This window comes from Sceloporus occidentalis, unplaced genomic scaffold (assembly GCF_023333645.1).
Source record: "Sceloporus occidentalis isolate IW3139 unplaced genomic scaffold, rSceOcc1.0.p SCAF_223, whole genome shotgun sequence".
Taxonomy (NCBI): Eukaryota; Metazoa; Chordata; class Lepidosauria; order Squamata; family Phrynosomatidae; genus Sceloporus; species Sceloporus occidentalis.
The window spans coordinates 943,463-1,004,410 of record NW_028317203.1 but is presented as its reverse complement, the minus strand read 5'-3'; the positions used below and the strand labels follow the sequence as shown (position 1 = coordinate 1,004,410).

General features: G+C 41.6%; 2 protein-coding genes across 2 annotated transcripts; both read left to right on the top strand.

The window, feature by feature from the left end:
- The first annotated feature begins 1,948 nt into the window (after positions 1–1,948).
- On the top strand, positions 1,949–39,598 carry LOC149276958 (homeodomain-interacting protein kinase 3-like). The gene is made up of 15 exons (XM_089503220.1): positions 1,949–3,048; positions 24,325–24,448; positions 25,373–25,492; positions 26,070–26,156; positions 26,710–26,894; positions 28,137–28,284; positions 31,069–31,192; positions 31,877–31,992; positions 32,119–32,246; positions 32,660–32,821; positions 33,143–33,430; positions 33,710–33,850; positions 34,542–34,777; positions 38,554–38,681; positions 39,125–39,598. Exons 1-15 carry the CDS (start codon positions 1,949–1,951, stop codon positions 39,596–39,598), a joined length of 3,561 nt encoding a protein of 1,186 aa, XP_089359346.1.
- An 8,850-nt stretch (positions 39,599–48,448) lies between these two features.
- LOC149276957 (acrosin-like) lies at positions 48,449–55,428 on the top strand. Its single transcript, XM_089503244.1, has 4 exons — positions 48,449–48,547; positions 54,284–54,461; positions 54,619–54,752; positions 55,165–55,428. The coding sequence occupies exons 1-4, from the start codon at positions 48,449–48,451 to the stop codon at positions 55,426–55,428; spliced, it is 675 nt and encodes a 224-aa protein (XP_089359370.1).
- The last annotated feature ends 5,520 nt before the right edge of the window (positions 55,429–60,948 follow it).

The window sequence follows — 60,948 nt, the reverse complement described above, 5'->3', positions numbered from 1 at the left end:
CTTTTTTCTCATAGTTTTTATTAAATATGAAAAATAGTTAACATATGAATTAATATTTACTAATAACTTTGTATTAAAACCTAGTTTGAGAAACACTGTGGGTTCTTGTAGCTTTTATTATTATGTCAGTAAAATAAGAAGGTGAATAGCGAGAGGCCATTGCAATAAAGAGATGAAAGTGTAAATTGTACGTTTTTTATTACATTATTTTAAATTGAAAAAAAATTGAATTTTTTTATCCGATTAATCGATTAATCAAAAAAATAATCGGCCAACTAATCGATTATTAAAATAATCGTTAGTTGCAGCCCTACATCAGATTGCTTTTCCTGTGTGGTCTTTGGTATTCACTGGAGTTAGTAGGAGGGGAGGGGCTTTTTAGTTTTTTGAGTCCTGCCCTATCTCGGGTACGGAGGAGGAGTCTATCCTTAGTGTCACCAGGGATTGGCAGGGAAAAGAAGCTCTCGGTAAGTAGAACTTCCTGTTTCAAGCACGATTCACAGCATATTCTTAATATATATTATATTTTTCCGGGATGATGATTCATTTTATTTTTTATTTATTTTTATTTTTTATTATTATTCCCCAATAAGTTCCACATCTTGCTTTCTGATAAACACCTCCGTGGTATTTCAGGTTTCATTTTAAAATAGCAAAAGATACTACAAAATCTCTGCTCTGTGAAGCTGCGGAAATTCCTTTGATCTCATCAGAGCCGAGATAACCCTTGGGCTAGAATGCTATACCCGGGTGGGAGAAAGCTGTATCGTTACGAGTCTTCCATTAAGAATATTTCACTATAATAAACCCTGGCTTTGATTTGGCTTCCTCCTGTCCAATGTCATTTTAAAGCCCTAAACGTGAGAATTCGCTATACATTATAATATGTAAATATCACCAGCAGGGTCCATAGTGCTGTTAGGGGGGGGCATTCAAAATATTTAACAAAGACTATTTAAAATGGCAATAACATTCACACTTTACAGAAAAGAATACTGGCACAGAAGGAGAAGAGGGAATTAGCTGATCTGTATGAAGTCCGACTGAAACCTCTTCCAAGGATATGCTATTTAGAGAGAGAAAAAACTAACTACGACAATGTAGCCTTCCGGCCAACAAAATACTAAAATTAGACTACAAGAAACAACAGTATTATTTATTTGGAACAACGTTTTAATTTTTTGTTTAGGAATATGTAGTATTTGTTTGTAACGATAATTTTTTAATCTGGGTGACATTTCTAAAGCTATTTGCGTTCTAGTTGAAGGGAAAGCAATCTAAATGTTGGAGCTGTGTGTGATTTTAAGAGTATGTCATGCTTTGTTGAATGCTAAAAGCAAGCATGAAGAGCGTTTTTTTGGGGGGGGGGGGGTTAGACTATCATATTCCAAGCTTGTCACAGAAACCCGTGAATACTTTGTGTTTTGGAATTTGACTCCGTGGAGGGCGACTATCATGTTTCGGCTCCTTGTTGTCTCATGGCGTTTGTTGCAACCAACTTTGACCAAAAGTAGTCTTGCTTTTCCGTCTGATTATGTGAATAATTGTGCTTTATCTCTGTAATTCTCACAATGTAGCAACATTGATGACTGCTTTAGGGTACTGGATTCAGTCTATCAGGTACTTCTAAGACGCACTCAATCAACAGTCCAATTTACCGCCTACTTCTTGGTGCCGTGATGCACCAGATTGCTTGTTTGTAAAATTACTTAAGTCATTTTTTTAGCACACGGTGACAAAACATGACACAAGCAGGTGATTTTGTTTTTATTGTGAATCTCCTTGTGTTCGAGAAAAGCTCTATTACTTGTCTTTTAATGGATTTCCATATCACAGATAAGGCTGAAACTAAATGGAAACATGTCTTCAGTAGTAGTTGTAACAATATGTTAAATGCCTGTTCTTGTGTGTAATTTTTTTTTTTTTCCTCTCTTTTTTGTGTTTAGGTATGGCCTCACAAGTTTTGGTGTACCCACCGTATGTTTATCAAACCCAGACAAGTGCCTTTTGTAGTGTAAAGAAACTTAAAGTAGAACCAAGCAGTTGTATATATAGCAAGAGGAGCTACGTTCGGACCGACCTGAATGCTAGAAACGTTGGGTTTACACAGCAGTCCAACAAGAGCAGGCCTCCAATCCAGACAAAGATTCCCTCTGACAGACCTCATCAACAGACCACTGCGACCCAGATCGGTGCGGTTGCGTTAAAAACCAACGCAGGTGCTTTAGTGGACCCAGCAGCGCAGGCGCAGCAAGTTCCGCAAGAGGCATTATCTGTTAAGACACCAGAAAGTGGATCGGATTTGCTGGATACCCATCAGCGATGTGGATTGAAGCGTAAAAGTGAAGAGTTGGAGAACCAAGGTGGCACCATGCAGATAGTTGACGAGTTGTCCTTACTGCCTGCCATGCTGCCAAGCAATGCAGGTAACCCGGTGGCTGTGGTTGCAAACGCAGGAACTTCAAAGCAAAATGGGGCTAACGTAGATGGAGACTATCAGCTGGTACAGCACGAAGTTTTGTGCTCAGTCAAAAATACCTATGAGGTTCTAGACTTTTTGGGTCGAGGAACTTTTGGGCAGGTAGTCAAGTGCTGGAAAAGAGGAACGAATGAAGTAGTGGCTGTCAAAATTTTGAAGAACCATCCTTCTTATGCACGCCAAGGGCAGATTGAGGTGGGCATTCTTGCTAGACTGAGCAGCGAGAATGCAGACGAGTTCAACTTTGTGCGTGCGTATGAATGCTTTCAGCATCGCAACCACACGTGCTTGGTTTTCGAGATGTTAGAACAGAACTTGTACGACTTCTTGAAGCAAAACAAATTCAGCCCTTTGCCCCTGAAAGTTATTAGGGCTATCCTTCAGCAAGTGGCTACTGCACTGAAAAAGCTTAAAAGTCTTGGTTTAATTCACGCTGACCTCAAACCAGAAAACATCATGTTAGTGGATCCCGTTAGACAGCCGTACAGGGTGAAGGTTATAGACTTTGGTTCTGCCAGCCACACATCAAAAACTGTTTGCTCGACCTATTTACAGTCTCGATACTACAGGTAAGTGAAAGCGATCTTGGATTTAAATCTACATTCAATAGTTTTAGAACAATACAATGTATTTTATATAGTTAGGATCTTTACTGGGGAAAGCCGTTTGCTTTGCTTCCCTTTCTTTTAACCAATGTGCTCTTTCTTACCTGCTTTTCTGCCAGAAACAAAGAACAAATTCCTCATTCTAAACCAAAACCCTTTACTATACATTTCTATACCATCCATATTGAATAGCGCCCTTTGATGTCACTGTATTTGTTTTGTCATGTTGAATGCTTTTGTTGCTTAGAAAAGTATTGTGATTTTGGTAAGTTAAATATTTTTCCCATTTGCATTGTAATCTTTTTCTTAATATTGATGTTGTGACCTGTAGTCGCTTCTGCTGTCCTGAAGCCTTCATCTGCTAGGTTTTAGACGGAGTAATGTAAGCAATGTAGCCAGATCTGGTTTAAGTGGCATTTCTTTGGGCGTGAAAGGCAATTTTAACCCATGCAGGTTCTATATGAAACCCAAACTGGCTATTACTTCTTTGCGTTTGTCTCCTGAATTCTACGTTCATTTGTCCAGGTTTGGAGTTTGTGAGAGGAGAGTATTGATCAACCGCAGAGGACGAGGATGTATTGTTTTCATCAGGCGTATTCTAATCATTCATAACATAAAGCTCACCGTGCATCAGGCTGTTCCCCTATTATTCATCTAACAGGATGAATTATAACTCGTTTAATAAAACAGTTCAGTTTCAAAAGAGAGTTTGACTCATCAGTAAATACTTGCTTCCCTAATCCTGTCTGGAATTAACTGCCCTATACCGCCGTCGACGAACCTCCTCTCCATGCGTTAGCCATGAAATGTTAGGTGACTAGTAAGTAACTGACGGGCCAGTTTACAGCTCAGATCCCACAGCCCGCTGGCTGCCCCACCAAATGTTTGAAGTAAATGAGTAGTAAAGGCTTTGTAGACGATGCATAGGTTGAAAAGTAGGCGGGGCACATGTAAAAGTGGGAGGGGCCTGCATGAAAATGAATGGGGTAATCTAACAAAAAGGTGAAGAATATTTGGGGGTGGGTGAGGCTACACAAAAGGCAACCTTCCTTTTTCCATAATATTTATTAAAAAAAAAAAAAAAAGTGGGATACGACTAGTTTCCTTTAGACGGCTTCTGCCCAGGTGACTTGCAGTGAACTGCGGCGGGTGGTGGTCTTGTCCGTCCCCCCCGCCCACGTGTGGTCAAGTGGTCTCATCAGCATAGCAACCAATGGGATGCACTTTGAGATTTTACTGATTGGGGTGATGATGATGATGATGATGATGATGTAACCGCTTCCAGGTAACAGAAACTCGTTCTGTTGCTTCGGTCAGTGCCTATGTTCAGTTTTTAATCCACTAGATGTTAAAGTAATAGAAAGTGGGATCCTTAACCACACAGCACTGAAGGAGTTAAACCACTCATTGCCTACAGGCAGGCGCAAACAGTAAGAATAGGGAAATATATCTCTGAAATGATCACTTTTTTTGAATGGCCTGTAAATATCATGGCTGATCAGGGATATGAATCTTGTGACATATAACTCAATAACTGCCTGCCTACCTTGTTGTATTTCACTCCATAACAGGTGTCCTATGGCCCAGAGGTCTCTGATTTTATTTATATCCATAACGCAGCTACATTGATTATGTGTTTGTGTCAGATTAAGCGAGCGGAGGTAGGTGATAGGAGTTCAGTAGACAGCGAGAGTCACCGGTGGTCCTTTACATTTAATGGTGTCTTGTGGCTGTATGAATGACACATTTTATTCATCAGTTTTGCTGTCATCCAGTAAATTCGTATTATTTTGCCCAGCCTCTGTTATTCTATCGCTCTGGACGGCACATCGCTGTAACATAGCAGCACTGCTTAAAATAGCCCGCCGAGCCTGCCCAAAGCATGTCGACTGCTATAGATGGTGAGGCTGTCTGCCCCGGGGGTTGAAAAAAGACAGAAGTGCTTTTCAAAGCAAGTTTGCTCTCTCAAGGTCAGCAGACTCTAAAGTGAGCGTGTTCATCTTCCAGATTTTGTTTTGTATTCGGCAATATGTGGGGCAAATAGGAGGCAGTCACGGTGAGCAGAAAGCGAGCAATTCAGATCAACGTGATTAATAAATCAGCGCTCCAGGGTTTAGTAAAACACACCATGACTCGCCTCAAAGTATGAACTTACAAGTGTAATATCGACACCATGTCTTTAACCGCCAGGTGCTGCTCAGTAAAAAACACTCAGCTGTCCACCTTTTGTCGCACTCGTGTAAGACATCCCCCTTAATACCATTGTGGTGGGCAACATGGTCAATGTGTGTTACTTGAACAGGAGGGAAGTATAACAGTTCAACAGAGTAGAAATACTGGGACATAGGATTAGTCTAAAGTCCAGAGGCTTTGATATGAGAAATGTTATCTTAATGAGAACGGGATGGATTAGATGGATTCCAGTAGACGCGGCGGAGGTTGATGCGGTGTAAGAAGATGAGGCTAAATAATACAAAAGGCATGGAGCATACTGCAGGTCTTACATCAAGTAAAAAATGGCTGCACCAAATGGTCTAAGGAATAATTACCTGTATCCTGTATTAGGCCAAACTTCTCCACTTTAAGATACTTTCTTCCCCCAACCCGTTTTCGTTGATTGCCTGACTTCCCAGTGTTCTGCACTCCCAGGATGGAGCCAAACCTTGGTCGGGCCCATGTGGTCGGGCCCATGTGGTCGGGCCCATGTGGTCGGGCCCATGTGGTCGGCATAAGAGACAAATAAACAATAGTTCTGAATAGCAGGGCTTTTTCCAGCTCAATGGAAAATGGATGTAACCATAATAGAGTCTTGGGCCAACATTCACAATGACGGATAGGCACCCCAAGATATCTGCGGATGGGAAAACACCTCTTCTTCTGCATCGACCCAATAAAAGTCAACACTTGCGTCAAGCAAGTAATAATACGTGTGTTTCTTTATCAGAGAACATGAGGCTTGGGTAGGTTTGTAGCCCGCCACGTTTTATACATATAGAACATTACACTGTTAGTCATATTTATTTCCAATTGGTAGCTGAGGGCGATGGTATTTTTACATGTATTACCGTCCACATGCGCTATGAGAAAGTTGGCTCGTTTAGGGAGTTAAAAAATAGGGTATTGCGTAATGTATCCTGTAGCGTGCGCGGCCTAAACACGTCTGTATATAACCAGCGTGTAGAGGAATGCATGGAGTCCGTTCTGCCGATTATACGGATCGCACAATGGAATCCCACAAATGGCCCTTTTACGCCTAAGCAGCGGAGATAGATGGCAAGCTGTCGGCCCGTTTGTAATCAATATGTATTTTCCATTAAGTAAAGTTTATACGTCTCAACTAGCTCGAAATCTACGTCCTTCCTGCACGGCAGAACGCTGACAAACGCTTTGAAAGGAACAGTCAACCAACAATGTTGTTTTCCCTTAGAATGTGAAATCTCCCCCCCCCCCGCACAACGAATGGTTCTGCGTGTAACATGCCAGCCCCCCCGGTTTGTCTCGGCAGCGTGGCATATTCCAAAATTAACTGGTGCTTAAGACTTCCACGTAAAGCGCAAAGATTCGAACTAGTGAAAATGATTCATCTGGCTATTTATTGGTGTGCCCACCCGATGATGGTTCCTGTTTATTAAAATACTAGACAGCATGTGCGGTAAAACTGCGGATATCAATCTTTTGCTTAAGAGGAATTGCCAATTGGTAGAAGGTAGGATAATTGCACCATATTATTAAAAAATATCAGTTTTTTTATTTGTGCTCCTTTTTGGGGCTGACCCAAGGAGTGCAGCATGCTGGGATATATATAAATAATATGTGTATATATATATATAATGTGTGTATGTATATATATATATTTCTATATATCCAAACAATGCATGTTGTGGTCCTTAATACTAGCTTTTATCTCAAAGCACTTTGTTTTAAAGCGATCCTTCAATCTATAGCATAGCGTAGATCCCAGATTCCTGTCTCATGGGATGTGTGTTAGTGTGAAATATCTAATGTTTCCACCAATTGTTAATATTATTTTTACACGTCAGAAGCATCTACTTATGAAGCACGTAGCGCTCCCCGTGAGTAACAGGGAACTTCTTGTGCGCAGCTTAGCATCTGTAGAGGATGAAGAAACGGCGTTCTATGAAATATTTATTTTCAGCTGGCTATCGCATAGATCTTGAGCTTATATTATAACGCTGGTCGGTGTGTGCGCTGGGAGACACCTTGTTTATGGCGTTACCCCTGTACTTTATCTCTGCTGGGGAGCAGCGAATAAACGGTGATAAGTATCTCTATAAATATCTGTGCGGCCAGCTGTTGGAGACGCCTTGTTTACTCAGTTGGGCGACACGGTTATAACATTTCAATGAACGTGTCGCGTTTGTGGTCTTTAAAGAGGGATTGATAAAACAGACTTACAAATGTAAAAACATTAAAGCAGGTCATCTTCGCTGTCACTTTCCATCAGATTTCACATCCCCCTTGTTATAATTTTACTCGTCTTTCATCCGCTTAAAGGGACTATTTACGAACAGACTCCCAAAAGAAGAATGCATGTTATGGGGTTCTTCAAGAGCGAAAAAAATATTATAATAGTCTACCGCAGGTAGAAGCTGCAGCTCTGGAGCTGCCTACTCCCTCCATGGTCAAACCCTCATTACCGCTCGTTGGAATATCTCTTGAGCAGTGGGCATGATCAGTTTTTAAGGAGGACACCATGGACACCTCTCAGATGTTGCGTGCATTAAAGCGCACATGATGGCTGGAGCGCCCCTTTAATTCTTCCAACGTAGACGTCAGCGCATTGAAAATGTTTGAAGCACGGGGAGGGTTTCATAAACAGTATATTATACATAAATGTCTGTACATGTGCTTATTATCCCTTTTAACCCCTTCGCGACCTTTGCCGGTTCAGGACCGTCATGACATGAAGGTCACTAAATGACCTTTGACGGTCCTGAACCGTCAAAAAGTAAAATAAGCTTAGAAAGTGATCAACGATCACTTTCTTCGCTTAAACGGCGTTACTGTAATGCCTCGATGTCGAGGCATTCAGTAACGCCGAGATCGGCATCGGGGGCCATGTCTGGCCCCTCCCCGAGGCGTCAACAGCCGCCATACATTGTATGGCGGCGGACGCCCGTTTTAAAAGCGTTTAGGAGGCGATCAAACTTAAATGGTGTCGCTGGAATGCCTCGATCAGGAGGCATCCAGCGACACCAAACACTTACCTCTGGGTGGGCTGCCGGTGTTCTTCGCCATCAACAAGATGGCCGCCGCCCTGTAAAAGAAACAAACAAGTTTTTAAAGTTCGCTAGATGGTCTAGAGAACTCTGGCTCCACTTGCAGGTTGAATACAGGTACTGCATTCAACCATGCAAGTCAATGGAGCCCAGCTTTCTAATCACAATGTGATTAGTAAAATATTCAAAAAAAAAATATGGAAAAAAAAAAAATATGGAAAAAAGTGCTAACATTTAAAAATAATTATGCAGTGATGTCACTAGATGAACCATCCAGCAAAATGTGTAAAAAAAAATATTAAAAAAAAAAGTATTAAAAAAATAAAATAAAAAAATAAAGTTTATTATTTTGAGCAAGTGCTAAAATTTCTCAAAAATCTCAACAAAGAGTTAAAATAAAAGCACTTCAAATACCCAAGGGGTGTCTAATATAAAAAAAAATGGCTGATGGGGTAAATTGGAGTGGCTGAGCTCAAAGATAGGGCATAGGTACAGACTGACCAAAATGGACAAAAAAAGCGCACTTCCCAAATGTGGCATTTTAAATCTCAAACAACCCGACAAACCCATGCATGTCGGGTATCACTGCACTCAGGAGATGTTCCTGAACACACATTGGGGTGTTGTTTGACAGTGGCATATACCAGGACCTGTATATCTATAACTAAACTAAACTGGTATGTTGACGGCTCTGCCTAGAAGTGTCGCTGTTCCTTTCTTAACTATTTATATTGTTTTTCACGCTTTCTCCTAATCTTCCCGTTCCTATATTAAGGAAAGCATGTTGTGTATCAGCTGCTAAGTTTCTCCTCGTCGCTATATGTGTGCGGCAGGAAGCCAGCGGCTGCCTCTGACGGTAGGCAGATGACACGTTTCTGCCGATCCTGCGGCGGATGAAGTAGATTGAATGGAATTTAACCGGTAGTGCGTTCTGTTTTGTATCTGAAATGACTTCGCTTGCGGACCCCTCGTATAATTGTTCAGTTTATTTAAGCGTTGTTCCTTTTCATATTCTTACAAATGGTCTATAAACCGTTTATAAGAATATTTATTAATACTCGGTAGCTGTCATGCAGCTATAACCCGCACCCCGCACGACGTGTTTGGTGTAGCCATGTCTGTTGATTTCCATCTCGGCGTCCCATTGTCACCAGCAAGCCGTGGATTCCCCCCCCCTCGTCTCAGCACTCGGGTTTCAGTGTATGGACCCCCGCTTGTTTTGGTACGATGCCCGGTTCCAATCCTGACTGATTCCTCTGGAAGTCGTGTCCCGTACCCGCTAGCATTTTACAGATTAACTGCTTTTGCACAGGGATTGCCTTCGGTTCATGCCCTTTTCCAGACCGGTGTTGTTGGCCACTTTATTCCCTCTGCTTCAGCATTTTCATTTAGATACTGGCACCGATTCCGTCCCCCATGATTCCATGCGCTGAGCGAGCCTTTCAGGCATGCACGGACATAAGCCAACGGCCAGTAAGTAATTCAAATGGCAGCTGATGTGTCCAGTTTATATTACAGGGACGGATAACGTGTGTTCTTTGGACTGCGCTCTTGTGAAGTAACTTTATGAACGCTCCCGAATGCCGTCCTTCGAGTCTAAAGGCAGGTTCCTTGCATCACAAGCGAGTCGACGGCCGCCCGCTCCTCTCTGCTGTGACGTCTAAGGAAGCAAACAATTCCTCGTTATTCAGAATAACACACTCGTCTATTTTTAATTTAATTAATTAGGCAGATGTCACGAAAATGTCTCCTTTCTGCTAATTGAATATTATATCTGTGCAGTAATTTCCATTTTAAAGGCAAGGCTGGAAAAACCAATGGCGACAAGTCTTTAGAAACACAGGTAATGTCTTCACCGCTCGCGCAAGGAGATCCGACACGCCTGTTGGTCGTGCCTCTGAATAATACATGGGCATGGAAGCCCGTAAAGGCTCGTTTTACCTCCGTGAGAATGCCTCATCCCCTGCTTGAATTCTTTTCTGTGTTGACGTAGATGGAAAGCGCGGTAACCTATGTCTTCCAAACCTTATGCAGTAGGAAGATGTAGGTAAAAATATAACAAAAAGACAGTTACCCTGCCATTGCTAACACAACGGCGTGGCTGCGTGTGACTGGAGAATTAGGACACGCATGTGGATTTGTCCTTTACACGCAAGTAGTCGTTCTGAAGTGTTTTTAGTCTCAGAACTTCCCATACTGCCACGCTGCTCGGATGTGCAGATATAACACGTCTTGGTTAACATTACAACGCCCGACGCGGTTATACTGGGAAGACGTATGTTTCCCAGTTACTACAAGCAGGAGTGATGATGTCACCGTTTCCAAGCTGTATACCCTGCTACAGTTCTGCTGATCAGGAACCAGGACATTATTGGATTAATTTATATTTAATTATATATATATATATATCAATCCCTGCTTTCCTGTAGGGTATTTATTGCTGTCCCTTAGTATAGTGCCGCATCTGCTGTGACGTCGCTTAACTGTAACCTTTTAGTTACTCTGTGACCCGTTGAAATTCTTCGGGCTAATTTTTACCCTAAAGAAAAACATTTTGTCGGTTTGACGAGGGGGGTGGCTTTTCTACGCATGTTCGCGCTCATGGCATTCTGTTACGGCTGTCCGTTTATCTGCAGATCGTTTCAAAATAGGGAAGTAACATTGTTATAAAAAGAAAAATTATACGCTTATTTTGTACCAAATAAAAATAAATATATAATGCAGTATAAACACACACATACGCACTACTGTTTAAAGGTTTGGGGTCACTTACAAATGCCCTTGTTTTTGAAAGAAAAGCACATTATTTTTATATATATATATATATATATATATATATATATATATATATATCTATCTCTGGTATACAATTATAGGATGAGATCAATCTCTTTCCTTCGCGTTTGGCATCGGGAATGTGGGGTATACCCATTTCTTTACGTTCTTCTTTCTGTGTTCTGGATCCGAAAAAACAACATTCAGGTGCTTGCGATGTTCAGATGGGATCTAACTAATTTTAGAACTGCGACCTGATACATGAAGGCGGCCACTCAGCCTCCTCTTCCCTCTGAGATAGAAGCAGGCGGATCCCATGGTAATTCTATCCAACGGTGGCTTTCTTCGTACGGGGCGGTTAGCTCTTTGGTTAATCTTGTTCCTTCTGTCTACATAATGAGGTCAGGCTTTAGGACGTAACAGATTGGTTGGAGTACACACAGAATGGCTGAATGTACAGTGCTGTGTTTTAAAGCACATTATGGTCTTTTGTGGAGTTCATGCAAATAGGTCACTATATATATAATATAGAATAATTTATAAATTACTTTCCAGCTCTGAAAGGTGATCGATATAGAATTGTATTCAAGTTCTCTGAAATGTGGCATTCTCCCGTTAGAATGTGAAGGTAACATGAGATAAATGATCAGAACTAACATAGTTTCGGATCATAAATACGGGAGATACTAATTTTGGGTCTGTGAAAATGCGCAGAACAAAAAGCCGCTTTCACGCGCCGTTCTCTGCGCTCTTATCCCTCCATCTTTTTCGGCTCGCTCTCCCAAACATCTGACGATTCGTTGCCGGGAACGCTTCCTGATTCCGACGCGCAGGAATTTTCCATGACATAAATTTCATTTTTTTTTTTTTTTTGGCTGTTCTAATGTTAAATGACAAGAGAGGAGATTTGAGGAAGTGACACTCCTTTATTTAACCCCTTCTTGGCAAAAAACTTTTCATTCTTGCCTCGTTGAAGGCGAAGGAGACGAGCGAGCACTGCGCATTAAATCTTTTTTGCTCTGTAAATAATCTTTTATATCTAAATAGAAGGCATGTCTCCTGTTATATTTAGATAAAGACAGTCTGAAAATGTGAATTATTTACATGGTCTTCTTCGCTCCTGTTGTCTCCTACACTAAGAATAACCAATGCGGCCTGGCGTGTGCGGAAACGCGGCACCCCTTGGAATTCCTGCAAACATGGAATGTACCGTCTTAAAAAAAGCCACTCCTTATGGTTCATTAACCCTTGGAGTGAATGTGAATAAGCCTTTAATTATGGATCATACAAGGAAGCTTACATATCATAACCTGTCATGTCATGTGATCTTAAATATTATTAGCCTGCTTCCCAACGTATATCACATTAACTGTTTCATGGAGCCCCCAATGTCCTAGGAGCATAAAATTCGACAGCGGGTGAGACCCGTTAAGCCCATCCTGATGGAAAGATTAGCGGCGAGCGGAGAAAAGTTTCCTATTAGCCGTCAGAGTCTGACTTTTACTTGGCGAAACTAAGCAGCAAGACCTTGTGTTATATGATTGTAAATAAACACTATGTTTTATTGTGAAACACAGTATTCGATGACAAAAGATTTCTTTGTATCCCGGTCTACTTCAATAACTTAATTTAACAACCGCAAAAATGTTACTCTTTGCCAATGGTACGTGCCTATCCATTTTGTATACAAAGGGTTAAATAGATTTTAAAGAGCACCTGCCGCTACGTCACAAAATGTATTCATTAAAACTACCTGGAGCTTACCGGTTCGCTTTTTCCTTTTTTTAATTAGTGCCTCTAGCGCTTTTTGGCATGTGTTACGTGTTGATGGTCACATAGCGTGCGGTCGGCACCGCTGCCCGTGAATTGCCTGCGGAGCGGACGATCGGTTGGGTATGGGGCCGCGTTGTCCAGCCGCCCAAGCGTTTGCCGAGCGTGCCACATGGCCAGCCCAGGCCTGCCTCTAAATATTGTCTACCCTTTTCTTCCAAAGCCCAACATGTGTTTCCTGCTTGGTTTGAGTTCATGAATTATAAATGTTTTGTCTTGGAAGTATTTTTGCTAAGTATACAGAGTGCTTCGCGCTGATGGTTAGCCGACGCTTCGTCTGTCTTTGTACAATGCACAAGAGCCAAATACCATGAGTTTCCGAGCTTGAATGACGGCCTGCAGCTAAAGCCGAGGATTATACTGGATTCACATTGGAGGATCATCCGCAACCCTCAAAGAAGCTAACAATATGTTTGATATTATGTTGTAATTTGCGTGCTTGGTTGGTATGGAGGTGTTTGTTGATTTAACCCCAGAACATTAGGCGATTAATGGTTGATTATCACCACTCCTGTGCGCAGCATCATTATCGTCACTTGGCTTACGTCGTCCTTCTCCCCACACAACCTGGTTCTTCTGGCCTACCATCAATTTATTTTTGCATGCGTGATGACACAACACACGTCATAAAAATGACAAAATAAGAGATCAAGTAACTGTAGTAAGAAGGGACCTGACGCACGCGCGTGTTTCCTCCTCCACGCCGGTAGGGTTACCATGCATCTGTGTGATTGAGGAATTGGTTCCACGCGGCCCTAAAAAGTAGTTCAGTAGAAATGCAGACCGCTTTAATGGGCTATTTTGAAATAAAAAGTTGAAGTAAAGTTAGTAAGAGTTCAGTTAATAATTAGCCAGTTTGGTTAATGGTTTTTTTTGTGTTTAATGTTTTTAAAGTCCTTTTTGGATCTGGTGGGTGTTTTTGCTGATGCAGAGTTTGTATATAAGAACCATTTGTCTTTTAGCATTACATATTGTTTATTATTTTTTGATGGGCTTCCCTGTGTTGTGTCCGTGTTATTAAGCTGTAATGTAGACAACATGGGGTCAAATGTTGGAGAATTTATTCCGCGTTAAAAAGTCATATAAGTGTAATGGAACAACTGGGAGGTGAAAGAGCCATTAAAGGCTCTGTCCAAATACAAGGCTCCCAAGCCAGTTCTGTTATGTAGTTGGGAATTGGAACAGAATGTGAAGTAGCTTAAGCTTGTTACAAGGTCAAATGCGTGTTAACCCTTTGCCTGCCTTCCATCGCAGCTCTGCTGCTGGTACAGATCTGATGTAAACATTGTTTGTACCAAGTCAAGGCCTCTGCTATATAAACAGGGGAATGTTATTTTTCATTTTGCAGCCAGAGCACCCGACTAATAACAAATCTGTTGGACAAGTTTTAGCAGATAAGCATGTGTTAACCCTTTGCTTTGCTAGCCTACCTTGCTATGTAATTACTGGAAAAAAAGACACTATATTGTACTCTTGTAAAATTCTGTATGTAGGGCTTGGCAACATTAGAATTCAACTGGTCTGCCGCGTGTCAGAGTTAGACTGTTCTGCTTTACCTTGTTAGTCATTTTGTATTAGTGTGTGTCGCAGGTGGACGATGGTTTGCTGCTGCTGCTGCTGCTGCTCCTCTGCCCTTAATGCGATTTCTCAAAAACCTTGCAGCACACATCGTCCATTGGAATTGGAGAGAAAAAAAGACTACAAAATATAATTTTATATTGGAATATTTTCTTTCATAATGGTGGGAAAGACTCCCAGAGAAAATATACCCGTCCTTCCTGGTAATACTTTCAGCACAACATGTAACCCACCACCCGAAGAAAGGCTTGTAGGCCAAGGGATTTTCAGGAAGCTTCAGCTCTGAGCTGGAGCTGATGCACAATATTTTCTTACCGTTAACATACAAGGTATGGAATGAAATCCCTGTGCGGTTGCTTAACTAGCGCTAGTCTTGCCAGGATCTCTGGGTCTGAACTTGGGTTTGGTTCCTGAGCCTATTTCTTCTAAACTAAAAGGAATAAAACCCAAGTAGACATAGACATGGCGTGAAACTGTGGGACCTTTTTATTGTGGATGATACGGCATAGGCACAGATTACTTAATTTACAGTTTCCATGGATTAAAGCAGCACATGGAGCGAATACATCCATGACTTCATACTCATTGATCCTTGGGCATCGTTTTCTCCTCTGGTGTTGCTCATGATTACTAGTAAAGAGGAGATGGTGACTTTGTAATATAAAGGTGGGGAGTTGTATGAATGCTAAACACAAACTGCTCTCGATAAAAGCATTCTTATTATCTGATATTTTCCTTTTACTAAAAATGAAAGAGATGTTTTTCCGTTCACTCTTTGAAAGCCAAATCATTCAGATCCAAATGAAAGGCTGCGTGTTATGTGGTCTAGGCTCTAGAACACGATGTGAAACCTGAAGTAGCTGAAGGCGTTTGTCAGCAAAGCGAAAGCCCACAGCACCAAGTCACAAGATTCTGCCAAACGTAAGAAGAAACCGAGGCAGGTCCAAGACATCTGAAAGTGTTGTATTTGAGGCCTCGGAGTCGCGGTTTATTCTCATGTCTTCTAGCTGAATTGTTTTATTGTAAATTTTTTTTTTATTTTTTTTTTTTAATTTAATTTTTTCAAATAGCCAGTCATGGGGATTCTTACCCCTCCTTTCCGGCACTATCCATAGTAAGCAACAACAAAAAAAGTCTGTTAAGAGACCGGCCAACAAAATCCCCGTTCTGATCCATCATTTAGACACAGCCAAAGGTTAAAATGTTTTTGTCAAATGACCAGCGAAAATCTGATTCTAAGGGATAGCGCAGTGCAAAGTTAAGGTGGTTTATTAATAGAGAATACCTTCATGGTTGTTTAGCTGTGGCAACAAGACACATTCCCTGGACTTTTATTTTTTAACTGTTGCTCACAGTACCTTCAGCCAAAATCTTACTTTGTTGTGTGTAAATTCCAAATCGAATAGAGGAAGCAGATTTCCACATAAGCGATTTTTTTCTTTGCAGCCGCTGTTGAGCGATTTTGATTATTCGTGATTTCGCCTGAAGGGATTGCAGCGCCGAGCTTCCTGATGTCTGTACATGCGAGATTAGCCGGCCATTGATAGCTAAATTCCATTAATGCCGGCTATTGTGGATCACAGAATTTCTAGAACAGGCTCATGAAAACAGTCCTCCCCACTTCGTCATTAGTGGAAGCTCATCCAGAGAAGGGCGCAGCCGTATAATAGTTTAATGTAAAATTGAACTGGTATTTAGCAAGTCCTGCGTTTTAATTTCATACATTTGAAAATGAATGTTTTAATGCACATGGTTTCATATAACTTTACAATTTTGTTTTATTCAGATTACGAGATTTGTCATTTGAACTGTATTTGTGGGAACACCTGTTTACCTCTTCATTCATGCACTCACATTATGTATGACATGATAAGTCCTACTTAATGGCTGCAGAAATGTAGATAGACCTTCTGTTTAGAAGCATGATTACATTAGTCAATAAAACATTTTATCCATCTGTTGGTGTCTTGAAAAACACGAAAGCCCCTTTAATAACACGTTTAGTTTCATATAATTCTTCTTGTAGTTAGAACATAATTCCAATCATGCACCTGACCATGTCTCTTTAGTTGACTAATCAGGTCTTATAAATTCAGTGGGTCTCGTGTATAACTTTGAAAAGGTTATATGGTTCTGAATGCGTGCCTTGAATGCTCATAGCATAATTACTAATTTCAGGGGCGTTTCTAGGTCTCCAAAAGATCTGAGGCTGGGGTCCATAGCAAATTTGATAGCAGTGGTGTAATGGAGCTCACACGCTTGGGCGGGTATTCACAAGCGCACAAAATCTCACACAGTAACATACACACAGTAAGATGTCAATATACTTACACATATATACACACAGTAACGTGCTTACACGCATACCGTAACATAACTGCACACACAATATCATACTTACACACGCTTATACTAACATACACACTAGACCCGTGTATTTGGCTTTGTATGAATTTCAATTTTCACAAAATTTGACAATTTTGTCGATTTCGTACGAATCACCAGAAATAATGAGGGACCTCCAACGAAACAAGCAAAGAGCTCCGAATTTTTCGATTGAATTTTGTTGGTTCTGTCTTTTATTCTCACTCATGCACCCACTCTTTCTCGCATTCCTTCACTCATCTCATTCCCTCTCTGAATGTCTCCCTACTTTAGCCACTGAGTCTCCATTTGGGGGTAAGGAGTTGAGATTTGGGGCTTCTGCCCCAGTATCCCCCCTTTAGCGATGCCGCTGATTACTTTCATGGCCGGTGGTTTGGAATTTATTACTATAACATTTTCTAAAATGTTTAACTTTTTTGGAGAAGTTGATGACGGTTTGCGGTGCGTTTTTCTTGCTACACGTCCTTTTAGTTCTAGTGTAACCGCATGCAAGGAGCCCCTGTCACTTATGTTGATGGATTTTCCCACTGTCCTAAAGTTACAAAGAAAACAAAAGGTACTTCTGTGGAAACAGAAGACGGGGGGGGGGGGGGCTGCACAAAATATAAACAATTGGGTGTCTTAGGCCATGCAACTCGATACCAAAAAGCATGGCAGGCACTCCATACGAGCGTTTTATCAGGGGACAGAGCAAACAATGGGGACCTTAGGGTCTGAAACTGACTGATCCCCCCCCCCCCGCGGGGAACATTTTGGATTGTAACGAGGGGCACAGGTGGTCCACTCAGTGTTTCTTTGAAGAACTGAAAGCATAATAAATTGGCGAACTCGCTGAACATCTTTCAGCTCCGAGCTGCTGCAGAATGAAATCTCTACCTCTTCACCTTGTGTAAGAAGCAAGTAAACAACCTAAAATTAAAACAAGATCTTAATGGCACGAGTTGGGATTGGATGCCCCCCGCACATAGCACTCTTCTGCCGCTCTTTTCTGTGCCGCGCATGTCTGACGGGCGACAGGAAACCGGCAAAAAGCTAGCGAGTGCGATTCCGCACGTAAACACAGCACAAAAAAAAACAAAAAACGGCCAGATCCCCACGTGATAAGCCCCGGCATTGTGCGTCTGCCTGCTGTCGCTGTGTTACACATCAACAGATTACGTTTCACTTCACATCCGATCCGTTATTTCGGCTAATTTATTATGCATATAATGAGCATTAGAGGAAATATTTCATTTAAATAAGAAAAAAGCACCGCAGCATTTATCTGCAACATGATCATTTTTGGGGGGGAAGCACACAGCGTTTTATCATCTACCTCTTTTGTGACCTTAATCCATGAATCGGCATTAGAGTTGACGTCTCCGTCACGTTGATGTTTATCGTTTACGGTAACGCGGCTTATACTAATTACACATAACCGTTCGTTAAGCTCTGTCCCAGCCTTGTAGGCACAGGCGGGGGGGGGGGGGTCAGATATAGGGGGTCCGGTCCTTCCGGCTGCACATTATAGACTTAAACACTTTTGCGTTGGGTGTGAATGTGCTCCGTATGAATAAAAAGAAGTGTTTATTTTTTAAAAAAAAAACTTATTTCAAGGTGCAGTTGTTTTTTTTCTTTTTCTAAATAGGCTGTTTATTTTTATTATATTGCTATTTAATATTTTACCGTACGATAAAGGGCCCTGCCCACAAACTTTCAGTCTAGAGGACCCTTCAGCTCTGTGTATACATCCATCAATGAAGAAACTCACGCCTATGTAAAGACCAGGATCAAAATAGTGCAGAGTAGCAGAGATGGCGGGATAGGGGGGGGCTACACTAAAACTCTAACATACCGTTATACTACCGAGCGCCGTGTTACACTCGGTTCCAAAAATTGAAAATTACGGGTTCTCATCAGGGTTTTTCTCTGTCTCACCATCCGTGGCACCAGCGGGATATTGCCCGAGGCACGCACTTAGCCGCTTCGCTGCTACTGATTAAAGAGCTCCATACTTTCTATTTTGGGTTTGTTTTCAACGAGTCCCAAGTGCGGCCTGGGGTAGAAATAAATATTTCGCCTGCCGGAACATGCCGTTTTTAACCCTATGAGTGTTTAGAATGAACATCAGCTTGCTTTGTCTAGTGGGTTAAATGTCATGTTTTCATGTGGGCCCCACATAAACATAGTGTTCTTTTTCCCTTTTTTACCCTACCCTGAGATGGAGATTTATGAACTACTGCAAACTGTTGAAGAAAAAAAAAAAATGAAATATGAGAAATTAAAAATGCATATATCATATACCCATCCCTATATCTGCTACCAGCTAATATTGTTTTTGAATTTTTTTGATCATTTTCTGCTGGTCAAAAAATACTTTTATATCCCTTATGTTTTTTTTTGTTTTTTTTTTTTACTCCTAATTTTATTATTCCATATTTTTTTTTATTTTAAAGCTCCTGGTACCTCAAGTCTCATATGGCTCTGTAACAGGCTTATTTTTATTAATCACATATTTTAGATCTCATTTAAATATAGCTTTATGTGTAGTTAACGAGGGCTGTTAAATTTCACCTCTGTCGCTCATATTTCAATTTATTGGACTTTTCCACCAAAAAAAAAACAACTCAACAGCTGCACCTGTCATGCGGTGAAAATACTTTCTGCACGCTCCTCTTTCTTGGTGTGAAATCAGGCAAACGCTGGTGCCCGGTGGGGTGGCCCGATGCTTTTGTCCGTGTGCGCATGCAGCGGTAGCAGGAAATTCCACGGCAAAGAGCCAAGATCGCGGTGCGTCGTTTGATTGCTTCGGTCTGACTTCTCTGTAGCTGTACTTTGTACTCCGATATAACAACCTTTATGGAAAAACACAGCCCTTATCACCAGCAGCAACAACTGCTCACAAAGCACACGGACAGAGTTCACAGATAGGCAACGTGTAACTGTATAATACCCGGTGCATTACAATACTAAAAAAAAGGATACTATCTTTCATATAAAAATAAGATTACAACAAACACAATGGCCAACATTCTACCATAGAGACATCTTCTGTGTGTGGGGGACCTGGTACAGGCAAAGCAATGTATATTATAATCATTATTCATACTGGTTGCTTTTTTGTTTAAGCTGTGTGCCAGTGACAGGAGAGAAGTAGACCTTTCCCCCCGTACTAAAAAGAAAATAGGCCTATCATGTCTGTTGACTATACATATATGTATATGTTCTCACAGCTGTTATGTCATAGTCTTCTGGCTAATATCAGAACAATATCAGGTGGTGGACTCGGTCCTTCCTCCCACAGCTGGACTTCATCACGTCTGGGACTGTTCAGCTGTTGCTCGATCTCTTCTGACAGCGCTCTGATGCGAGATACTGACCCCAAGGGGCTCACCCAAAACTCCGCTCTACGGATAAGCAGCTGTGGTCGGTCTAACGTGCGGGTCCCATTTACTTGCACATGCCATTAAAGTATGGGAGTTTAATTCCAATGTTGACACAGCCTACTTCCTAAAAGAACCCTCCTCTGGCGTATTTAATACTATAGCATTTAATCAAAGATCCTCCTTAAATGTCAATTTGAACAAAGAGCAATTCAGAGATCCGGTCAACTTTGTGCCCTACGCAGGTAAGCCGATAACCTGAGCAGGTGACTTAACCGTTACCGTGACGCTATCTCAACGAGGGAAGAAACAACATTTTGTTTTATTAATGATGCGGTTGCGTTACACAAATAGTTTTGCCTGTTATGGTGACCGCGTTAGTCACAGAACACCTTCAGCCGAGCTTCAAAGAATAGGGCATGCCCCAGCCTATCTTTTTAAATATTAACATTTTGCCATACGAGATGCTCTACCAACCAGACACGAGTAGAAAGAAATGTTTACGGGCAACGTGGACAACAACAGTCACATAAAGAGAGATCGGGATATAAGAAAGAGAAATGAATGTAATCACATGCATACAATTTCAGCTCGTCTGAAGACTTTTTAAAAAGGAAAAGGAAATGTTTCACGAAAATGGATGTGTGTGAAAAAGGAAAACTTTAAGTAGAGACCGTGTTAAAACGCATGTGAAGGGAGAGCCGGTTGGCTCGCACGATTTAATATGATAAAAAAAATAGTAAAAACCGGTAAATCATATAAACACACGTGGTGCGAAAATGTTCAGTCGTAGTTGAATTACCGTATTTTTCGCTCTATAAGACGCACCTGCTGATAAGACGCACCTAGATTTTAGAGGAGAAAAAAAAGGAAAAAATATTTTGAGCTAAAAAATGGGCTAAAATATTTATTACAATAACTGAATAAGCTATGAACACAGTAAGACACACACAGTAAGACAGACACAGTAAGACACACACAGACACAGTGAGACACACACAGACACAGTGAGACACACACAGTAAGACCTCCCTCCCTAACCCCCCCTTCTCAGGATCTCCCCTCTAACCCCCCCTTCTCAGGATCTCCCCTCTAACTCCCTAACCCCCCCCTTCTCAGGATCCCCCCCCCGCCCCGGTCACTTACCTTAAACTCCTGTGTTGGAAGCGTGAGGCGTTTGTCTCGGGTGCCGGCGCTTCACTGCTGAGCGCCAGCGTCTGACGTCATATGCCGGCGCCCAGCGTAAAGCGCCGGCACCCGAGACAAACGCTTCCAACACAGGAGTTGAAGCGCTGAGGCAGGCGGCGGTGGCGGTGGCGGCCGCCGCCAGCAAAGGATTCCTGTATATCTGTCAGGCAGGGGGGCCCGAGAGTTGCCGAGCGGTTGTCTTCAGCAACCGCTCGGCACCCCTTGGGCCCCCCTGACTGGCAGAAATCCAGGACTCCTCTGCTGGCGGCCGCCGCCGCCTGCCTCAGTTGCGACCCCCGGATTTATCGGCGTATAACACGCAGGTAGGGTTTAAGCTCCGGATTTTAGTTAAAAAAGTGCGTGTTATACGCCGATAAATACGGTATATCGTTGCCCCCCCCCCCCCTCCCTCCCTCCCTCCCTGCCTGCATGCATCTTCGCTCCATAAGACGCGGCTGATTTTTCATCCTACTTTGGGAGGAAAAAAACTGCGTCTTATGGAGCGAAAAATACGGTATTTAATAACACATTAATCAGACTCGGTATAAAAATCAAGGGATTAAATACAAAGATTATACTAATTCATTCTATATTATAATACAGCATTAAAAAGATGAAAATAAAGAAAACATCACTGTAATCTTTTACCAGGGCCCCTTACCTGGGGAAAAGCATAAGGTTCAGGAACTCCAGAACACAAATTTGGGATTGAAGTCGATTGATGTTACGCTGGATTGGAGCCTATGTGGCGTTGCGTCCCCCTGGGCCATGCGCTCATCAGAGCTGCTCCATGCCAGCTCGCCGTAAAACCTCTACCTTTGGAAACAAAGTGCACCGGAGAACAGTCGCTATGATTTCCCCAGAAAGCCAAACCACGATTATGGGAAAGTTTGCTGCTAACTTGTTACCCGGCACTCGTCGGGTTAAAGTTAATCGTTTTGCGGTGGTATGTGGCAGCGAGACGCATCCAGCATCTCACATGGACTCAGCCGCGTGCCTATTTTGGGAATGGAAAATCCTACGTTAATCCTCGCAGACTCAACTAGCCCTGCAATGATCCAGGACCCGCGCAGAGCGTGTGCGTAATTAACATCTAGTTCATCAGCATTTCATCATTTGCTCAGTGAAATAGGGCCTCTTTGTGGTTGTGGACTACGACTCCCATCATCCTCATTTTGCAGAGATCTCCAGTTTCTAACAGACAGTTAATCATTTTCCGTGACCTCTGACCTTTTAATTTCTCCTGGCTGCACCTCTCGGCTTTATTGCAAGCGCGGTGGTCTCCTGGCTACAGTCGTTGGCAAAGTAACCCCCCCCCCCGTTTATATTCCTCTGCTGCCGTTCTGCGAACTGATATCGCGGAGTATTGTGGTGCTATTTGTTTGTCCTCTGCTTTTGCCGTTTCAGTACATTACACTATTAAGTGAATTGTTAATGACCCCTCACCGAGGTTTCTTTAACACCCCCCAAAAGCTTTATAGTGACCAAAATAATTAAGATCATGTCAGCCTTTGCCCAGCCTCCTTCAATGTACGCTAGACGATGCCTAATAAGAGGGTAAACCCCCCACACCTGTATTTTTTCAGTTGGAAATTGAGTAAAACCGCGGTTACGGTATTTTTAGGGAGTATTTGGATAAAAAATGCTGTTTAATAAGGTGCTCGTCTTGAAGTATATCGTACGCAGTTCTCTTGTGATTGTGGAGCGTAGCGAGAGTGTGCATAATATTAATAGCTGATAGAAGTGCTTGCTTGGCGTGTGATAGACGTGCTTGCTTGGCGTGTGATAGACGTGCTTGCTTGGCGCGTGATAGAAGTGCTTGCTTGGGGTGTGATAGACGTGCTTGCTTGGAGTGTGATAGAAGTGCTTGCTGGGCGCGTGATAGAAGTGCTTGCTTGGCGCGTGATAGAAGTGCTTGCTGGGCGCGTGATAGAAGTGCTTGCTTGGCGCGTGATAGAAGTGCTTGCTGGGCGCGTGATAGAAGTGCTTGCTTGGCGCGTGATAGAAGTGCTTGCTGGGCGCGTGATAGAAGTGCTTGCTTGGCGCGTGATAGAAGTGCTTGCTGGGCGCGTGATAGAAGTGCTTGCTTGGAGTGTGATAGAAGTGCTTGCTGGGCGCGTGATAGAAGTGCTTGCTTGGCGCGTGATAGAAGTGCTTGCTTGGCGCGTGATAGATGTGCTTGCTGGGCTCGTGATAGAAGTGCTTGCTTGGCGCGTGATAGAAGTGCTTGCTTGGCGCGTGATAGAAGTGCTTGCTTGGCGCGTGATAGATGTGCTTGCTTGGCGCGTGATAGACGTGCTTGCTTGGCGTGTGATAGACGTGCTTGCTTGGCGCGTGATAGACGTGCTTGCTTGGCGCGTGATAGAAGTGCTTGCTTGGCGCGTGATAGATGTGCTTGCTTGGCGCGTGATAGACGTGCTTGCTTGGCGCGTGATAGACGTGCTTGCTTGGCGCGTGATAGACGTGCTTGCTTGGCGCGTGATAGATGTGCTTGCTTGGCGTGTGATAGACGTGCTTGCTTGGCGCGTGATAGACGTGCTTGCTTGGCGCGTGATAGATGTGCTTGCTTGGCGTGTGATAGACGTGCTTGCTTGGCGTGTGTGGTGTTCTTGATAAATCAGATCAGGGGTTGACAAATTCCATTTGAATCCAGAAGTCAGGCAAAAATGTAAGACCCCTTTTTTTCTCCAATCATGTTTTTATTTTCATATATTTAACGTTTTGGTTGTGCTTTAGATAATTTTTTAGGGGTATTCATAGAGCATTAAACCGCGTCATATCCCTGTAGCATTCACCATTACATAAAACCCTTTGATATTGCTTTTGAAATAACCGTTTGTTTTTCTGCAGTGCTGCTCATTATACCCTCTTTGGTTTTGTAGGGCTCCAGAGATCATTTTGGGGTTGCCGTTTTGTGAAGCCATAGACATGTGGTCGCTGGGCTGTGTGATTGCGGAGCTGTTTCTCGGGTGGCCGCTTTACCCTGGAGCCCTGGAGTACGATCAGGTAAGTTTGGGCTTTAATGCCAGATTGGACACAACTGCACACGTGTGTGTGTTTGAGTTTGCGTGAGTTTGATTTAGGGTGGTCTGCGGGTCGGCCAAGTAGAATGGTCCTCTCATTTGGAGAAAAAAATCCCCCATTTGTAAACACAAGGGGGGCAATTCATAGTCCGTGTCAGGCCCTGGATATAACTTTGCTGTCATCCCAGACTGCCAGAATCATCGGAGGACTGGGGCATTTCTAATGCATCGGTTATTTGTATGGAAATGGCAAGAGACACCCGTCCAAGTTGCAGCTGTATTCTCATATTTGCTCAGGAGGCATATTAGGAATATCCCTGAAACTTTGTAATCATTAGTTCTAAGGTCCTATGTTGAATCAGTCATCATGAACTGTCCTCAATTAAATCCAGTCGATGTCTCGTTTAGTGGTCTCCCCAGGTCTCTAGCGGTAACTAAGTTTTATGCAGAGCGTGAGCTTGTTCCTCAAATGTTGGTTTAGCATTAACGCAGCGTAATGATGCCTGGCGTGACACTTCCTACTTCATAAAAAAGGGAAGTTTTCACCGTACTGTCCGAGCGCGCGCTTCCTTTATTCTGTCCCCGGAGTGCGACTTGCCCAACGTGCTACGCCAGCGAGAGGCTGATTGTGGCCATCAGGTCCTGCGTCACATACGTTTATCACGTTATAAATTTTAGCCTTTTCTGCTCCTTGTTGTATCGCTTTTTAATGCCCTTCTGACAGCATGTTAAATAATGTTTGCTATCAATATCTTAGGGTTCAATTGTTACAAAGAATTTGGGATGTTTTCCTGTTGCTGTTGTATTGCGGTATTATATAGTCCTTGCGGATAGGTTGTTATTAACTTAAATATTTATTATTTATTATATTAAAGTTTAAATGAAACTATTTACATTCTGTTTCCAGATCCGATACATCTCTCAGACACAGGGGTTCCCTGGAGAACATTTATTAAATGTTGGTACAAAAACGTCCAGGTTCTTCCTACGTGACCCGGATGCTCCGTACCCCAGCTGGAGGATAAAGGTGATCTTCCTGCCTGTCTCGAAGAAATATCTGTATCATAGGGAGACATATACATACTTAATTATGAACATTTAATAAAGGCTATTGTGTAATGATGTTGCCAAAAATCATAGTTTTAAGCCATATCTGACAGTATAGTCCCCTTTCTCCAGATGACTATGTTCTTGGTCCCTTGGCAGTGAGACATGATGTACAGCGAGGGCTTGTAAGTGTTTGTAGATCTTACGAGACAGAGAAATATGTGATATTTTCTTAGAGATAGAAGTTTTGGTGGAGACCTGGAGTTAAAACGTAATTTGCGAGTAATCTGTGCACAGGTTGAGCTTGGATTGCGTGTCTGCGTCCATCTGACAAAGAATTGCAACAAAGTCTGTTCCGGGTTCAGCAGTCACTGAAGAGGCCAAAAAATCTTAATCTTTTCAGACTTTAAAAGTTGCCGGTCCCCGCAGTGTAGGAATTCCATTACATCAGCAGGTGGTAGATGAAGAATTTACAAGCACATATCTTGTGCAGGTCCACACAGCGGCATCTCGAAAACCATATTCCACGCTGTAAACTCTCTTCGTTTTTTTTATAGACTTTGGAAGAGCACGAAGCCGAAACAGGAATGAAGTCAAAAGAAGCCAGAAAGTATATTTTCAACAGTTTGGATGATATAGTGCATGTAAGTACAAGGGGCACTACAGTTATCATATGCATTTTAATGGATATGACAGTTGAGGGGTCCCTTTTAAATTTCCATCGTATCTCTTTTGCAAACCCCCCATTCAACCAAACCCATCCCTATGCACTTTATATACTTTACGCTCCAGCTCTGGCTTAGCGATGGCTAACGGGCTGGGGGCTGTTCAGACACCTTGTGAACATGTGTGGAAAGGACTGCCATTGATTTAAAAACTCATCAGTCCCTGTAAGAGAAGAGCCGCTGTACATTAATATGCATTCTTCTTTAGTGGGACTGTCAAAGAAACTGTCCATTCAGCGCTGCTGGGACTTTTGTCTGTGTTAGGAACATGTGTCAAAAAAGTAACATTTAAAAGATATATCAGATGTAAACCCCGCTAATCCGTTTGTATTTTTAGTATTATATGTGTGCTGGGTTTTTCCTTGTTCGATGACTAAAGAGCTTATTTTTGGTTGTGTGTGTGGTTTCTTGGCTGTTTTTAAAGAGCAGCGAACTGATTGCTGCTTCTCACCGTGTGTTACTTCTGTCGCAGGTGAACATGGTGATGGATCTGGATGGCAGTGACTTAGTGGCCGAGAAAGCGGATAGAAGAGAGTTTGTGGCCCTGTTAAAGAAAATGTTGATGATTGATGCAGATGCGAGGATCAGTCCGGCTGATACTTTGAGCCACTCGTTTGTTTCCATGAAGCACCTCTTAGATTTCCCTCACAGTAATCAGTAAGTGAATCACTTCTCCATTATGGGACACATTGTACATCATCCTCATGCTTATACCTAATTACTGGACCAAAAAGTCATTTTCTGCTGCCTCATCACACTGAAAAAAGTGCCTTCCCAGAAGATTATATTCCCAGAATTATAACGATAGCTTCACAGAGGTGCCGCACAGAAGAACTAAATTCATAAAACGTACCTTTACTGATATTAATGAGATTTTTTACTTCGAATCTTTCATTTTACAGAATAAACATAGATAAAAACTAAAATAATGTGAAAGATTCACAGGGCAAAAGGCCAGATATGTTAAATTGCCCCATTTAGTTGCCTTTCTTACTTTGCCACAACTACCCAGTTTTATCCTTAAAGGGCCAGCATCTTGCCAGGATGTTGCTTTAATGTTGAAGCAAGTTTGCTTCGTGTGAACCTGTAGTATTTATTAAAGAAGACCTTCCAATGTAGCCCTTTGGGACCACCAATGCATTGTGCTAGTCACACCTGCTATTCAAAGGATTAAACATTAAAGGACCTCGTATATATGCTAGGTAGACAAGATACAGACATCTTACATATGAGGTTAAAATTACACAGGATGGCGCCTTTAATTGTAGTATTTCAGTGAGTAAGCGGAGCAAAAAAACTAGCGGAAAATGAATGACTTATGTCTGTATTTTCTGATGCCACAAAACCTGAATACAATGGCTTGGTGACCTCCTGGTGTTTCTTGGAGATGAAGGCTGTTTTAGTTCACGTACTCCTATAATATTAGAGGTTGTTAACAAAATGTAGCCTTACATAATTACTGGGGCGTTCAGAAAATATTCAAGTGGTAGCCTGAAAAACGGCATGTCGCTGTGTTAACCCCTGCATGTGTTAATGCTGACATCTGGATGAGGCTGCAACTGTGATAGAAACATGACAACTCGGGGTCTGCTTTAGAAGCACCGATGGACCTGAGAGAGAACTATCTATTCACCTTTGGCCCGGCTTGACTGAGACATTTGTCGCTGGTTCCTCAGGCTTAAGGGTTGATAAAGCCATGCAATGTTCTCTGACCCATGGAACACCATCGAGAAGCATAGTGGCGTTTGTTTATTTTAACGGACACATAACGATTGTTTCTAATCTCTGTCTGTTTGCGCTTGTGTTTGCTTAGACCATGAACAAGACGATTGTTTAACCTGTCGGTTGTTGTGTCCGAGTGACTGTTCTCATTAAGCTTATTTTTACCCTCTCTTACAGTGTAAAATCTTCTTTTCATATCATGGATGTCTGCAAATTGCGGCCCAACGTGGGCGACACCGCTAACCGCAATAAAACCTCAGTCATGAGGCCGGTGGTTGCAGCCAGTGCAGCGGGCTTCACCAAAATTGGTACCGTCAGAGGTCAGGTATGTATTCCGAACTATTGCAGATCCACCTAAGTGGTGGCAGCGGCTGGAGTCCTTATTTGATTATTTTATTTAAAAACATTACACACAGAAATGCTCTCTCTCACGAATCTAACTGTGTACGTTATATGCAAAGCTGTACAATCGCTTCTTTTTATCTAGTCAAATGTAGCGTTTCAAACTGCTGGTGTATTGAGGCCGTACGCTCATGCATATTTCTTTTAGCATCGATTATGTTGAGATCTTTACCATTAGCTAACAAAAATATTATTTAAAAAAATGAACTGTCTGCAAAAATAATGTCTATAAACGCATAACTCTAAACACAGCTGTTCTAAGCTATTTATTGCCGTCCCCTGTATGATAAGCTAATAAACCATAACATAAAAAAAAAAAAAAAAATATGTAAAAATCAGATAAAAGCAGCAAAATTGGAGACAGAAAGACTCATTGCCAAAGAGAGTAAAACAAACCCCAAAATGTTCTTTAACTATATAAATAGTAAAAAGGTTAACAATGAAAGCGTTGGCCCCTTAAAAAGTAATGAGGGAGAAGTTATAGACGGGGATCAGGAAAAAGCTAATCTATTAAATATATTCTTCTCTGCTGTATTCACAGAGGAAAATGAAATGCCAGGTAATATACAGCAGGATGAGATAACTGCCCCAGTACATGTCGCCTGTCTAACGCAGGAAGAAGTGCAGTGCCGCCTAAAAAAAATCAAAATAGACAAATCACCAGGTCCAGATGGCATTCACCCCCGCGTTCTAAGGGAGTTAAGTAATGTAATAGACAGACCCCTATTTATCTAATATTCAAGGACTCTATAGTGACAGGGTCTGTTCCCCAGGACTGGCGCATAGCAAATGTTGTGCCAATATTCAAAAAGGGGACAAAAAGTGACCCGGGGAATTATAGGCCTGTTAGTTTAACTTCTGTTGTGTGTAAACTGTTTGAGGGTTTCCTAAGAGATGCTATTTTGGAGAATCTCAATGAAAATAAGTGTATGACTCCATATCAGCATGGGTTTACAAGGGATCGGTCCTGTCAAACTAACCTGATCAGCTTTTATGAGGAGGTGAGCTCAAGACTGGATCGGGGTGAATCGCTGGATGTCGTATATCTTGATTTTTCCAAAGCATTTGATACGGTGCCACATAAAAGGCTCGTACATAAAATGAGAATGCTTGGGCTGGGGGAGAATGTGTGTATGTGGGTAAGTAACTGGCTCAGTGATAGGAAACAGAGGGTGGTTATTAATGGTACATACTCTGAGTGGGTGACTGTTGCTAGTGGGGTACCAGTGGGGTCAGTTTTGGGTCCTATTCTTTTTAATATATTTATTAATGACCTTGTAGAGGGATTGCATAGTAAAGTATCAATCTTTGCAGACGATACTAAGCTCTGTAACGTGGTTAACACAATAGAGGACAGCGCACGATTACAAATGGATCTGCATAGGTTGGAGGCTTGGGCTGGGATGTGGCAGATGAGGTTCAACACAGATAAATGTAAGGTTATGCACATGGGGAAGAAAAATCCAGGCTGGGAATATGTATTAAATGGGAAAACACTGGGGACGACTGACATGGAAAAGGACTTAGGAGTTTTAGTTAACAGTAAATTTACCTGTAGCGACCAGTGTCAGGCAGCTACTGCTAAGGCAAATAAAATCATGGGGTGCATCAAAAGGGGCATAGATGCCCACGACAAGGAAATAATTCTACCCCTGTACAAGTCACTAGTCAGACCACACATGGAATACTGTGTACAGTACTGGGCACCAGTGTACAAGAAAGATATAGTGGAGCTGGAGAGGGTTCAAAGACGGGCAACCAGAGTAATAAGGGGAATGGGAGGACTACAGTACCCAGAAAGATTATCAGAATTGGGGTTATTTAGTTTGGAAAAAAGACGGCTTAGGGGGGACTTAATAACTATGTATAAATATATAAGGGGACAGTACAGAGATCACTCCCAGGACCTATTTATACCCAGGACTGTATCTATAACAAGGGGACATCCTCTACGGCTGGAGGAAAGAAGGTTTCTACACCAGCACAGACGGGGGTTCTTTACAGTAAGAGCGGTGAGATTATGGAACTCTCTGCCAGAGGAAGTGGTAATGGTAAACTCAATAAAAGAGTTCAAAAGGAGCCTGGACGTGTTTCTTGAAAGCAATAATATTACAAGTTATGGATATTAGATTAATAGGGACAGAACGTTGATCCAGGGATTTATTCTGATTGCCGTATTTGGAGTCGGGAAGGAATTTTCCCCCTGGTATGGGGCAATTGGCATCTGCTTCATAAGGGTTTTTTTGCCTTCCTCTGGATCAACACAGTAGGGACACAATATGTATATAGGTTGAACTTGATGGACTTTGGTCTTTTTTCAACCTTATGAACTATGTTACTATGTTACAATTTTATGCTCTGAAAGTGTAATCACACGCCAACTTTTGAGAAGCCTTTTCTGTTTCTATGGCAACGAACAATCAATGTCTGCTTTTATGTTGCTTGGCAAAAGTTCCCAGAAATGTTATAAACATGCCGTTTCTTAACATGATTAAAGAATTATTTCTGCGAAGGGTTTGGCCGCTCGGCGGTACCCAGAGTGGTGTTTTTAAAGCGTTATTTAGTTATAAAAACGTTGAAGTGGAACTTAAGTTAGTGCTGTATAGAGAGTTTTCTCCGAGACTATGGAAATTAGGATCCCTTTTATTTGTTCTTGCAAGTATTCTAATGCTTTTTTCTTGACAAACTCCTGTATTTTCTTCTCCAGGCTTTAGCTACATCAGGTCATTCTGTTATACACCATGCGATACCCGTGCAGGCAGGCACTGCACCCTTTGGTTGTAACGACACTTTCCAGCAAACACTGATACTTTGCCATCCAACCCTGCAAGGTATGTCTTCTCTTACCATTAATACAGCACAGATACTATATACCAATGGAAATAAACTGACGGAGCAGCGTTTAATACCGCGATATACGTCAAGTGTTCATAGTGCTATTGTAAATATAAGACAAAGGAAACAAGTTTCCGGGCCTTAGAACACAGCAGGAAAAGTGCCGAATGTCTTGTCTGATGTCAAAATCATAATTATGTAAACTTTAGAAAACTTTATAAAGAGAACATATTACTTTTTGTTGATAATTCCTCCGTTTGTTATGTCTGTTGTGTGTAATACAGCAAATGGGTATAAGGCTAGATCTATCCAGAATGGTCAAGTCTTAATATCTTAAGACTCAGAATGTATCAAAATGTGTACTTACTTTCATTACAGTGAAAAAAAGCTCTTCAGTTTATCAAACTGATCCCATCCATTAATGCAGTCATGGCCTGAAATAAAAGGCATATTACCTCTTCACTAGAGAGCCCCAGCCATATGATTCGGCCTTCTCGGACCCGGTGCGCTTGGTAGCTCTCTGTGATATCTGTGATTATCCTTTGCGCTGTTAAAGAGATCATCTGAAGTGTAAAATACAGTTTCATGTAGTTGTTCTATCTATACCTTGAAAGTCAAATAGTTTTAACTGAATGTAAGATGTAGTTTAAGGAAATCAAACCCTTGAAATTTTTTCCTAGGAATTCCACCGAATGGGAAGCCAACAAGCTACTCGGTACGTGTGGATAACGCAGTCCCGTTGGTGACGCAGGCTGCGGCGATGCCTCTGCAGATCAGACCAGGCGTCCTCTCTCAGGTAGGTTTTATACAAACGGTATTGATTGGGTTTGGATTTACTTTTTAATCATGGTTCAGAAATGCATTTATTCAGGTCTAATGATTTTACTTACGTTTATGCCAAGCTCTTATGCTTCTGTTACAGCATGCATGGTCTAATGGAACTCAACAAATATTGGTTCCAACCTGGCAACCGGTGACAACCATTGCTCCAACAACCACAACGCTGGCCTCTGACATCATGGCGGGCCCACAGAGACTCGGAGACTGGGGGTATGTAATTATTACTATCCTTACTACCCTACGTTTTAGACTGTTGTTCAGATTCATTTAAGTTTAGCCCGTAGTAATATGACACGAGTAGACGCCGCTACAAAGTTGTTGCCGCAGCACCTGCCGAGCTTATCTCTGTACGTTTCAAAGCATTGCGGAAACATAATAACGCGATGTGTTTAATTCCGCTAAGTCAATCATTCTTATGAAGTAGTTAAAAAAAAAAAAAAAAAATAACCTTAATGGAGATTGATTCAATTATAAAGATTAGACTAAAGTGTTCATATTGGGTTGACTAAATCCCTAAAAAAAAACAATCCCTTGCGAATCTCTGCTGTTCCTTATTCTAGTTTTCATACTGATTTTGTAGCACGACTGAAAATGTTCTTACATTTTTGTTTTCTTATTTTCAGAAAAGTTATTCCACACGGAAACCATTACAATTCAATGATTCTGCAGCCTCTCCTCACCAACCAAATGGCCCTGTCTGCCCCCCAACCTATTAGTTTAGGCATTGCGCATGTTGTCTGGCCTCAGCCGGCTGCTAACAAAAGAAATAAACTCTGCCAGAACAGGTAAGGAGGACTAAACCAGTTGCCGCCGTATACTTATCTCGCACCCATAGGAACTATAGGGGTCATCACCACGTTAGGGCTGGTAGCAAAATAGCTACCAAGGTGGCCCATGAACATGGATAGTTTTAGGGAATATTGAATTATATCTGGAACAGGTCTGAGGAGCCAGATTAATGTATCTCAAAACCTGGGGTCAAATATAAATGAAATAGACCACTAACCTATTTGTCAAGAATCAACTACACCTTGGTATAAAAACGTTGGGTTTTTTTTGCCAAAGAAGTACTTCTCAATGACTTTGTCACACTATTAAATTCTCAGGAGTAACACAATACAGGACAAGGCTGTCCACAATCCAGCAACTGCCTCTCCAAAGATACCAAACACAAAGACCGAAAAGCAACAAAGTGGCGTGTTACCGCTGGACAATCAGAACTCCGAGGCCGAGGGGAACTCTTGCAAGGCTTCTGAGGGGCCGGCCCCCAACTTGTCAAACCAGCAGCGGCAAACGATACTTATTGCCGATTCACCCAGCCCTGCAGTGAGTGTGATTACCATCAGCAGCGACACCGACGAGGAGGATCCGGGACAGACACTTTCCCTGAGAGAGTAAGTATTCAGCCCGTAAGAGTACACAGGCACGCGAAACAAAATCAACTACAAAATCAAAGCCGCAGTTGTCAAAAAAGGCATACAATGTAGTTTTGCATCATTTATTATTTTGCTGTGCGTGGCTTTACATAAAGTGCCAAAACAGCTGTATAAAACCAAGAGAGAGTTTTAATTTGCCGAATGCTTAATATGAAAACTCCTCTTAGATTGATGTTTGTTTGGTGATTAACGTATGCAGAAACCAGTGGATAAAGGGTTGCCACTTTTTCTGCCCAGGTGTAAAGGTAGCTTGGATTGTGAAGCGTGTCAGAGCACCCTGAATATCGACCGCGTGTGTTCCCTGAGCAGTCCTGACAGTACACTGAGCACCAGCTCCTCGGGACAGTCAAGCCCGTCTCCCTGCAAGAGACCAAACAGGTAAACAGCTGAAATAACACGGATAACCCAAGATCCAACCGGATAACCCTGCCAAATCGCGAGCCATAGCACAAGGCTTTAAAGTCAGCTTCCCAAAGCAAGATGGAAAGCTAGCAGGGTGTTGGGCGTGTGTGAAAGGGGTTAATAACATTAATGGTACGTTAATGACCTTATCTGGAAAATAATTTTTTGGTGTCATAAGAATGGGGAAAGATCAGCATTATAAAACACAAGGCTGAAAGCGCTGAATGTTCAAGCAGGTAATAAGTATAGAAATGTTGAATTTTTTGTAAAAAAATAGTGGCTTCAACGACCGTGTGTGTCCTGAAGTTCAGTAGCAGGGGTTACAAACTGAGCCCCCTTTGTTGAAATATTTGATTTGACTAATTGGTGTGTGATGTTCTTCTAATATCTGGTTTATTAGAAGAAATCAGTTAATGGTCTGCATTCACACATGCTAAACAATACACGTTAATTTGATTGGCCTGGTGCACGTCAGCTTTGCAGATATTTGTATTCTGTGAATTGAGATATTTAATCTATTAAAGTAGTATTTGCTGTTAGTATAATCTGCATGGATCCCCTCATCAGATAGTTATAGGTATATCTGGGATGGTGATGAATACTTTGTTGTTTCCACCACTTAGTGATCGCAGTGGCGGTCCTTTCTCATAATGTTCACTGTTTTCAGCATATCAGACGATGAGCCCGAGAGCGGCTGCGACACTGTGGACGGATCCTCAAGCTCCGACTCGTCGGGACACGACAGCCCGTTTGTAAAGAGCAGTTTTGTCAGGGATACCAACGAGAACACCGAAGTGCGGACTTCAGAGAAGGCTGAAAGCAAACCTGCAGTGTGCACGGTGGTCGTTCCACCCATCAGGATAGAAAACCTGCGGGTCAGTGCACATCGTGCATCAAACAAAGGTGAGGAACACATCGGCTGTTAGACCCCGTCATTTTTAGATACAGATTTCTGTTGGTAGAGTTTTTAGCACTCACTTTTCAGACAAAAATGACAGGATTACCCCTCAGGGTTTTTATAAATACATTACAACTAAGATATCTGCAAAAAAAAAAAAACCTCTTGATGCCAGTGAGTATGATGTATGGGCAAGCACCACTCTGTGTCTCTATGTACCTACAAGCCCAAGCGGAACAGATGGTTTTAGAAACAGGCTAGCTACTAATTTGACCAAGGCCATCTACAGATTGTTTTCTCACTTCCACTTTGGGGATGTACTCATTCTCATAAACTCAAATCATTTTCAAATATTGAATATATACATTTTAAACATCAAACACTTCTCGGTGTCCCTCTTTATTTTGTCTTGATGGAATTGGTGCACCTTTCTAGGTTTTTGTTTGCACCTCATTCTTTTATTTGTATATATTATATATAGTGGCAAGAAAACATACCGTATATTCCGGCATATAAGACTACTTTTTATCCCCAGAAAATCTTCCCAAAAGTCGGGGGTCTTCTTATACGCCGGCTTCCCACGAAGCCACGAATCTCTAGGGGAGGGGTGAGTGGAGAAGCCGCCTCCCCTGGGCCGGTCTTCAGGGCCGCGCCGAGGTAGGTGCAAGATTGTGATCTCCCCTGATCAGCAGGGGTGGTTGGGGAGATCACGACCTCCCTCTAACTAGCCCAACATTAGGGAGCTCGAGGTCTGGCACTTCAGACCTCGGCTTCCCTGCTCCCTCATCACTACGCGCCGGCTATTGATGCCGAGCGCGGTGATGATGTCATGTCCCGGCGCTCGGCATCAATTGCCAGCGCGTAGTGATGAGGGAACAGTAAAGCAGAGGTCTGAAATGACAGACCTCGTGCTCCCACAACTGGATGGAAGAAAGAAGATAGAAGATGAGAAAGGTAAGAGATGGGGAGAAAGGGGTGTGAGTGCAGTGTATGTATGTTGGTGTGAGATGGTCAGTGTATGTGTATGGTCAGGTGTGTGTAAGAGCAGTGTAGGTATTTGTGTGTTTGTAAGCTGGTTTGTGTGTGTGTGTGTATATATATATATATATATATATATATATATATACCGTATTTGCTCGATTATAAGACAAGGTTTTTTCCAGAGCAAATGCTCTGAAAAATACCCCATATCTTATAATCGAGGTCGTCTTCTAATCAGACCTCATTCTGCTGGGGCCAGGCTGCTTACCGGGCTTTGGTCGCGAGCAGCTGCAGGAGAACAGGAAGCTAGCACAGTCCTCACATAACTCTGCCTCCCCCCTCCTTCCTCTGGGGGCGGGGCCAGAGTAGTTGCTCCACAGCCGGGCCCCTGCAGAAGTCTGCGAGTGGGAGATCTGCAGTTCAGGTAAGGGGGTGGGGGAGGGTTTTTGTGATTGTGTGAAGTATGTGTGATTAATGGAATGAATGAGTATTTAAATGTTTGTGAATGAGTGTGTGTGTGTGATAGCATGGATGTGTAAGGGGGGTGGTGGTGGTAGCATGGCATAGGGAGGCTGTAATCACACTACTATCATCCCCAGGTTCCAGCATGTACTGGCTGCCTTGGCTTGATAGGAGTGTGATTGCTGTTAGCAGTTATATATATATATATATATATATATAGTAGAGTAGAGGTTGTAGCCGTATTAGTCCAGTGGTGTCAATATCAAAAAACAGATGGAATAAGTATCTTGTGATAATACCTTTTTTATTTGACTAACAGAATTTTGGAATGACAAGCTTTCGTGAGCTCTTCTCCCTTTCTCAAGTCTAAAACATTTCTGAGCAAAACGACACATAGAATTCAATGTTGTGTGGCAGGGGAGGGGGGCTTACTACCCACATTCGATAAGAGAGGGTGAGATGTTGTAAAAGTATGTGTCCCTCCAGAGGGTCATAAATGTTCTGAGTGGGGAATTTTGAGGGGGGGGGGGTTAGCACTGCTGAAGATATATATATATATATATATATATATATATATATATATATCTCCAGAAATGCATTTTAACCCCCTATATGCCACTCAGCCCCATGATATGCCTTTTAACCCCCTATATGCCAGAGTGGCATATAGGGGTATAAGGCATATCATGGGGCAGAGGGGCATATAGGAGGGTAGAGGACATTTCTGGAGGCAGAGTGGCATATAGAGGGTTAAAAGGCACATCAAGTGGCAAATAGGGGGGTATAAGGGATTTCTGGTGGCAGAGTGGCAAGCCTGGGGGCAGATGTGCATAACTGGGGGGGCAGGTTGGCAAATAAAAGGAAATAAAAAATATATATTTTTCTCAATCATAGTTTTTATTAAATATGAAAAAATAGTTTACATTAATATTTACTAGTAAAACGTTTTTCCTATAGGGTAGTCTTATATTCAGGCTTTTTGTGTTTTTCCTAAATTAATATTTTATTTTGGGGGGGTCGTCTTATAATCAGGGTCGTCTTATAATCGAGCAAATACGGTGTATATATATATATATATATTATATATAGGGGTGTGTGTAGGGGCAGTGTATGTATGTATGTATATGTCTGTATAACAACCACTCTGGGTAGAGGGGTAGTCTTATACGGCGAGTATAGCCCAAACTCTATATTTTAACTGGAAAAGTTGGGGGTCGTCTTATACGCCAGAATATACCTGAATTTCTGGATAAATTGTTCATACATATATTTTCATGTCTTTATTGAACACACTGATTAAACATCCACAGTGCTGGTGGGAAAAGTTTTCAGCTGGTAATTATTCTGTATGATACCTTGATAAACTTGTCCCCTCGATGATGGCATGCTGTCCAAATCACGATGCTCCCTCCACCATACTTCCCTGTTGGGTTGGTGTTTTTATGTGGGTTTGCGGTGCCCTTTTTACACCCTACATAGTGCTGCTTGTCCCTTCTGAACAATTCAACCCTAGTTTCATCCATCCACAGAACATTTTCCCAGTAGCATTGTGGAGCAATGTTTTCGTGGAGGGCAGCAGCTTCCTCTCTGGTGTCCTTCCACAAATTCCATGCCTGTTCAATGTTTTACATATGTAGACTCAGAGATGTTAAGCAGTTCCAATGCTTCCTTCAAGCGTTTAGCTGTAGCCCTAAGGTTCTTTTTTACCTCATTGAGTGCACCACAAATTGTGCACTTGGAGTCATCTTGGCTGGTCACCCACTTCGAGGGAGAGTAGCCACAGTACTAAATAATCTCCATTATTATTTGTCTAACCGTGGACTGATACAAATGGAAACTCTTTAGGATTATTTTGTAAAAATTTTCAGCTTTATTCAAATCAACAATTCTTGATTTGTAGGTCTTCTGAGATTTCTTTTTTTTTGTAAGGCATGGTTTGCATCAGCAGATGCATCTTGAGAATAGAAATGTTTGAGGTTTTTTTTGTTTTTTTTTATTATGTCAAATTAATTTAAACTCCAATCCGGTTTCATTGATTGGACTCCAGGTTTGCTAACTCCTGACTCCAATTAACTTTTGTTGAAGTGATTAGCCTATGGGTTCAATTACTTTTTACAACCCACGCTGAGAATGTTTGAATTATGTGTTCAATATAGATAAGAAGAATACAATAATTTGTGGGTTATTAGTTAAAACAGATTGTGTTTGTACATTCTGTATTGTAACTTAGATGAAGATCAAATTTTAAGACAAATGTATACATAAATGCTGGTAATTCCAAAGGTTTTGCTTTGAAGTCACCTTGACAAACCTGAAACTTTATTTTTTCATTTTCCAGATCCAGTGTGCCACCCGTTAATAAAAGGTCGATCTGCGCAGGGGAGAATGTCCCATTCTACAGCCCAAGGGAACCGGCAGCAGAAACGTTCATCCTCATTCCAGCAGCAGCCCGTGAGCTTCAGCCAGGTACCGCCAGCACTGTTGCACTGCAAATGAGTTATGTTTGCTGCAGAAATATTTCTTCTTGCAGCAAGAAGTTACTTTATTGAGTTGTATAGTTCTATCATACTCTGCAGCGCTGTACATTACATAGTTACATAGGCTGAAAAAAAGACAAGCGTCCATAACAAGTCCAGCCTTTCCCATATTTGTCAATTGCTGTTGATCCAAAAGGTTGGTAAACAGGACATAACAATTTGGACTTACAGAAACAAAAGTGAAGAAGGGCTCTGCTCAAACGAGCGAGCAGTTTCCTTTACAAATGTTACTTGTATTTAAAAATGTGCCTATGTTAGGAGCCAGCAGCACATTCATCTCAGGGAACATGTACACATATAAAAGTTCAGTTTAAGATGTAGTTCTGATCATAATAGATACATATCTGTTTCATATTGATGCCTGTTTTTCAGTTGCAGCACTTTGGATCTGGGCACCAGGAGTGGAATGGAAATTATGGCCATAGGAGGCAGCAGGCATATTTGACACCAGTTGCAAGTCATCCATTCAACCTTCCACACGGAAGCCCGAACCACGGTGCTGTGCATGCACATTTGGCTGGAAGTGCACACCTTGCAGGGCAGCCTGCCATCCTTTCGTACCCACCATCTGCACAGTTGAACGGTGCTGCCCCCGTAGCTCACCTTCTCGCCTCTCCTGCCACCTCAAGACCTATTTTACCGCATCCCACCTACAATCTCTCTCATCACAGTGGCATCGTTCACCAGGTTGCAGTCGGCATAAATCCCAGACTCTTACCTTCCCCTACCATCCATCAGACTCAGTACAAGCCGATGTTCCCATCCCATTCGTACATCACAGCATCACCTGCTTACACCGGATTTCCGCTGAGTCCAACAAAACTCAACCAGTATCCATACATGTGAAAACTCGAGCGCATGTAGAGGAAGCTCAAAGATTCAAACGCAAAGTTTGAAGAAGAAGAAAAAAAAAAAATCAAAATAAAAGAACATGGCTTTTAATAAATTTTCGCCATGGCACAAGGAAAAAAAAAATATTTTTGAATCATGTAGACTTGGGTGCAATTTAAACAATCTTGAGCTTTAAAAGAAAAAACAAAATCACTTTTAATGTGTTTTGCACATTTGGTATAAATCGTCTTTGGTCCTGTTCTCTTATATAGTAACTCTAGACAGGTGACTCGTAGGAGCAAAAGTCCAATCTCCCTCCTGCTATTTTTTTACACAATTGCCTTCTAACTTTAGTGCAAGACACGTCTGCGTTTTTGGGAAGCCATTCAGTGTACAGGTTTAGAGCAACAAATTCACACAGCGTCTGCAGTACGGTCGGTGTACCAGTAAGTCGTTGGTGTCCTTTATGTCTTGATGTTTCCGTGTTGGCTCACTAAGCTATGACATCGTACTTCACTTTGCATGTGTCTTTTGCATGGGCAGAAGAAAAAGTCGGCCTAGACCTTTGCTCTGTAATGTCGTCGTCCTAATAATCTCAGCTGCATTGTAAACTGTTCCCACACATAGTGCCTTAAATATTTGAGGTTGTTAATGTTACTTCTTAATATATCAATGTCATGTTCAGCACTTAAACTTCAGATCTGCTGATTATATAAATATCTATTTTGGATATCTTGAGTAATGCTCAGATTTTTAATTTTCCTTTTATTTTTTCCCCCATGCGTGGTATGATTTTTTTTTTTTTCTTTTGGGTGTTTTCTTTACCAACTGAACAGCATGTTTTGCTGTAAACCTATTTTACTGTCTGGTTTTTAAGAATGATATAGTAGTAGCAAGCATCGGGTAGCTTGGTGACCTGTTCTTGATTTTATTATTAGTACGCAGGAGCCACGCTGGCCGCACGTTTGGTAATCTCATGGCCGTCTGGAACTGCGATATATAGTCCAAGTGGATTTTCTGATGTGTTCTTTTAATTTTTCTCATGGCGTTTGTCCCATCGGATGGATTATCATATCTACTAGCGTAGCAGGCATGCCTTCTTTATTTGGTTATGGACAAGACTACCTTCGATCTCTTCATTTGTGGAAGAAAGGTCCATATATTGCAGTGCAATGTTTCGCCGACCCTTCCTGTCGAGGCGACCGCTACAATACGTGACCAGAGCTCGGGCAAACCATGCAGTATTTAATTCCTTGTATCAGATATTTACTCTTTAAGCTTGATCAGATATGAGGTGTTTTCTCTGTGTGTGCAATCTTCTTTTCATTTTATGCATGTGTTTAAAGACTCTCTCTTTACATTATTCTTTCAATGTGTTTCCCCCCCCCCCGTTTGGTGACTGCTTATTTAATACATTCCGTCAGGGACATAAAAATTTTTTTGTGCGTATCTCGATATTTTGTTCTCCGTTGCTAGATTGTGTGTCGTCCAAACCAAGCTGTTCTAGCAGCACCAAAGACTTCTGCAATCATCCATTTCTTATAATGAAGTTGAAAGGTAGCTTCTTATTGCGTAGACCTAAATTATACTGTAGTATAGTGGTGGGCTTTAAGAAAAAAAATATTATATATATAAATATATAAACTCTTTGGGAGCCAGCTTGAGTGCTTAGAAAAATGCGTTGCATCTCCCACTGGCACGCAAAGCGTTAAAACTAACATGGTGGTAGCTTTGGGCAAGTAATCATTTATCTTGAATGTATCATAGATAAGCTGCTATATATAACAAATGCCACTTTGGATAGCTGTGAAGTTAGCTTCATATCAAGATTTCACATAGCGTCATATTTCTGTTTTGAGTCTAATTATATGAAAATGTAGTGGGGTTTTTTTTTCTGATTAGTTTTTAAATTTTAATTTACTTTCATGTTTGCTGTGTCTTTGTAACTACTGTATTGTAAATTATGGATCCTAATTGCATATATATATATATATATATTATTTTTTTGGGGGTGTGTGTGTGTGTGTTCTATGTATCAGTATTTTATCTCCATAAATTTTGTGCTCATTACTGCATATAAGTGGGTGTATTAAATGTAACTTAATTTTTTTTTTTTTTTTTATGTTTTTCATAATTGTGTTAAAAAAAACTGTACCTTTTACAGGCTTGAGTTGTTTTGGGGGGTTTTGGGGAGGGAGGGGGATTTAGGAATCTAGAACGCAAATGAGTAGCAGCGACTGGAATAAGAAACGTTGGAGAATTTCCCCGTTAAGGAAAATATTCTCCGTAACGCCCTCCCTCTGCAAAATAAATTGGCTGGTTATACATCTATGTATAGTAATCCACAGTTGCAATCTTCTGATATATATATATTTATAAATATATATAAAATCTTTAACAAAAGGTTGATGGAAACAGCCATTTTCTACTCAAAACTGCTGAGAGCTTTTGTATTATATCAGCATATGGTTATGATATGAAATTGCTTATCTTTATCAGAAGTATGTAACTGGATACATGAATTACTGTAGCAAAAAGGACACTTTTTTTCTTGGCTAATGCTACTTAATTGTTTTCCCGTATCATTTCCCTTTAACACCACTATACACAGCACTTGTCTAACCTTCAATACGCTCTCATTCTATGTCTCTACTCATTCAGAAGAGGAATGGTGAAGCGCTACATGTTCTTAACACAAGCAGTGTTTTATTTAATGAATGTTAAAACTAAAATGTGCCTATATCGATATTTTATAAGAAGAAAAATGTTGTAAAAAAAAAAAAATACAGCAGTATTAAAAAAAAATAAAAAAAAATAAAATAAACCAGCTGAACTTTTCTGATCACTGGAGATCTGCTTTTTCACAAAGTCAATGTTTTACTAATCCTCACTATGCATTATGTACAGCACTGTCAGATCTCATTAGTATGGGGGTAATTATAATGAATACGTACAAGTTCGTACGAAAGCCATACTTGTCTGGCACCAGGATGTTGCATCAGTATTGCGACATTTAAACCATGTTTACATCATAACTGATAACTGGCCCCTTCCGGTGCGCCCTGCTTTAACAATCTCACACAAGTATATGTAGGGGTTAACCGTCGCTTTTTGTGGGGTTAGTGCGATGAAACGGAGTCCTGCTTTACGGATCGGAGCTTTGTTAGTTCACTTGCGGGAACGTGGAGCTACATTATAGTTGGATACAGGAAGGCATTTTTAACCCCGCTCTCTTCAGTTTAGCCAATGAATGGTTAACAGTGGAGTTTATTTACCAAATATTGAGTAAACAAGTTGCGGCAGGATGAGAAATCTCATCTTCTGGCGCCGATTACCGATTGGCCCCTTTTAAAAGGACAAACTCATACTAAACACGTTTTAAAACATACAGTGTCGGGGGAGCACACTGAGCAAGCGCTTTGTCCCTGTTTAGGCGTGCACAGCCCAATTCGAGAACCGTGCATGCTGAGTTTCTAGTAGTCCCATCTCAAGGGAACATTAGCTGGTACAGCTGGCAGCCGGGTGTGTTGGCAGCTATGAAATTTACTTTTTTTTTTATGTGGTGAGATGCAATTCTTTAACTCGCCTCATGGCACAACGTTCTATTTAGTGAGTAAACTCACTGATTGTAGTCAGGGGCTAGCAGATTCAACTGTCCCGATATAAAACCATAACTCCTTCCCTCTCTTCCTTTACAGAATAGACTCCATAGTGTGGGTTTTCTCTAAGTTTGTAGTAAGTGTCTCTTTAGCAGAAACGCTGTTCCTCTCTTCCTCTGGTTTGTTCCGGAGGTGAGTGTATTTTATTTTATATGGAAATTACTAGTTCTTATGCTTGTCTTCGAGTTACCCAAGAATAAATTTTGACTTAATTTGTCACAAGTTGGACTTTAGCATCGTTTAGTGGATATGAGCTAGAAAGAGTTGCATCCTTGTTCTTTCATCATGATGGTGACATTGGAACAAACGTAAATTGTCCTGCAAGCTTGCACTGTAATAGAATTCAAGGCACAGATTCACCAAATGGTGCTAATGTTGTCAAACCCATGTAACGGAAGGTATTATCCTTCTAGTATTACTTTTCTAACAGATAACACGGTTCTGTCTGTAGCTGTCAGGAATAAGGAATCTTTGTAGATGTCTGTTGATTATACCTTCCCTGTTAACATGATCCTTTTCTTTGGACTGGGCAAGAACAAGCATGGCGCCCCAAATGGCTAACTTGGGTAGGAAGGTAATGATTTTTGAATTTGATGCGCTACAAGTTCATTGAAGAGAGGGGGGTCAACAAGCCTTTCTGGCATTTACTGGGTTAAATCTATCATATGTAGCATAGGGTATTACAATAATCACAGAAAAGCCTTAGAAAATAAACTGCTATTCTCCAGGTTTTTCCTGATTCCTTAACACTTGACTGCTGCCCTGTACATCATTATTTTTAGGAGTTCTCCATCATTCTGCGACATAACGCAATAACACAGTGCAATATTGCTTATTTTTACCATAAAATAGTGTTATTTGCTGCCATCTGATATCGGGCTTACTTTTGACCTTGATTTTCCTTTCATAGCACGTGCTCCCCACAGTAAATTCTCATCTTAAATGAAAGGGATTATAAACTCTGAATGAGTCCGTGTGCGAGTCAATACCGCATACATTGATTAGCTGTTCTGTAGCGGATAGAAGACACACAGACACACAACCCCCCCCCCCCCCCCCTGCTGCCGGCAAAGCTTTAGGAGGACTGGTCTCTTATAATGTATAGTAAAATCTGTGAGTTCAAGTTCTTCATCTACCTACAACTCACCTGAAAACTCACTGTTCACTGAATAAGCCCCCTTGGCCGTTTTATCCTTTGATAGCCTGAAGCCCAGTAGAGCCACAACACGTCTGACCTCTCAAATGGCATTAACCCTTTGATGGCCAGAAGGAGGAGTACAATGCACAGCACTTCTCTAGGACAGACAGTGTCAAAGATAGAAGGAACCCAGTGATCTCTTTTATAATAGCAGCCATTGTAATCTAATTGGGATTAAAAGCACGTAATCTGGACCTCCACTTTGAACGAATTCATAGAAAGGTGTGGCTTTAATTACTAGGCTATGCCATCCTTAAGCAAAAAAAAAAAAAGTATATTTGTTTTTTATAGGTTTTTCTTGGGTTTTTAAATAAAACACTGCCTGGCTGTACAGGTATCCCCCACCCACCCAATTGCTATTTATTTCTTATTTTGTTTTCCTAAATTCTTTGTATTTGGTAATTTACTCATTCAGGGTGTTACGTTTGCTACTGTACTAACCGATTTGATTTTGGGTTTTTAATGAACTATTTACTTAATTGTGATCTGGTCTCGTACCAAGTAAAAGTGAACTCACGCTGCAAGTTTGTAGGACTGTTTAGAAATCCAGCTTTGTTTAATTTTGAATTGTTACTGTTTTTAACAGAATTGTAGATTTCTGGCTTTCATTTTTATTATTATTAATTTGTTTTAAATTTTGGCTTTTGATTTTTATGCTACACAAGTCTTTTGCCATGTAGCAATTGCACTGTGCAATATTCTAATCGAGGACTGGGAAACATTTTTATGGATGTACGTCTTGTTACAGTTTGCTATAGTATTTCTCTCTAGTTCTCAGTGATTTTAAATGTGACCAAGGCTTCTGTACTTTGTCACAAAAAGCGGGTTTTCCAGGTAACTATTTTGGTGAGTGTCAAAAATATGAATTTATGGTGTATTATTGTCTAAATTCACTTTGGATTAAAATATATATTGCAGCAATTTCTGTCTCTGGCTCTTTATTGGGTTGAACAAAATTAATTTCTAGTTTAAACAAAAACTAGACATTTGAGAGCATAAATTTGAGGAAAACATTTGCTTTCTATTGGATTTATTTTTAATTTAAAAAGCCAAATCTTACATTGTGTTTTATATGCAAATGAATGAGAACATTTGACCTCAAATCAATTCTTTATTGACAAGCTGAGGTCCTGCCTGCAGGTATCACTCTTTAATTTGTGGTCCAATGTTGTACTTACTAGTGACCACTAGTTATAGGGAGGAATTAGCCATATTTTTATTAGTAATTCTGGATGTGATTTTAGTGATAAAGATGATTATGAAAAGAGTTTCATACAATGAAAAAATATGTATAATATGGTTTTAGACTAGTATTTATTATAAGAAAATATAACTTTTGTATAAAAATTTAAAGTATGTTTGGGGTTTTTTTTCTGAAAATTAAATTGCCCTGCTTGTATGTGTACACATTTACAAAAGCTATGATCCCTAAAAAGCCCTCAAAATAAGTTAAAACGGCAGGGAAAATTCTATGGAGCACAATGTACATGGCCAAATCACAACAGAATATATTAAAACTCTGAAAAGTTGTCTACACCGCAGATTGTGCTGATAAATGGGTGACTTCATGATAATGGAAGATCTTCAGACCCTTGGCAGGATTCATAAGAGGAAGGCCAGGATAGCACATGAGATCTCCAAAGAAACTATGTTTAAAAGCCCCACCAAAGTGTTCTTGTAGAAGAAGATTTCTCTTTAGTTCAATTAGTCCTTTATAATGTTTAATGAGGCTGCTTAGGTGAATCTGGAAACTAAAATGTTTATTGAATAAAACACTGATGATAAATGAATAACACTCAGAGATCCATCAGACCTGTGGAAGATACACTGAATAAAGTGACCATGATGTTCCAGCTCCTGTAGATTGTTTTCCTAAGGTTCTATCACAATGCATTATGATAAACAATGAAATGCTTAGTTATTTGGTCCAACTGCATGGATGCATGCGCTAAGCAAACTCATTCTGCGAGAAGAATTCCGAATCCGGTCATCTGGTGACACTCACACTAACATACAGTCAGACACACATCCAAACACTTACACACAGATACTCACACCAACACAACTAGACATTTAGCACAAACACACACACACTAACAAAACACGCATGTTGACACACTAACATACCAACACACATATACTTACATAGCCACAGATGTATATTCACATACTAAAATGCCTCCCCGGCACACACATTCAAACAAATACCCAGACACTCACATGCTAACATATCCAAACACACATGTTGATACACTAAAATACCTACATTCCCACACTAATATACTCAGACACACTTTCACTAACATACCCAGACACCCACGCTAATATACCCAATGATCCGTATTCACGCTTAAATAACCAAACACTTATTTACAGATACACACACTAACTAACATAACAATATATGCATTCTAACAAACCCAGACACCCATTTTATCATACTCAAGACACATGTTCAATTACCAACACACACACACACACACTGCCAGACACATATACATACACAGACAGTGTGTAAGATCCATACCTAGGCAGACACTAACATACACACAGCTCACATACCCCACGAAGCATCAGCCTGCGTTTGAAGCAAGATCGCCCTGCGATGTTTTGTTAATCTGCCTCCTCCTGGAAGTTAAGGCGATAGAGGTAAGTGCAGATGTTGGGACTTACCTCTTTATCCCCACTCCCAGAGCAATCTGTTTTGGATGGGGGGGTTAATGTAATAATGTATAATACAATGATTTGAAACAACATACACATGTGCCCCTTCCAGCACACATATAAAAAGCAATCCTTGTTTCTTCACCATTTTCTTTTTACATTATATAAAAATGTACACACATATCTTCACTGACGCCCATGTTCATCTGCTAGAAATAGGAACTCATTTTAGGGCAATAGCTGATCATTAGGAAAATTGGCCACCTATTAGTTAATACCATCAGCTCTCTCTATGTTGTAGCAAATGACAGCAGACATTTTCATGTAAGATTTTTATATGTTAGATTGCGCTGCTGAAGTTTATCAGTAAAATGTAAGAATTTGAAACAGAAGACGTATTGTGTCTCAACACAGGGCCAACCCAGACCCCATTCCAGCTCCATTCATGACATTTGGTGAAAAAGGTCTTCGCTTACCCACAACCTGCATTTTCAATGAAATCATCTGTTCTCTAGATTTTTTTAATCTCCAGGCTGTGGGTTTTTATGTTACACACAGGCCACTGACTTCTCCGCATTGCATCAAATCATGCTCATCCCAGAAAATGTCTCTTTCCCTCTTGTCCTTCTAATGTATTGTAAGTTCCTAACAGCAGTTACCTCTTCTCCTCCTCCATGTCTTCACTTGTGTTCATGTTATTGTATAATAATTTTTGTTATGTTTAGTTTTCACTCTCCCCTACAGAATCTGCCTGTACGCTTTAAATAATATATAATACAATGTAATGAATGAACATTAACTGTCCCCAAAATGAATGTGAATCCGGTTACAAGGACTGCACAGCCACAATGGCAGGATGGGAAAGATCTACTGGGATTCCGGAAAGTTTTTTTAGGCTTCCTGCCCTGGGATTGGTCTGAAATCCAGCCACACACAGAAATCCATAGTTTTATTGAACCCTTTAATTTCTAGTGGGTTTGCATTGTGAGGGAGTGTAAATTGTAACCTGCTTGAGGTGGGGGACTGTATCAATTTGCTCAATTATAAGACGATCCCCCAAAATGTGAATATTAATTTTGAAAAAAAGAAAAAGCCTGAATATAAAACTACCCTATAGGCAGGGCCGGCCCTGCCATGGAGCAGACTGGGGCAATTGCCCCAGGCGGCACTTTTGAAGAGGTGGCACTTTGCCGCCCCAAGCGCCGTTTTTTTTCTTCATCCGATGCGGCTACCGGTTTTAAAACAGCTGTAAAACCGCCTCCGTTTAATTATTTGAAAGCGGTTGGCTTGCCTGCATGCCGATCAGTTTGGCTCTTCGTCCCGCCCCCTTGAAGATCCGCCGTGATGCTCAAGGAGGTGGGCTCACGCAGAACTGTTGCTCGTCACTGTGTGACAAGGAGAAGATCTCGAGGGAGAAGAGCACATCAGTGGAAGAATGAAAAAGTAAGTATTTTTTACAAAATAAATAATTGAGGTGATAGACTGACAGAGAGACATATGTCCCCTCTAGGGGCATGAATAAGTACACAACAGGGTGGTTAGGACAATCTATACACAAAGGGGGGTGGGTAATACACATGGGTATGAGGTAGCATCAAATCAATAGACAGGGGCGTGTTGGGGCAAAATGCACAAAGGGGCCTGGCTGGGGGCACAGATACACAAAGGGGGCAAACACACAACAAGCAGCAATGTGGAAAGCATTTTTTTATGCTCTTAGTAGCTCATCCCGTCCTGATGTGGCAGAGTCTGTCCTGGTGTGTGTGTTTGGGGGTTGGTGTGGCAGAGCCTGTCCTGTTGGGTGTGTGTCTGGGTGTCAGTATGGCAGAGTCTGTCCTGGTGTGTGTGTTTGGGGGTCGGTGTGGCAGAGCCTGTCCTGGTGTGTGTGTCTGTGTGGCAGAAAAGTGTAATGTGCCTAATCCTCGTGTTCACAGTCTTTTTAAATGAAAATAATAAAATTATGTGATACTTCCCTACTGACCGCAGCAGCCCAAAAGACACTCTTCCTCAGGGTGTAAAAATACAAATGAGCAAATGGTTGGGGCGCAGGTACATGTAAGGGAAAAAAACAAACAAATATAGTGTAAAGAGTATAAATTCAAATTAAATAGGTGATGTTGTGATTAACCGTGAGTGCAACTTTATTAGCTACAATTGCTTTTACTGAAGATATTGCACCATTTTTAGTTTTGTTTTTATAGATTTTATATGAAGATTTATTAAAGGAATTTTTACAACACACTTTGATGGGCCTGAAGCATCTTATCCATTTGTGAGTGCAATCACAACATCACCTATTTAATTAGATTTTATACTCTTTACACTATATTTGTTTGTTGTTTTCCCTTACATGTACCTGCGCCCCAACCATTTGCTCGTCAGTGTGGCAGAGCCTGTCCTGGTGTGTGTGTGTCTGGGTGTCAGTGTGGCAGAGCCTATCCTGGTGTGTGTGGGTGTCAGTGTGGCAGAGCCTGTCCTGGTGTGTGTGTTCGGGGGTCGGTGTGGCAGAGCCTATCCTGGTGTGTGTGGGTGTCAGTGTGGCAGAGCCTGTCCTGGTGTATGTGTTTGGGGGTCGGTGTGGCAGAGCCTGTCCCGCTGTGCGTGTCTGGGTGTCAGTATGGCTCAGCCTGTCCTGGTGTGTGTGTTTGGGGGTCGGTGTGGCAGAGCCTGTCCTGGTGTGTGTGTCTAAGTGTGGGTGTCAGTATGGCAGAGTCTGTCTCTATTTGTCTGGGTGTCAGTGTGGCAGAGCCTGTCCTGGTGTGTGTGTGTGTGTGTCTGGGTGTCAGTATGGCAGAGTCTGTCCCTATTTGTCTGGGTGTCAGTGTGGCAGAACATGTCCTAGTGTGTGTGTTTGGCTGTTTGTGAGGCAGAGCCTGTCCTGGTGTGTGTGTTTGGGTGTCGGTGGCAGAGCCTGTCCTGGTGTGTTTGGTTATCTGTTTCATGGTACTTTACTTACTGTAGGGATAAATAGAACTTTGTGATGTTTATTTATCCAGAGATAAAACACCTTCCTGAATTTCTAGTCACTTCAAAGGACAAAACTCCAGAAGTCAGTGTGAGGAAAAGGGAAGGTATCGTGTTATTATATATCATTATAGAGGGGACTATATACCACACATATGGGGGGGGGGACTATAGAGGGGACTATACACCACACATATGGGGGGGGGCAGCATTTCACTCTTCGCCCCAGGCAGCACAATGTCTTGGGCCGGCCCTGCCTATAGGAAAAAAGTTTTACTAGAAAATGTTAATTCACATGTAAACTATTTTTTCATATTTAATAAGAGCATTTTTTTGTTTTTATTTTCTTTTATTTGCCTTTTATTTTCCGATCGCCGTTGATACGCTGCGGCAGCCTGAACAGAACCGTCACTGGCCGGGAGGCGTGACCGCTCAGTACGCACCCCCCTCGTGTGCGTGCCGAGCACAGGTCAGTACGCGAGGGACCCCGGCGGGACAGGTAGGTGCAACAGGGGCTAATATTTATATTCATATTGGCAGCAGGGTCTAATATTTATATATATATTGGCAGCAAGGGTTAATATTTACATATATTGGCTGCAGGGTCTAATATTTATATATATTGGCTGCAGGGTATCATAATATATATCGGCAGCAGGGTCTAATATTATATATTGGCAGCAGGGTCTAATTAGGGCTGCAACTAACGATTATTTTCATAATCGATTAGTTGGCCGATTATTTTTTGATTAATTGGATAAAAAAAAAAAATTTTATTTTTCATTTAAAATTATTTAATAAACAAATGATGTTAAATACAAACAGCAGAATAAAAAAAAAGTTGATAAAATGCATTTCTTGTCTTTATTTTCCAACCAGCCTCCCCATTTATGCACATTTGAGCTTGCCACGCTGCCTCCCAGACATGCCGCGCTGTCCCCATCTCCTTCATCCTTGTCAGGGTCTGCATGTAGGACCACAAAGATCTCATATCCATATGCTATTCAGAAACAATGACCTTGACTTCTCTTCTGTGTCATTCAGACTTGTTGCATTTTACTTCTTTACTTATAGATGATCTTGGGCAGGGGAGGGCTGGCAGCCTTAGGCCTGGGGGGCAAGTCAAGTGAAGTGGCTCCGCCCCCTCGCACTCACCTTTCACCCCTCACGCTGCTCCCATCACTATGCGGCCATCAGACTGCTGGAAAACTTATCTAAACGGCCGATGCGTGCTGATGCCACCGGCCGGAGCTACTTTAATCCTTTTTTTTTTTATTTATTTAATATGCCGGATTGGCTTGCGATATTAAAAAATAAATAAAGTATTAAGGTAGCGCCGGCCGGCAGCATCAGCACCCAGCGGCCGTTTAGATTCGATTTCCAACAATCTGATGGCCGCATAGTGATGGGAGCAGCGTGAGGGGTGAAAGGTGAGTGCGAGGGGGCGGAGCTTTCACCCCTCAACCTGCTCCCATCACTTGGCGGCCATCGCATACGGCCGCTGGGTGCTGATGCCGCCTGCCGGCGCTGCTTTAATACTATTTTTTTTCCCATTTAATAGCCGATCCGGCTTGCCATATTAAATTTAAAAAAAAAGTATTAAAGTAGCGCCGGCCGGCGGCATCAGCACCCAGCGGCCGTTTAGATTAGATTTCCCCTGATCTTGGGGTGGTTATATCCTAAATATATAAATATGTTTTATATTAACCAATATGAGACAAGTTGGCTCATAAGTGGGAACAGAATAGATACAATGTAATATTTCCTGATATTTTCAAACATTTGCCCCTTTAGCTTAAGACGATGTCCTCTTGTTGTGGTAGAATTTCTTCTTTTAAATAAATTCTCTTCCTCTATCATGTTGACTCCATTTAAGTATATGATTATTGCTATCACCCCCCCCCCCCCCAGGCCATCACGTTTCTTTCCAGCTATATATATTAATATCTCTTTCTAGTAGATATACACACACCTTACAATATTCAGTACACCAGGTCAATATAGGATATTATTCTTATAATACATCATATATTTCCTTGTTTAAATGTTTTTCTTTAATTACATTTAATAATAACTTTTCTTATAACAGCAGTAAAAAATGCTATTCATTTCATTTTGGTTCTTTCACTGTTTCTCTTTGTTTCTTTTTTTATCCGTTTATTAAATATTATATGTATTTATTTATGTATTTATTTTCCTTACCCAGTATTTGCCTGCATTTCACACTTTCATTGTTTTGTGCCTCGGCCGTGTCAGCTTCATCCTGCATTTTCTGTACATTCGTGGCATGAATAGGAAGCTTTTCAGCATGCAGCTCTAAGCATGAAGCTATTCGTGATTTGTGTTATTATATGGGCTCTTTGTAGTGAGTGCGAGAGCTCTGGATATGGAGGTGAGTTTATTTGTTAGTATTATAGTTTGGAATAATATGAAATCATAGAATTTAGGGAAGGTATTGGGCATAGATCATTACAATTTATGGACGTTTTATATTTTCACAACCCTTTCCATTATAATAAACTCCCCAACCCACTGTCTAAAAGGGTAAAGGCCTTTAATTGTTAAATAGTTGTAAAAATAAAGATGAAGTATTTAATAATATCTTTATTATGAATGTTTTATGTTGTGTTAATTCCCATAAAATAAAAATCTCACTTTATTCTGTGAAAAACATCATTAGTTTGTTATCATGGGTTATTTATATGGGTAAAACAGTACTTTGCAGAATAATGCATAATATTTTATATGTCACAGTGACAACATATTTTTTATGTATTTTATTATAATTAAATGGTTAAATATTCTGCTAGAACTGTGGCTTTTGGGATTTCAAAGATGGGCCTAGACATCTGATATAAACTTACTATTTAACTTTTATGAAAGGTAGGACACGGTATCTGTAATTTGGGAAAATAGCGTTATATCCGTCCCCTCCGTGCACTTTGTTTTCCTTCCTAATATTTCATTTTACATGTTTCTCAAATACATTTTTATTTCTATTTCAGTCTGTGGAGACAGACCCCTAGTGAAGGATTTCCGTGGCTCCCGCGTGGTTGGGGAAGGGATGCGGAGCCCGGTGAATGGCCCTGGACAGTGAGCATCCAAGAGGGCATTCAAGACGCCAAGTATTTTCATCTATGCGGAGGCGTCATCCTGAATCATTTGTGGGTTCTGACAGCCGCCCATTGTTTTAAGGATCGCATCGAGTAAGTGACTGTTTGTCAGGGTCCGCAACCCCGGGTCCGACGAAGTGACTCACCTGAGTACCCGATGCCCGCGGGTACCGGATCCCGCGGCGCGTTTCCAGCTCCCTCCACCTCCGTCAGCATGTCCGCCGCTAGGCGCGCCCTCAACTAACTTTATGCGCCCCCGAGTGGAGACGCCGGGGTACGCGCACCGATGACGTCACGGCTGGGGGCGAGGCTTCCCCCTGGCGGCAAGTTTAAAAGCTGAGCACTGAGATTAGCTCAGTGCTCAGTGATTGTTTTTCTATTCGAGCTCTAGTGCCCTTTGGTGATTTTTTCCTATTGATTTCCTGTGTACCAAACCCGGCTTGTCCTCTACTCTGCTGCTCTCTATATCCCGACCCTTGGCTACTAAACGGCGTTCCTGATTTTTTGGTTCCTGACCCTGGCTTCGGATTTTGACCTCGCAGCTTGCTAGTTTCCCTGACCACGGCTTCGTTTCCTGACTTCGGCTTATTCTCACTTGCCTTATCTGCTGATTCCTGGGGTACGTTCCTGCATACCGGTCTCTACCCTTTAATCCTGCCTTGCAGCCTCACACTGTTTTATGGGAGAAGTAATGCAGAGTTGGGACAGGTTAGGAGGCAGTGGGACTGTGCACTATTCTATTCTATTCTATTGGGGTCAATTTTTTCAGAACCATAAGCATCCATTGTTTAATAGAAAACATGAGCCTTCTAATTTCCTAAAATGTTGTCTTTTTTTTTGTAATTGCTTGTAAGTTACTAGTTTAGTATTAGTATTCTAGTGATCCAGGAATATTGGATATCAACATTTGTCCTTTTTATATTCCCCATAGAGCTAATAGGAGGCTGTGTAAGATATTTAATTTATTAATGCGAAAGTAGGGTCACTAATAAATGTAACTTTGGTTTATTCAGTGAATATTTTTCATGGAGACTCGTGTTTGGCACCAACCAACTCTCTGACATGGGGATACATACTCAGATCCGAACTATAAAAAAAACAGATCCTACATGAGAATTACGACCCTAAAACTCAACGCAATGACATCGCCTTGCTCAGGCTGAATCAGCCGGTCATATTTGACGGATACACTCAGCCGGCCTGCCTTCCTGCCAAACAAGCCATTCTGATGAAAATGGACGATTGCTACATCGCCAACTGGGGTGTCATTGAAAAAGGAAGTAAGCACAGCTTTATCCAGATCTTTTGTACATATGTATAGACTCCTTGTTCCAGAATTATACTTTTCTCCCTCCTCTGTTATAGCCATAGAAAGAATTTTGTAAAAGATACAATACTAGATGGACAGAATGACTGATATACTCTTTTTCTCTCTAGCCATTAAACCAGTTGACATTCTTCAGGAAGCGCCTGCTAATTTGATTTCTGTTGAGCGCTGCAACCGCCCCACCTGGTACAACGGAGGAGTGAGTGACTACAACCTGTGCGCTGGATATGAGCAGGGAAGCCAGGTATGCCAGGTTATTTTTTGGGGTAACAAAAACATGCCTTTTTCATCACCGTTTATACTTTTTTTTTTTTTTTTTAAATGTCCTGGACACTACTTGTTTCATAAAAGGAACAGCCGAGAGGTCATTTAGATTGCTTGTGGATGTTACATGGGGTCAGATGAAAGTGTGCAAGGCAGAGAACTATTTAATTATCCTGAGAGTAAATGTGTGGAGTGGGGGGCAGTTTAGACAGGTGGGGCAAGAAAATGGAGCAACATTTCGGGATGAGAAAGATGATATACATGAAGGAGCAGTGAGATCAAGGAAGAGAAGCCATTCCAATGCCTCTTGGATCCAGTTATTGCCTGATTAATGTTTGGTAATTATTGAAAGTCTTTATTAAGAATTGATTTCTTTTCTTTGAATCACGCAGGGTGACGGAGGGCCTCTGATGTGCAAAAGACACAAAGCCAACTTTTATACTGTGGTCGGCGTAACCAGCCGGGGCTCCACCTGTGGCCAGAAGCAACATCCTGGAATCTACACCTCCACACAGTATTACCTCGACTGGATCGCTAAACACGTCTCCGACGCCAAGACACCAACATCCAAAACTATGGAAAATATGGATGTTAAAAAAATGGGCTTCTGGCAAGAATTAGCAGTTTATCTTAAAATGCTCAAAAGGTTTTTCTAATTCTTGATTATATGAGAGCAGAAACCGTATAGCCTGTCAGCAATTATATGAATTGATAAATAAATAGAAATGCATCAATAAGACGTGTCCTTGAGATGAATATAGAATTCTGTAGATATACACAAGTGGGTGGTGTGTATACAACAAATGTGTTTTATTTGTATGATGCACTAGGGTATTAAATGCAAATGTTTATATCGAATAAAACATTTAAAATGTAATTCATATAAAATAGATTGTATTACAGTTGATCTTGCCAGGGGCGTAACTAGACGCCTCAGGGCCCGGGTGCGAGAATCTGTTAAGGGCCCCCCCACCCCCCCAAAAAAAACATGATTTTTACCCAACAATTTTTTTTCAACTAATTCAACAAATTCAATTTACATATTGAATCATATCTGTAAAAAAATCAAAGAAAAAGGGGCACATGTACAAAGGGCATAATCCAGGGGTGTCCAAGTTTTTTCTGCAGTGGGCCACTTCATCAGAATTGTATACGTGCGCGGGCCGCACTCATTTTTCACTGTGACAAAAAATATGGCCTTTAATAAAATATGCAGATTAAAATAAAGTAAATAACAAAACCTTTACTCTTCCTCTCACTGATTTCTGGGCCTTGAAAGTTTTGCGACTACAAATTCAGGATTCCCTAGATTTATTCTAGGGATGAACTAAAATGAAAATTCTGGACCAAAACATTCAGGGTTCACTTAGCCAAAACCGAAAATGACCCCCACCTTTAAAAATAATAATAAAAACTCACATGTTTAATAAAAGTAGGTAACACACAATTGGACAAAATTAGCAATATGACTTGGCATGTCTCACTAACAGCAATCACACTCCTATCATACCCAGGCAACCAGTAAATGCTGGTACCTAGGCATGATGGGACTGTGCTCGCTGTGATTGCTGTTAGCAATCACACTCCTATCATGCCAAGTCAGCCAGTACATGCTGGTACAGGGTGGCTGTAAGTGATGTGCAGACCCCATACTGCTGGCAGCATCACTACACAAGGGGGGCAGCTAGCTAGGTTTCAGCATGTACTGGCTGACTTGGCATGATAGGAGTGTGATTGCTAACAGTAGTCACAGTCCCATCATGCCTAGGTTCCAGCACTTACACATCCATCCAGTAAATGCTGGAACCTAGGCATGATGGGACTGTGATTGCTGTTAGCAATCACACTCCTATCATGCCAAGTCAGCCAATACACGCTGGTACAGGGTGGCTGTAAGTGATGTGCAGACCCCATACTGATGGCAGCATCAATACACAAGGGGGGCAGCTAGCCAGGTTTCAGCATGTACTGGCTGACTTGGCATGATAGGAGTGTGATTGCTAACAGCAATCACAGTCCCATCATGCCTAGGTTCCAGCACTTACACATCCATGCTATCACACACACACACACACACACACACACTCATTTATTCATATAATCATTCATTCACAGATTCATTCCCTCAATCACACACACACTCATTCAAACACCCTCCCCACCCCCTTACCTGCACTGCAGCTCCTCGATGCCGCTCACAGACTTCAGCAGGGGGCGCGGCCTCCCTCTGCCTTCTCTGCTAAAGCACAGAGGAAGTAGGATGTCACATGAACTCCGCTTCCTCTGTGCAGTCCAGAAGACCCTCCCACAAGTAAGTAGCAGGGCTTGAGGTGCGGCTCTTGTAAGATCGGTTGCCCTGGCTGCCGATCTTACGCGGGCCGCACCTCGAGGTCTGCATGTTGGACGCCCCTGCCTTATTTAAAAAAAAAAACAACAACAAAAAAAAAAAACGTAAAAAAGATTTCGGGCGGCCCCTTGGCTTGGGCCCCCCTGCCGCCAGGGCCCGGTCGCAGTCGCGACCCCTGCGACCCCGGTAGTTCCGCCACTGGATCTTGCCCTTTTGCTACAATTTCAAATGGTACTCAAAACTGTAATAGAATGATGAATCTACCAATTGCTTTTGTGTTTATTTAAACTCGTAATATTAATTGCATGAACGTCACTTAGTGTGATTAAAAACAAAAAAATCTAGGATAAGACAATTTGTGATCTTTATTTCATACATTGTCACATTGTAGCCATAATCTCTGCCTCACCACCAGCAGAAGGAGAGATAGTACTGGCAAAGCCCATGGTTATCAATGTTATCCATACAGACTATTCATGTGTAAAGACACAGAGGTGCAGTCACTATAACAACCAGTGGAAGGGTTCTGCTGCTTGAACCAGTTTTACTACTTTGGGTAGAAGCCTTCATAATGTACATTTTAACCCAAAATGTCCCATTCTGGTCAAAGGATGTTCACCTGGGCAATACATGACTTTGCAGTATGTGCCTTTTGTTGTGGTTATTCACCATGAAGCATAACTCTGACCACTGCTGGCAGGCTACAGACATAGCTTTTGTATGTTTGTGATATTCAATATAGAAATCACATCGTACTAGAACTGTAGATGCCACAACTGCCATTGCCGTATGCAACACTTATGAGCGGGGGGGAAATGGAAGCTGTTCTCACCCTCTGACTCCTGGAAGGATGCTCAAAGGATACTCTGTGGAATGTTAAGGAGATTGCAATCCACACCCGGCCCTCTCCTGTTCAAGACAACTTGATTTCTTACTTCTGTTGTCAGAAACTGTAACAGAATCCTCTGAATCTCAAGTGCAAAAGTCTCTTCAGCATCTGTGTGACAATCAGGGCCAACCCAGACCCCATTCCAGCTCCATTCATGATATTTGGTGAAAAAGGTCTTCGCTTACCCACAACCTGCATTTTTAATGAAATCATCTGTTCTCTAGACTTTTTAAATCTCCAGGCTGTGGGTTTTTATGTCACTGACTTCTCCGCATTGCCATCGTATCAAATCATGCTCATCCCAGCAAATGTCTCTTTCCCTCCTATCATTCAAATATATTATAAGTTCCTAACAGCAGTCCCCTCTTCTCCTTCATTCCTCCATGTCTTCACTTGTGTTCATGTTATTGTATAATTATTGACCTATACCCTCTATTTGCCACTCTGTCCCCAGATATGCCTTATACCACTTTATATATCCCCTGACTCATCCTTAGACTTGCCCCCCATGTTCTAGGCTCCCTGTTATATGTCTGCGCGATGCTCAGACAACCTCCACTGCTGCCTGGGACTATGACTGAGCACCGGAAGGTCACGTCATGCTGGTGCTCAGTCATTGAATCCCCGGTGGAACGCGGCATGCATCGCGCAGATGGTTGTCTGCGTTCATCGCGGAGATGTTTGCGTGCATTGAGCAGATGTCCACTTCTGCGTAAGAGGCGGATCCAGGTCCCCTGCAGCGCTGCGGGGGGTTCTCCTCTCTGGCAGATGGTGAACGTCTGCGCGATGCGCGTAGACAACCTCCACTGGTGCTGACCAGTACTTCCGCCGGGGCTTCTATGGTGAAGCGCAGGAAGGTCATCTGATGTCGGCGCTCCGTCAAAGAAGCCACGGCAGAAGTGGCGGGCAGTAGCGGGGGATATGGATCTTAGTCCAAAAGTTTGAAAAAAACCTTGTCTTATAATTGAGCAATACAGTAATTATTCAACCTCTGGAAAGGGTAAGAGCCCTTAAAACCCTTTATGCTGGAAGAATAAGATGGCTGAAAAGACATACATACACTGTGGTGGTTGGGGAAATGAATACTACAATCCCCACATCCCTAATCAGGGGCAGAAGCATGGATAATAATCACAAGACCAGTTCCAACAGCCGCCTGTCTTCATTTCTCTAACCTAAAGTTGCAGCTATGGGCTAGTCAGAGTGCCTGGAGCTTATGATCATCCTCATGAGTCCTTAGATGCCCATATCTCATGAGTTCTTAGATGTCCCATACATTATAGAAGTACTTTTACAGGTACCTGCATACCCCTGCACAGAAATAAACAAAACATACAAACTTGTCCTTTCCATTTGTATTAAATATGCCATTATCCAGCCCCGTTATAGTTGATTTGTCCTGTAAATGCCTCCCACACAAACAAATCAATGCCGATGGAACTGACAATCACAACTGCACAATCTTTTTTTTGTTTTGTTTTCTTTAGTCCAATGTTGCATTAGTTGGTTATTCAGACGAATGGATGACATGGTAAAATTGGGCTCGAAAAACATTTGTACGAAAAAGAAAAGTCTAGTTATTGCCTATTCACCAAGCCCTGCTGTGAGCAAGTATGTAACTAGGACTTTTCCCAGGTAAGCCTAAAAAATATGAATTTATGGTGTATTCTTGCCTAAATTCACTTTGAATTAAAATATATATTGCAGCAATTCAAGTCTCTAGCTCTTGATTGCATTTTTATTTTGTTGAACAACAATTCATTTTCAGTTTAAATAAAATAATTTTAGGACACTACAGTTGTAGACCTTTAGAAGCTGGAATCTGGGAAAACATTTGTCTTCTATTTGGAATATAATGTTGGGATTTATTTTGAATACAAAAAGCCCAATCTAACATCATGTTGTATATGCAAATTAATTAGAACATTTATCCTCAAATCAATTCTTTATGGACAAGCTGAGGTTCTACATGCAGGCCCATCACGTTCTCTAGACCTTAGGAGCATTAGATGGCTCATCCTACTCATCTCATACAACTGCTACTTTTGGATAGGCAAGTTTACAGTTAAAAGTATGAGTATAAATATACAAAATCTATGATCCCTAAAAAGCCTTCAAAATAAGTTAAAACAGTGTTAAAAATGGCAGGACAAGTTCTACAGAGCAGAATGAACATGGCCAAATCACAACAGAATATATTAAAACTCTCAAGTAAAAGTAGTCTACACCACGGATTGTACGCATAATGGAAGTTCTTCAGACCATTGGCAGGGTTCATCAGAGGAAGGCCAGGACAGCACATGAGAGCTCCAAAGAAAATATATTTAAAAGCCCTTGTAGGAGAAGATTATTCTTTAGTTCAATTAGTCCTTTATAATGTTTAATGAGGCTGCTTAGGTGAATCCGGAAACTAACCTGTTTAATGAATAAACACTAATGATAAATGAATAACACTCAGAGATCCATCAGACCCGTGGAAGGAACACTGAATAAATCAACCATGACATTCTAGCTCCTCTAGATCGTTCTCACAATGCATTTTGCTAAACAAGGAAATGCTTTTTTATTTGGTCCAACTGCATGGACGCATGCGCTAAGCAAACTCATTCTACGAGAAGAATTCCGAATCCGGTCATCAGGTAACATCAAAGGATGATCCAGAGCCTGACTCAGCGAGAGGCACTCACAATAACACACAGGCACAAACATCAAAACACACACACACAGACACTCACACCAACACAACTAAACATTCAGCATTAACATACACTCATCACACACAGCCACTTGACACCAAAGCACATGCGTGTACACACACACACACACACACACACACACACACACTAACATACACCCAAACACCCACAGAAACATACCCAGACCCTCAAACTAACACAGCCAGACACACACAAAGACACATGTTGACACACTAAAATACCC

Coding starts and splice junctions, on each gene's coding strand:
- LOC149276958 (XM_089503220.1), top strand. CDS start 1,949: ATGGCCTCACAAGTTTTGGTGTACCCACCGTATGTTTATCAAACCCAG. Junction 26,157..26,709: donor GTTTGGATGATATAGTGCAT/GTAAGTACAAGG, acceptor CTTCTGTCGCAG/GTGAACATGGTGATGGATCT. Junction 31,193..31,876: donor TTGCCATCCAACCCTGCAAG/GTATGTCTTCTC, acceptor ATTTTTTCCTAG/GAATTCCACCGAATGGGAAG.
- LOC149276957 (XM_089503244.1), top strand. CDS start 48,449: ATGCTCAAGGAGGTGGGCTCACGCAGAACTGTTGCTCGTCACTGTGTG. Junction 48,548..54,283: donor ATCAGTGGAAGAATGAAAAA/GTAAGTATTTTT, acceptor TAAAAAAAACAG/ATCCTACATGAGAATTACGA. Junction 54,462..54,618: donor GGGTGTCATTGAAAAAGGAA/GTAAGCACAGCT, acceptor TTTTCTCTCTAG/CCATTAAACCAGTTGACATT.